The following is a 71,862-nucleotide window of genomic DNA, read 5'->3' on the forward strand; positions in this document are numbered from 1 at the left end:
TCTGTGAGCCAGAGGTTGCTAGTATTCTTATAAGACCAAGCAGGAAAAAAATGGTTCAAGAGAACTGTTCTAAGAAAGAATTCATAAGAAAGAATTTTTTATTCTGTTGAACTGTTGCATTTGGATTTAATGATCACCACAATTTTGTGGGTCTTCACTAATCTTTACAATATATATACTTTCTGCTATTGCTTACAAATCTTTAAGACTTCCAGAAATCCCAGTCTAAATATCTCCCTGGGAGCTTCTGTAACTTCACCTTTTCAATCAATAGCACATACTTTGTGGGTATTTCTATGTGTTAAAGACTTTACTTGGGGGGTAACTATGACATTAACATGATAAGTAGTGATTTTACCACTTCTGAAAACAGAAATAAATCCTCTTAAATTTAGCCAATATTATTTGTTGTGCCCATGAACATTATCCAACAGGTTTGATGACACCGCACTTCCTGCCTTCATATTCAGACAGTGAAAGCTGTTTCATGGGACAAGTGTTTTAGATGAAAAGGAATGGGTAGGAAATAAAAGTGTAATGCAAATCTAGACCCATAGCTGGATAGTTGACAGCTGCATGTCTGCAGGAAAAAAAAAGAGTTAATATTTTCTGTGAGGATAGATTGAAATGGGATTAAAGTACAGCTGGATTTTATCTGATGCTCTGTAACAGTACACATTTATCTCAGATGTAAAAGAAGTATCTGGATGAGTCTGACGACTTAGACTATTCAGTAATCACAAATTCTATCACTTTTCTTTGTATATAAATATTGATAATTTTCATATTTCTAATGTGGCATTTCAGAAATAAGAATGTGTTGCTCAGTACCGTTGAATAGATTCAGGTTTGCTCAATGATGCCTGTGTGATGACTTCTTTAAAATCTTAACAAAATGATGTACACAATTTTTTTTTGTACTAGACAAAAAAAATTATTTTTACTAGACTGAGAAAGATAAGACCCCATGATCTCAAGAACTGTGAATTTTGAATGGTACTACGTAGACTCAGATTCTTCCAGAAATTTCCTAATTATGTTTATATATTACCTTGATCAATATGTTTTCAATGTTATTCAAAAGAAAACAGACCTTTTATTTACATATATAAAAAAATATACTTTTCAAGAAACTATTAACTGTTCTCCCATCAACATTCAGTTAATCTTATTTATTCAATAAATTCAATCCCCAAATATTTTTTTGGTTTTATGTTTGTCAGACAGAATTGTATGTTCATTTTTATTTTATTCCTATGCACAATGTGAAAGTTACTGGCAGAATGCAGAGGTAATTCATATAAGGAAAAGTTTTCTGGGGGGGAGTAGCATGGGGTGAGACATTCTTATTTAAAAAACACAAGAGTGGACCTCCCTGGTGGCGCAGTGGTTGAACGCTGGGTTGCAAAGCTGCCCACAGCCTCTGCAGTGCTAGTTCGATCCCTGCCTGCTTCCCGGCCACCGGAGGAGGGTCCCACATGGCTTGCAGACCTCTCCTGCCACCCAATGCTCACCTCAGCAGTGTACTTCGGTCCTTCTGCCTGCTCTGCTCCCTGCTATGGCTCTGGTGAATTCTCTCACCCTCCCGTGCTTCTGACTGTACCCAGTGCTTGTATAAATAAATAAATCTAAAAAAAAAGAAAGAAAAAAAGAAGAGAGCTGGGCTTGAGTCCAGATCTTAAAAAAATAAATAAATATAAATAAATAAAAATAAAAAAAACACAACAAACTCTTAGTGTCATCCTGCAAATGCTGCGAAAGCTAAAAACAAGGATTATGTTGCTATATATTACTCTAAGGACAAAGAATGAAATTTAGCCTGGCCCACAGACCCTGGATCATCTGTACCCCATCCCTTTTCCTTTAAATAAACAGAAAGATATAGCCAGCTCATGGGTTGGAGGAGTCAGCATTGTCAAAATGGTCATCCAACCCAAAGCAATTTAGAGATTCAATGCAATCCCAATAAAAATCCCAATGGCATTCTTCAAAGAAATAGAACAAAGATTAATGAAGTTCATTAGAAAACACAAAAGACTCCAAATAGCCAAAGCTTTCCTGATATCAAAGGGGGGAAATGAAGGTATCACACTTCTGATTTCCAAATATATGCTAAAGCCAGAGTAGTTTAAAGCAGCATGGCAATGGAACAAAACCAGACACAGAGACTAATGGAACAGAATTGAAAGCCCAGAAATAAAACCACATTTATGGACAATTAACATACAAGACAGGAGCAAAGTCCATACACTGGAACAAGGAAAGCCTCTTCAATAAAGGGTGCTGGAAAAGTGGACTGCCACATGTAAAATGATGAAACTAGATCATCACCTAACAGCACACATGAAAATCAATTCAAAATGGATAAAAGACTCAGATATAAGACCTGAAACCATCAAACATATAAAGAAAAACCTATGTAAAACGCTCCCTAACATCAGTCTCAGAAACATATGAAGAAGAGAGGAAACAATGGATACTACATCAAACTAAAAGTTTTCTGTATGGCAAAAAAGACAGTGACCCAAACAAAGAGACAACGTCTGAATGGGCCAACACACCTGCACACCCTACCTCTGATGATGAATTCATATAAAAGATCACAAAGTACCTATACAAATCAACAAAATGAAAACAACCAAATCAAAAATGGGAAAAGGATCCAAACAATCACTTCCCTATAGAAGACATGCAGATGGCCAACATGCACATGAAAAAATTCTCTTTCTCATTTATCTTCAGGGCAATGCAAACCAAACCATCACGAGACACCACTTCACACCTGTGAGAATGGCCCACAGTTAAAAAACACACAAAAAACAAGTGCTGCAGACGATGTGAAGGAAAGGACACTTTTACGCTGTTGGTGGGCATGTGAACTAGTCCAGTCACTATGGAAAGTAGTGTGGAAATGCCTGAAAAGACTGAAAATAGATCTTCCACATGACCTAGCAGTTCCACACCTCGGTATATACACAAACAGCACAAAAGAGGGGCCTTCCTGGTGTTGCAAGGGGTTAGTCTCAGCACGGTGAAACTGTCCACAGCCACTGCAGCACAAGTCACCCTGACCAAGGAGGTGACCCACTAGGCACAGTGGACCTCTCCTCTCTCCCCGCTGCTCCCCTCCAATCCCCTCAGCATTGTACCTGTGTAGACCCAGCTGTTCTGCTCCCCACTCTGTCTTGGTTTGTACTGTCACCTGTGCCTTCCACACCTCTGGCCTGCACCCCAGCTGCTGTATGCATAAATAAATAAATCTTACAAAAAAAAAACAAAGAGCACAAATGCACACTGCAGCACTATTTACACTAGCCAAGATGTGGAAACAACCTATATGCCACAGGACAGATGGGGGGAACAGGATGGGGTCTGTAGACACAACGGGACACTACTCTGCGATAGAAAAATTATAAACTCAAGTCGATTGCAGCAACATGGATGGAGCTGAAGGGATGACTCTAAGCAAAGTGAACCAGAAGGAGAAAGATAAACACCAGATGGTCTCACTTACATGTGGAGTCCAGACAAACCAAACAGAATCAGATAGAGACAAACTGTAAATGGACCCCTGACAACACACTGTGAGTCTGAGACTCTCAGGACCGTTAGGGGGAGGGGGAAGAAAGGGCGACAGTATAGAAGTGGGGGCAGGAGGAGCGAAGGAACATGGGGCTAGCAAGGAAGGGAGGACAGGAGGACACTTTTCAAAGAGCACATGGATCATCCTCTAGGATCAGTCACGTACTGGGTCACAAGACAAACAGCAACAAGCACATGAAGACTGAAATCATACCAGGGTGTTCTCTGACCACAATGGCATCAGGCTAGAAGTCAAATATGCAATGAGCATGGAACCCCCACTCTACACGGAATGGAACAACATGCAACTGAGCGACCACTGCATTCATGATGACATCAAAGAAAAAATTAAAAAGGGCCTTGAATGACTGAAAATGAGGAAATAACTTTTCAGAAAGTCTGGGGAACAGCAAAAGTAGTTTTAAGAGGAAAGTATAGAATAACTCAGGCCCACATCAAGAAACAAGAAAAACAAACAAACAAACAAAAAACCCTGATCTCCCATCTCGAAGAACGAGAAAAAGAACAAAAAAAAAAAAACCAAAAAGCAGTAGGAGAAGGGAAATAATAAAAAATAAAGCAGAACTAATTGAAATAGAAATAAAAGACAGTCCAACAGATCCATGAAACCAAAAGCTGGTTCTCTGAAAACATAAGTAAAATGTACTAACCTCTAGCAAGACTCACAAAGAAAAAAGGGAGAACAATCAAAATAAACAGGACCAAAAATGAAAGAGAAGAAATCAAAACAGACACAGCAGACAAGAATTGTGGTCAGGAAAAAGACACATCCTGGGTCACACAAACACACAATCCGAGATCACGACGCACATCTATATGCAGACAAGGTCAACCATCTGGATGAGATGGACAAATTCTGAAGCTAACAAACAGTGGCGCCCAGCATCTGGGAGGTGGCCCACCCGTGTATGAAGACAACTTGGAAGTGGGCTTGGCGTCCTCTACTCAGGGGAAAACCATCAGTGGGTTGGAGGTGAGGAGGGTGGGACACACTTCCTGAGAAACTCTGGCCAAAGACAAGGTATACAGAAAGATGGAAGTGGCAGTACTGACATAGAGCATGACTGGCTGGGATCCCCACTATCCAACATTATCTTAAAGATCAAGGACCAGGGAAATAAGCACAGGCCAGGACTGCATGGTGCCTGGGGACCGGCTGCTTGGACGAGCTGCCCTTCCGGTGAAGCGCTGACTCATGGCAACAGGAGCACCCCGACTGACCTGACACCCTGACCCAGCCTGGCTCCATCCTGGGCTAGAGGATTTCTTCAACACGACGAGGTGACAAGTACTTGGTCTTTCTTTTATTAAAATAATTTACTTTCTGCTCCCTGGAATTACTAATAAAATATCTTAAATGAAAAAAAAAATCAAACGTCAGCATCAAGTAACAGGAAAAAAAATCAAGTTTAGGGCCTCCTTGGTGGCCTAGGGGTAAAGCCTCAGCACTCCCACTGCAACCGCCCACAGCGATGGCCTGAGTTCTGTCCCCGGCCAGGGAGCTGACTTCGTGGTGCAGCTGACCTCTCCCGTCTGACCGCTGCTCCCCTCAAGCAGTGTTATTTCAACGATCCCCTTTTTTACTCCCCACTCTGGGGAGTCCTCTCATCCCCAACTCTGGCCTACACCCCAGTTCTGCATGCATTAATAAAACTACATCTATAAAAAAACTCAAGCTTGAAGGGGAGTTAGGGTTTCAGGGGAATATACTCACTGGGCAGCAGGCTGAGCACCCAGCAGGGCCTGGCTGCCAGGCTCAACACAGGAAGGTGAGGGGCACGCGGCCTCCCCTCTTCACCAGGTAAGGACCATGGAGGACAGCAAATCAGGGGGAGCTTACGGGTTAGATTTCAACCTGCTGCTTACCAGAGGCTGGGCTGACACCGCGGGTGTATGCATCAGGTGCGGGGTGTGAGCCCGTGTGGGCCACAGGGAGGACATTTGGACTCTACAAGGTGCCTCTTTGACAGGAGGACTGTCTTTACTGGGCATTTCTGGAATCAGATGGGGGGCTCTGGTGGGCAGGTGGAGGTTGCCCTTTTGCAAGACACATTCTGGGAATACAGGGACACCCCATATGGGCGGAGGCTCCGAGTTCTCACCTGCATGCACTGCCCGACCTCTCCATCCCTCTCAGAGGTGGCGGCTCCTCGCACTGCCCCACCCCAGCCCTGGCAGCTGGGCTTCCTGCGCCCCCAGCGCTGACCCCCGTCCTCCGCCCTGTCCGCAGTGGAAGATGTTATTGAAGAGGGGCTGAGGCCATGTTGGCAGCCACTGTTTTCCTGGGTCTCCCCGGGGGTGCGAGAGGGAGTCTATGCTGGCCCAGATGTGCTTCCTCCCACTCTCTGGCCTTTACCACAGGTGTCCGTCAGGAGCCGCAGGGCAGCGGGGATCACTGTCCCTCCATCCAGGGTCCCGGTGCACCCGGGGAGCCCCCAATGGGCGCCAGCAGAGGTCACAGGCCGGCCTGAAGGAAGGATGACCCAAGTGGGGAGCCTCACCCGTGCGGGGATCCAGGCGAGGCCCAAGCCAGCAGACCCATCCCCCAAGCTCCTCTCAGTCCCCTCCTAGCTCAGCACCCCTTCAGGGGGTGTGGCAGGGGCCTGGACCCCTCTTTGCAGTCAGGGCGCTGTGTGTCCCTGCCATCGCGCCAGCCAGGAGACACGGGCACGGCCAGAAGCCAGGGGACACAGTGGCCCCGCGTCCTGGGTCTCCAGGGTCTGGTGGCTCCGCCTCCCCCGCGCCCCACCCCTTGCCAGCAGCCCAGGTCAGGGTCGGGGCGCCGGGCACAGAGAGCCCCCCCTGCCCCCTGCGCGCCATGCCGCTGGCTCTGGGGCCCCGCGTTTCTCTGCCTTAGTTCCCCCAGGACCCTCCAGCGTCCCTCTGCCCTGTTCATGGCCCCCCCTCTAAGGGCTGCACCTCGTCACATGGACTCGCGGGGATCCTCACCCGCCCCAGAGGATCTCCGTGCTGGGCAACAGGGTCACGCATAAAGATTTTTATCTGTATTTCAGCATTTCCTAAGGTCATTTCCCGAAACTACTACAACAGGAAGCAGAGAAAGCCTAAGCCAACAGTTCTCTGCGGAATGGTGGAGCAGCTATTCTTTCCTCAGGAGTGAATGAGAGTCAATCCTTCCCCTTACCCTTGCCAACGTTTCCTCCTGTCTACCGGTCAGTCTTCTTCAAGGTTCTGATGCTACCTTTGCAGTAGAACCAAGGATACAAAAAGTTCCATTATGCATAAGCAATAAATACTTTAGACTGTAAGAACTTAAAGGACTAAACATAGCAAGACAGCAGCCATTTTAAGGAAAACGACCGTTTTAAAGAACACAGTTGTCCGTTGCAGGGTAAAACCACAAGAACCACAAGGCCAGGGTGAATGAAACTTAAAGATTGCCAAAGAAAAGCACATAATCAGATCGAACTTGGTCCCTGTTGTGAAAGGTCCCCTTTCACTGATATGAAAGGTCCCCCTTTCTACTGTGAATAGAGCATAAAAAACAGCTTGTCACACTTAAAGGGGTCCTTCTCTCAACCTGATGAGACTGCTGTGTCAGTACACCAGGCAGAGTTGGACCCTAGCTTAAGCTAGCAATAAAGCCTTTTTGCTTTTGCATCTCTGGCTCCGTGTAGTTTTTGGGAACCCCGGACGGAGTTGAGGAGCCAACTCCTAACAAGACTCTCAAAAAGGAACATTAGCTTGGCAATACCAGCAAATGAAAAAATTAAACTATCTCAAGTTTAGGAAGTAAAATAAAAGGGGAAAGAAATAAAAAGCAGCTGTTTGCCCTAATCATCAGGAAATTTTAATGCCACAGGTAACTATCTGTTGATGCACTATATGTATACATACCTCTCTCGCTCGCTCACTCACTTGCTCGCTCACTCGCTTGCTTGCTCGTGCGCACACACACACACACACAACCTTTCCTCTGTCTCCAAAAATCAGTTTTCACCCTATTCCAGTCACTACTGCCACCACGGAGAATGTCTCGATGATAGGATTGGAGGAAGGTACTTCTGTATCCTTGTAGCACCCCAAACAAGGGAGGAAGGTGAAGACACATGGGACTAATGAAAAAAACTTGTGTTGAGTCAGCACACTCTGGAGACAACCTGAGCAAACAGCAGGAAGAGCAACTGGCAGGACTAGGAAGTGGCCACCCCAGGGGAGAGGCGTCAGCAGTGCCCACCTGATCTGTTGAGTGGATGGAAGAATCAAGGTACACACTCACCTTCATAGCATAGCAAAGAGCTTCTGCATGGCAGGCAAGCACACTTCGAAAAGAGGTCATTGACAGAGTAAATAATATGATTGTCAGATGCTAATCTGATAGGAAAAGGCCTAGGCAGCCACAACTCTCAGAGCTGCCTCATGCTTACAGCTCTGTGATCCCAAGGTGTCAGAGGAACACGGCTGAGGGCCGCTCCTTGGCAAGCTGACCTGGTCTGCTGCTCACCAGGCATCAACTCAGACATTCACCCGTTTCCTTGGGGTTCTGAGTTCCACACAGGAAGGTACATAAGACAAGACACTGGCTTCTCAGTGCCCTTTTGTTCATGAGCACACAGGCTGCAGCAGCTAAGGCATCCTGGGGTGTCAGCCACAACCTTCTTCATCCCTAATCAGTGAAACCTGCAAGGTTTCATTACAGACATTGAAGTTAACCATACACGATGAGCACTCGTTCTAACCCTTGATGATCTCCCTGCAATCCTAACTAAGGTACCATCTACAGATTCTTTAATATTGGTGGTTCACACAGGGCCACATGAGGCTTACTCATTTCATCAGAAACACCCAGATACACTGCGAACAGAAAACACTATCTTCCCTGAACATGGACGTAGCATTTGTATGTTAGGGATGCTCAGACCTCAGCCTGCTTAGCTTGTATAAAAATTCTTGATCCAAAAAACTATAATCTTTGAATTGTAAAGATTCTTCTTGTTCTCTTCCAGGACTTAAGGAAAACAGGCACCTGCCACTGCAAATGTCACCATTTTTCCATGTACATTAATGATGAATAAGCACCCTACAAGTTGTTCTATAAAATTCATTACCTGCAGACCAAAGCGAAAGGCTATTTTTAGTGTTGTTACATGTATGATCTTAGCTTATTTTCCATAATATGGAAACCATGAAAACTCAACACCAAATATTGGGAACAAACAGCAGAGGAGGTTCACTCAAAACCCACCAAAACAAAGTGTCCACTGTGGATTTCCAAACAATAGCACATACATTATCCTGGACTCAGAGAGAAAATAATGCCACAGTCACCCACACACTCAGCTCTCCAATTATTCCAGATGATTCTGAATATTATCTATTACAATATTCTAAATTATTTAATGTAAAATTAAATAATCACTACATCTTCCATTCTATCAAAGATGCCAATTTTTCAATTTGCCTCAAATAGTAAAGTCTGCATCTAAAGAATATGACCAATTCCACAGGTCTCAGAGATAACATTTACAAGCGCCTGAGACAATACCCACCATCAGATCCATAATGAAAATATTTTTTGTGCACCTTCAAAACTAACTTTTGAACATCTATATTAGTATTCTGTAACATTAAATGAGCTCAACAAATAATTATGCTTATTCAACATCAAAACAAACTTTGAGGGCCTCCCTGGTAGACCAGGGCTTAAGTCTCACCACTATCACCACAATATGGCCTAAGTTTGATCCCCAGTCAGGGAGCTGACTCACAGAGGGCACAAGAGACCTCTCCTGTATTACCCGCTGGTCTCCTGAGCAGTGTATTTCAATAGATCCGTCTGTTCTGCTCCCCACTCTGTCCCTGGTAAATCCTCTCATCACCCGACACAGCTGGCTTGCACCCCAGGTCTTCTACACAAAAATAAATATTTAAACAAAAAGAAAAAACATACTTTGAATTAGAAATTGGTAGAGTTCTTGTATGCATAAATAAAAATGCATAAATAAATAGGAATGTTGTAAGAATTATATAAAATAAAATATTAAAAAATAAATCTAGGGCCACCCTGGTGGCACAGGGGGTTGAGCACCGCACTATGAGGGGGTCCTCAGCCTCTGCAGCACGAGTTTGATCCCCAGCTGGCCAGCGGGTGGCCCACCTGGTGAGGCAGACCTCTCGTCTCACCCGCTGCTACCTTCAGCTGTGTATTTCAATTGGTCTGCCTGTTCTGTTCCCTGCTCTCTCATGAGTCCTCCCACCCCCAGCTTCTCTGGCCTGTTCCCTAGATCTTTTGTGCATAAATAAATAAGTGTTTAAAAAAATAAATAACAAAACACCAATGATTCAAAGCAATAAAGCACAGCAATGGTACCATGATCCCAAATGTCAACAGTAATGTCCAGTTTGGGGAGCAAAAGGATCAGAGTGTGGTGGCAGGGAGTACTGGCTACCTCACTGCAGACGTCTACATGGATTTACAGCCTGGGGAAGAACTTAGGCAGAAGCCAAGTCATATGTGCTTCCTCTGTAGCTGTTCAATAGCATAATAAAAACTAAACTCCCTATTTTCTACTTACAACTGAGATTCAACCAATGAGAGCTGTAAGTTTTTGACATTTTTAAAAGACCACAATAAATTCTAAAGAGGCTATGTGTATAGCCGAGTCCCTGGCAGACTGCAGGCATTTAGCTAACCCTTCTTCACTATCTTAGGTGTTCAGAGTACTTTCTATCATGAAAAAGAATACACACCCTCCCGTGCTGACAAAACTGCTGAAAAAAATAGTTACATATAAATATCATCATTAAATTGAAGTCCACTTATCCAGATGTGTATACTTTATTAAAACCCAAAGGATTGTTCTCAGAAGTGTCTATAAAGGCACACCCCATCCTGCTTGCTTTGCTTTATCAGATACTGCTTTTCACAAATTGAAGGTATGTGGCAACCTGGACTGGGCTAAGTCCAGCAGCGCCATTTCCCAAAAAACATATGCTCACCTCATGTCTTGGTGATATCTAATTAGGCTATTTTCTTGTTAGGTAAAATACTACTGCATAATTAATAGACAACACGATAGAGCAAACAATTTTCATTCACACCAGGAAACCAACAAAAAAGTAATGACTTTATTTATGCAATATTAGGGTTGTTGTGGTATTCTGGAAATGAACCAACAATACCTTCAAGGTGTGCCAGCACCACCTTTTATTTGGTGCAATGTAAGTACGCCTATTAAAGCAAAGAAATTTATTTTGCTAAGGCTGCTGTTTGGAGCTGGCCTTACCCGCACTATGGCAAACCTAATGAAGATAGGAGGTGATCACAGCTGGTGCTGGGATAGAGAAATGCTTGTCACAATATGTTTAAGAACATGTATCACGATGAAATAGGCCTATTTTTATCTCCAGAGAATTGTTTTCTATTTTGTTTATATCCAAAGGACAATTTAAAAGCTAAGGTAAGTACAGGACAGTGCACAGACACCAGTGGGCAGAGAGAGCTGCAAATGCAACAGGTCTGTGAAAAGAAACACCTGCACAGTCACAGGCAGGCGGGAGCGCTGCCTTGCTCTCCAGGGCATTTTGTTAAAGTAGGACATACATCTTCACAATCAACTTCACATTCGGTTCATCGGAATGACAAACATAATCAAGATCATTTCATAGAATGGTTGTGTGCTCTTCAATACTGAAAATTACTAAGAGCAATGTGCAAGAATCTAAACTTTAGAACTATGTAAATAACCTTTTTAAAATCTAATCACAAAATGATACAAGTTCACTGAAAAACTTGTCAACAGAGGAAACATGAATAATAAAATAATCACCATGAATACCAACATCCTGAGGACACCAGTCACTGCTTCTACTGTGCTTCCCTCTTGTATAGATGAGATAGATCAAATCATTAACAATCAAAGGGGGGGTCTTATCCTGAATAATACTGCAGGCACTGCTGAGGCATTGCTTTCTTATCAATTGTTCTAGATCTCCAGGAATTCCCTCTGGTAGGTACAGCAGCTAAGCCTACTGTATGGGAATAATTACAGAAAACACTATTTTGAAATGCAGTCTCCTATGAGTAGCAGTCACATTTGGGATTAGAGCTATTTCTAAAACTATTAAGGAAATCATGTGCAACATTAAAGACAGCATCTGCATGTAATGCAATGATACATTAAACTTTTATTTTAACCTGAGGCTATTTCCTTTTGAAGGAGGAAGCCCAACACCCACGGAGCTGCTCTGAGGATGGGCAGTGTTGCCCACACTCCTCCCCTCCTGCTGACCTGACCTTCAGGGGGTTTATAGTTTAGCCTCATTTGACAATCTCTGATTTGGCCAAAAATATGTAGTCCAAAAATCCCTGACTTTTGTCCTTATGTGTATGATCTTAACACAAGTTCCTTGTCTCCTTTGGACCTTAGGATTGTCAACCACGGAGTAGGAATAATGTCTGTACAGTGCCATCAGTGAGATCACATAACTTAAGTAATGAACTTGTTGCACAGGGTCAGGTAATATCCAGCAGGTGCTCAATAAACATCGATTTCTTTCCCTTTCCCTGACCTGTTCAACTTCTCTCCAAAGCAAGCATAAAAGGATTTATGATGGAGGAGGTAATATCAGTTTAACAGATTATAAATATTAAAAAGTAGATCATCGACAAAATGTCCACTTCCCAGGTGAATGAGTGATTGTGGCTTATTCATGCTCTAATACAAGAGGAATCTTCTTAGGGCCAGGTATCAGTAGAGAAAAGACCTCAAGAGCTTAGGAATGGGCCCTTCAGTGTCTCAGATGATTTCCCATGAAGGACCTTCCATCCCCATTGGTGACAGCATACAGTTGTCCCTGCTGTGGGAATCTCGGGGGGTGTCCTTTAGTGATAAAAAGATGGTCACAGACATTGTAGCCAGAGTGTGGCAGCCATGTGGCTCTTGGTCACTCAAGGCTCAGGAAAGCCTGGTTCTATTCAAGGGGAGTCTGAAGTCGCCTCATGAGGCAGTTTCTAGGTGTCAAAGTTCCCTCTTCCAGGCTCTGAATGGCCACATCAGCTGCACAACAGGTAAGTGATGCCTCACCCTTCAGACGCGGGCCCAGGCCCAGCATGGGCAGCATCTCAGACCCCGTGAAAAATGCAGAGCCCCAGGCACCACGCAACCTACTGGGTAAGAACCTGCACACCGGGAGACTGGGACTCGGCTCTGCCCTCCTGCCTGCTGGACCTGGCGTGGGGAGGGGGTGTCAGCCCCAGAAAAGTTTACAATACGTTCTGCAAATTATATCCTAAGTCCACCGAGATAAAACACACAGATCAATGGAACAGAACGGAGAGCCCAGAAAACCCATCCGGGGGTTGATCGGTGCAGCAGGGAGGCGCACCGAGCAAACAGGGGGGATGCACCTTCATTCAGGGGCGCCGCGCACACTCAGGGTCACACTCGGGAATGTCCTGACCCCCATGTTCCCCCAGGACCCAAATGACCCGCGCAGAGCTCTCCACAGCCCGCCCGCCCCGCCCCGGGGCCCCTGACTCACGGCTCGGCCGTCAGCCGCCGGCAGGGAGAAGTCCTCGCCCTCCCCTGACCTGCTCAGCGTCTCCCCGCATCTCCCCGCCTCCTGTGCTTTGCCCGCGGGCGTCTCCAGCCTCGGCCGGCCGGTGGGCCCGCTCCGCCAGGGTGGGCACTCCTGGAGTCCGCGGCTCCGCCACTTCCGCTCCCGCCGCCGCTACCGCGTCAGCACGCCGGGACGGGACGTCACGCGCAGGGGGCGGGGCAAGGCCCAGAGGCTCGCGGCGGGGCCCAGGGGCGGGGCAGCAGCGCTCGCGGCCTGGTGGTGCGGAGGGGCGGGCAGAGGCGCCAGGGCTGGCGGGAGGCGCAGGGGGGACCGAGTCGCTGCCGAGGGGCGGGTCAGCCGGGCGAGGAGGGGACGCAGCCCGGAGAGCCGAGAGCCGTGGGGGGGCCGCTCAGAGGGGGAGCCGGAAGCGAGAGTGTGTGACGTCAGAGCCCTGAAGCTGGGGAGATAGAATAACGTGGAGGCAAGAACCCGCCGAAATAGGGATTCTCGCTCATTCGGAGAAGAGAAAAGTCGGTGTCGCCCCTCTGCGGGGACTCTGGATTTAGATAATAGCATTTGGGATATTACATATATGTGTGTGTCTGTATTAAAAGAAATAGTTGAGGGCCTCCCCGGTGGCGCAGCGGTTGAGCGCTGGGTTGCGAAGCTGCCCGCGGCCTCTGCGGCGCCAGTTCGATCCCCGGCTGCTACCCGGCCACCAGAGGAGGGTCCCACATGGTGCGCAGACCTCTCCTGCCACCCGCTGCTCCCCTCAGCAGTGTACATCGGTCCTTCTGCCCGCTCAGCTCCCCGCTCTGGTTCTGGTGAATTCTCTCACCCTCCCGCAATTCTGACTGTACCCAGTGCATGTATAAACAAAACAAACAAACCAGCAAACAAATAAATAAAGCATGCCTCTATTAAAAAAAATTAATTAATTAAATAAAAATAAATAAATAAATAAAAGAAATAGTTGATTTTTTAAAAAAAGATTTATTTATACAAGCACTGGGTACAGTCAGAAGCGGGGGAGGTTGAGAGTATTCACCAGAGCAGGGAGTAGGACAGGCAGACCGATGTAATACACTGCTGAGGGGTGCAGCAGGCGGCAGGAGAGGTCTGCGCGCCATGTGGGACCCTCGCGCGGTGGTCGGGGATCCAACCGGCGCTGCAGAGGCTGTGGGCAGCTTCACAACCCAGTGCTCAACCATCCGCTGCGCCACCAGGTTGGCCCACCATAGAATTTTTTTAAAGAAAGCCTTAAAAAATCTGTTGCAGTTATAGAAAAATTTCTAAGGGTGAAAATATTGTCTTCCTGATAGTAAAGCAGGTGTGGGAAGAGCAGCAGCATATCAGTTAATGTCAAGTTCACCTTGTTGTTTTTTGTTTTTACTGAGGGAGCTATCATAAGGGCAATCTATATAAATCTTTATTAACCCACCTGTGGAAGGTTCCAGCAATCTAAGGTGGGGTCAGAAAAGATGACCAGCCAGAGGTGGGGGCAGAGAGGATTATCAAACTTAGAAGACCCACCCATTCTGACCCCAAGGCAATAATTTCCACACTCATTCCATCAAAGAACATTATGAAAGAACACCCCTTACCTGGCAAAATGCAGCCTTTGTTCTTTCAAAGCCTATCTGAGTCTATGCAGACTTCTCTCTTTCCTGCTCTGTTCCTCAATCACCTTGTGATGTGCTGATAAAAGGGACCATTATTGAATGATTTGCCAGAGGATTCAAGAATCCCCCCACACTGAACCCCATCACCTGAATTCCATCAATAGGTTTTCAATTTTTGTCTTGAACTAATTTGTCAGTCCAAATGAGCACATTTTACTTTTTCAATTTTTACAATATTTATTGTTTTAATCAACAAGCTTCATCTAGTTATAGGTAAAAATAAAAAAACAGTGAAAATAATAAGACACTAATTCAAAGACCAGACCCTTCCAGTCTCAAATACAAGGGGTCTGGGGTCTCCCTCTGGGTGCAAGGGGTTAAACATGTAATCAACATAAAAAGCTTACAAGCAATATAAATACATAGGTTAAGAGTGAAACTAAGAGTCTGTGAGCGCTGTGAGTGAATGGGGCTGAGTCCACATCTTGAATGTTAAGGATGATAAAAACAGATGGTGCCTGAGCCTGAACCTGATAAGGATGCATAAAAGGAGTGGATTCATGAGGCAGTATCCGAGCAGTCCCAAACCTGCCTCTGAGCTAAGGACTTTCCAGAAGCTCCTCTTCTGAGTCCAGCTTGCTGCTCCTCTTTGGACTCAGAGTGTTCTCCAGCCAGAACCTCTCCTCACTCCTCAGTTTGGTACACCATGAACCAAGCCTCACTCCCCGGTTCTTACTCCCACAAACCAGCGGCCTGCTCTCTGACAGCAGCTCATGCTGCAGACCGGCTCAACATCCTGGGGACCATCCAGACTTTGGGCCCTCAAGCCTAGAGACTTCCATGGCCGGAGGACTTTCCCCTGGGTGGAAGGCCCTGCTAAGACACGTCGTGGCTACTGTCTTCAATCAGAGATACTATGGGAATTTCGGGTTGCCTTGCCTATGTGAATGTGTGTGTATGTGAACAATACAGTAATAAAATTCTCTTTGAGAGCCAACTTCTGACTGAAGCCAATTAATCCCACTCGCGATAAGTCTCAACACTATCAAGCTACTGGCAGCCACTGTGGTACAGGTTCCATCCCCAGCCTGGGAGCTGGCCCACATGGTGCAGCAGACCTCTCCTGTCTCGCCTGCTGCTCCCTCAGAAGAGTATCACTGCATCTCTGGCCTACATCCCCAGTCTTGTATGCATAAATAATAAAAAAATTACAAAACAAATACAAGAGGCCTGAAAGTTGTGCATAACTATGGGAAGAAAAAGACAAAATTTGGAATGGAGCAATGACATTCCATAAAACAAAATTTGAAATAACTTATAAAACCTTCCTGTGATTATTTAATTGCCTTTGCAAAAAGAAATATAGAACATAATAGAATGAAAGACCTGTAGTCCAAGTCAACTTGTCACAAATTGATATAAATCAAGTGTCCTGCCAAACAGAACACTTTTATTTTCTGTCTCATCCTACAAGTGAAAGCATGGTTATTTCAGCAGAGGTTCCATCATTGACAGGAAAGCTGGCAGTATCAAGATTTATATTGATTCACTTGTGGTAGTTCAACAGTGGTTTTGATACTGGAATTGTCACGCCTACTCTCCCAGCCAGGTACAGATCCCAGGCTGCAGGGGCAGCGCTGAGTCCCAGCCACTAGACCACCATGGGTTGGTGTCTCATGAAGCCACAGCAGGAACTTCACAGACTTTCAGGCAAGCAAGCGAGAAGAAGCAGGTTTGTTTAGAGAAAGAAAAAGTTTATTGAGGAGAAAAGGAACAGAAATAAGGTGGGACTCCCAGGCCATGAAACCAGGCAAGGAAGCCAAAGTGGAGTTGTGTCTCAGGGAATATATACATTATTTCCCTCATTATTCTAAAGCTTCACCAGTCTCTTTGTGATTGGTTAGTTCTCTGCTGTCTCACTTAATTTGCTACTTAGCGGGGGATCTCCACATTCCTTATCTAACAGGTTTGTCTTTCCCCATTTGTTGCATCTTTATTTTTATGGCCCAGTCCTCAGGATGGGCATCCCTGCATTGAAGTTAAACAGCTGCCCTTCTAATTTGTCCATAAATTAAACCACTCTCCATTTCCCCAATCTCTACCTCCCTTTATCACCTGAAGGAAACCAAGGCCAGCATTAACAATGTTGTCCTTGGTCCAGAGATGTTTGTTTTTCCTAGTGGAATTAGTTACATTTCTCTTGCTGCCCTTATCTCTGAAGCCTTCCTCAACTCTCTGAGGTCCCCTCCTGCAGTGTCCCTAAAACTGCCTAATTACCCTAACTTTCCCTGTGTCTCAGTTTCATTTCTGGGTAAACTTGTAAAATGTACAAGTGTTACAGGACAGAGAGAGGGGCAGCCCAAACCCTGAAAACCTGCCTATTCTATATAGGGTTCTGCCATCCACCACATTAACACAAAACATGAGACTTTAATGGGAAGCAACTTTATTTTTTTTTATTTTATTTTATAAAAACAAAACAACAACAAAAAAAAACACAGTTTATTTATCTTTTAGTTTTTCCAAAATTGAAAATATCAAGTCCTACTGCTAAGGAGAAAAAAAAAAAAAAACAACAACAAAAACAAAATCTGAGGCCCCTCCCCCCTCTTCTCTTAAGGTCACAGAACACAGAAGGAACTGTAATGGGGACAGATGGGTGCAGAGAACCAGGAGGGGAAGGATGGCAAGATAAACTCCCCAAATACTTAAAAAGCTGTTCAACAGAAACTGTGATAAATACAGGACAATGCAAGACAAGTAAAAATAAGGAGCAGCAGTGATGAGAGGCTGTGTTGGAGATGTGGCCTCCCTTCCTCTTCTCTGTTGTCATCAGGGTATTCTAGGCCCAAGGCGTGACTCGCCCCCTTCCAGATCTAAATGTTGACTCCTTTGCACCTCTTCCTAGATTCCACTGGAAGCAGTCAGTATATGAGGAACAATCACTCTTCCTCAGGTACACCAGAAAAGAAACTTGTAATTTTGCTTCTACATGGTACCATGTATGAATTGTAAGGAGGATGAACTGAGCCAAGGAGTGTCACTGCTTATGTCTTCCAAGGCAGCAAAATAACTCAGAATCCGCAGGAGGCAAGAAAGCAGGAAAACTGGTGAAAGTACCAGCCTGATCTGCCTCATCAGCTCAAGCTGTATGGTTTATCACAACCATTAGTAATATCCAAGAACCTTTTCTTTAGTACTGCAAAGATGGAACTTAAAGAGATGTGAGGAAGGTCATGGCAAGTAGGATAAGATGGAGGACTGAATCTGCTGGTTAAGAACCTTGGCACAGTAGGTAAGAGTCACCTTGTACCAATGTCCTGGAAATAGAGCTTTGAGACATCAAAGAATAAGATGTCAGAAACCTTCAATGTCCTGGTAGAAGGTGACAAGAAGAGAGGAATGAAACAGTATTAACAGTGGAAGCCTCTGCCCTTCTTCAAGAATACCTCCTCCCTTGCCATCTGGATGGGGCCATTGGCACGAGTCCTGGTGGGCCTGGAATCCCCCGAGTAGATTGGTCCACACAAATGGCCCCCTAAACCCATAAACACAAATGGCAAACGTTCGAAAGAAAAAAAAAGGAAAAATACAGTTTCTATGTCATGTAAAATTTTCAGGGGTTGGCTGGAGGAAGAATGGAACTGAGGGTCAAAGTTCAGAAGTTACTTCCTCTTTTTCTTGGGGGGTGCAGAGCTGTGTCTGGAACCACGGTTAGAGCCACGGCCTGAACTGTGCACAGATGCCTTCCTCTTTCGGCTCATACTTCGACTCTGTTCTTCTTCCTCCTCATAACGACTTTCACGGTCCGCTTTTCGGGCTTCTTCCTCCAATTCATCCCAATCCTTTCCACTCTCTTCTTCACTGCCTAATGATTCCTTGGAATAATCTGATTCTTCTGCTTCTGATGAATAATCTTCATCACTGTCCTCCTCCTCCACTTCATAGTCATCCTCTGAGGGATTAAAAGTCTCAGCTTCAATTTCAGACTCTGAATCCCCTTCCTCAGCATCACTTCCCTCACCCTCAGGCTCCAGGAAAGACCAGCCATCTTGTTCAAAGAAGCCTTCAGGGTCATCAACGATAGTCTTCATGATTTTAGTCCAGTTGAGGGACTGTACTCCTTCTGTGTACTTTAGGTCACAAGAATTCAACCATTCTTTGATGGGGTCAAGTGAGGCTACGGGAATGGCATTGATCATTGTCACTTTCTTGCTGTAGTCCTTATAGACGATTACCATATCAAAGTTCTTCAGGTGAAACTGGACCCGCTCAAAGTGAATCAGCTCCACTTCATCCAATGTCACCACAAACGGTGGCCATTCTGTAGCATTTACCAGAGCACTACTAGTGGGCTGAAGGAGGCAAGTACTCCTATAGGGAGCTCCATTAAATCCCAAGTCCCTAAAAGGCACTTCAAATTCCAGTTCCTCCTTAGTTAGAGCCTCTACTTTCTCAATGAAATTTTTAAAGGCTGTTTTCAGTTTGTGCCTCATTTCTCGTTCCATCTGCTCAGCATAGCGGTCATCTCGATCATGCATATGCTGATGTTTCCCCAAGTCTGTGGTGATCTCTCCCACTTCTGTGTAGAACTGCACATCTGTGTGCCGTTTCTTCCCAAACATGATGGCGTTCTTGAGGTGAAAGTGCAAGACAATAATCATTTCTCCATCACAGGGCTGGAACAAAGCATGCTTGATGTTATTGTACAGAATATCCACTTTGTCTCCCCGAACAGATGTGAAGCGGAACCCATTGACGTGGGCCTCCAGTGAGCCTTGCATCCTCTTTTGGGCAATATTTGGACGAATGTACAGATCTTTCAGTTTGGGATTACTTCGATTTAGATTGATCACCAATGAGTCTTGTTTCACGATACCCTCTTTCTCTTTCTCTTCTGCTTCCCGAGTCTTATAACGCTTCTGTACTTCTTTAATTATTCGGAAAGCATTCTGAAGGTTTAAGGCTGGTACTGTCTGTTCTCCGGGGGCCTTCATATTTGAAGCTCGGTATGTAATTTCCTTGACAAAAGTAGCTTCTGGATTAGGAAAGATGTTGCCCTCATTCCTGCCAAGAGCACTGCCTGGGCAATAGAAGTTGATTCGCAGGTAAGTATAATCTCCTTCCACGGACATACTTATATTCTTGATTGTGGCAATGTGAAAAGGCGTTGCAATGCCAAACACAGGCATTATTACGGTTTCATATTTCTTATCAATATAGATCTTCATTTCCCGAATATGCGGTTCCTTGGGCATCAGTGATGGGTTTTTATAGGACACGTTAGATTTGCGGGCTTTCTGAATCTGCTGTTCTCCTTTCTGTTCAGTCAGTCGCCTCTTTGCTTCCTCATTGAGTTGAGCTGCCAGTTCTTTCTGATGTGCTCGTCGCTTCTCCTCTGCGGTCATCTCATTACGTGTTCTTTCTGTGAGTAGTGCTGCCCGAGAACCTCTTCCCAACAGGTCCTCGGCTTCATCTTTCTCTTCCTCCTCTTCTTCCTCATCCTCATTCTTTAGAAAAATTCCCACATTCTTCACTTTCTTCTTCACAGACGTGAGAACAGTGGCTGGGCCATCCTCATCCACAAGCACTGTGTCACCAATGAACAGAGCATAGGTTTTCTCTTCTGGCTTCTTCCCTTCTTTGTTAGACAGGTCTGAGAATCCCAAGTTGATGCTGAAAACCATCTTTAATGGGAAGGAACTTTAATACAATTAGGAAACAATACAGGAAAGGCAAAGAATCTGGTTTCTAAATCAAGCACCCAAAGTTACCCATTCCCTCGTGGGTAAAACTCGATTCAAATGGGATTGGCCCAGAGCAAGGCCCCAAAGCCTGCCACAAGTCTAAAGCCTCTTCCCGTGGGGACCCACAGAAAAGGGTCAGAAACAACCAGACAAGCCCGGAAGGAAAAGAGCAAAATCAAAATCAAGATAAAAGCTGCCATTGTCACCTCCCTATGGGTCTCACCCACATCTGTGTCACCCCGTCTGTTATAGGACAGGGAGAGGGGCAGCCCAAACCCCGCAAACCTGTCTATTCTAAATGGGTTCTGCCATCCGCCGCATCAACAGAAAACAGGAAACTTTAAGGGGAAGGAACTTTAATAAAACTAAGAAACAATACAGGTAAGGCAAAGAGTCTAGTTTCTAAATGAAGCACCCAAAGTTACACATCCCCTCGTGGGTAAAACGCCATCCAAATGGGATCGGCCCAGAACAAGGCCCCAAAGCCTGCTACAAGTCTAAAGCATCTTCCAGTGGGGACCCACAGAAAAGGGTCACAAACAACTGGACAAGCCCGGAAGGAAAAGAGCAAAATCAACATCAAGATAAAAGCTGTCATTGTCACCTCCCCACGGGTCTCACCCACATCTGTGTCACCCAGTCCATGACCAAAAGACAAGCACAGTTTCTTCACGTGTCTCTAGGTTCCATAAGCCTCCTCCAGGTCTCCTTCTGGCTCCATCCTGCTTCCTTCCTCAGTCTCTTCTGCAGCTTTTCCTCTTCCTGCTCAGCTCCACCCTCCCTTGGGTGGGGCAGGGAATCTCCCCCTTTCCTGGGGACAACCCTGTTGCACGTCCACGACCAAAAGACAAGCACAGTTTCTCCACGTGTCTCTAGGCTCCATGTGCCTCCTCCAGGTCTCCTTCTGGCTCCATTCTGCTTCCTTCCTCAGTCTCCTCTGCAGCTTCTTCTCTCCCTGCGCAGCTCCACCCTCCCTTGGGTGGGCCAGGAAACCTGGAACCTCCCCCTTTCCTGGGGACCACCCTGTTAGACAAGGTCAGAAGTATCATAATTGAAGAGGGTGCAAAGAAAAGAAAGGAAAAAAAAAAAAACACTGGGAATAGCAAGAGGCATTCAAGGAACCAAAGAATGCCAACAATATTTAACTCCCATTTTTTAAAAAGGGGAATTTGTTTTTGACTAAAAAGCTACCCTTAAAATGAATTTTGTCCACTGTCAATGAAAGGAAGTCACTGACACAGAGCAGACGGCTATTGCCATGTCTATCTGTGACCTTTATTGTTTGTGACATGGTGACTTTCAAGGTAGCAAAAATGGCCACAGATGTTCTAGTATCAACCCATTTGAGCAATGTTGAAATGGACCTGCACACAGGCCCCACAAAATGGATATCCTCGCCAACATTTCCACCCCAGAAAATAACACCTTTTTAGACATTACAGAAAATAACGCATACATTTTTTTAAAGATTTATTTATTTATTTATACAAGCACTTGGTACAGTCAGGAGCGCGGGAGGGTGAGAGAATTCACCAGAGCCAGAGCGGGGAGCAGAGCAGGCAGAAGGACCGAAGTACACTGCTGAGGGGAGCAGCGGGCAGCAAGAGAGGTCTGCGCGCCATGTGGGCCACTCCTCTGGTGGCCGGGGAGCAGTGGGGGATCGAACTGGCACTGCAAAGGCTGTGGACAGCTTCACAACCCAGCGCTCAACCACTGCACCACTGGGGAGGCCCAACACATACATTTTTTATTAACACTCTGTTTTATGAATGTTCCATAACTGGAAAAAAGTAACAAACCTAGATGGGACTTCCTGTTTGTAAGCAATTTACAGATTCAGTGTAATTTCAATGAAAATTTCAATGGTGTTCTTCAACAAAATGGAACCAATACTGTTCAAATTCATATGGAATCACAAAACCTCGAGCAGCGAAAGTTGTGCCTAAAAGGGAGGAATAATGGAGGTCTGACACTCCCAGACATCCAACAATATGACAAAGCTGTTATAATAAAAACTGTGTTGGGACAAAAACAGACACAGAGACCAATGGAATCAAAGTTAAACCCAAAAATAAAAGCACACATATATGGTGAGCTAACCTATGACACAGGAGCAAAGAATATACATTGGAAAAAAATTGCCTCTTTCGTAAATGGTCCTGGGGAAACTGGATTGCAACATGCAAAAGAATGAAGTAGACCACTATCTCACACCATACACAAACCAACTCAAGTGGATGAAAGACTTGCATGTGAAACCTGGCACCATCGAATATACAGAAGGAAACACAGGACAACACTCAATGACATGATTCTCAGAAACATCTTTGAGGATTCTTCTCCAGAAGCAAGGAAAGCCAGGGAGGATGTAAACAGTTGGGGCTACAGCAAGAGACAATGATCAAAACAAAGAGACACCCTGCTGAATGGGAGAAAATATCAGCACACCACATGACAGCTAAGGGACTGATATCAAAGATCTACCAAGAGCTTACACGACTCAACAAAAACAAAAAAAAACCAGTCCCAAAAAATGGGCAGAAGTAAAAAGACACTTCTCCGAAGAAGAAATGCAAATGGCCATCAGGCATAGAAAAAATATTCAGCATCACTTATATCAGGGAAATGCAAATCAAAACCACAATGAGGAACCACCTCACTCTAGTGAGAATGCTCCTCATTAAAAAAAAAAAAAAACTGGCAATAAAAAATGCTGGAGAAGCGGAAGAGACAAAGGAGGCTCTGACGCTGCTGGTGGGAGTGCAAACTGGTCCAGCCACTATGGGCAGCTGTGTGGATGTTCCTCAGAACACTGAAAACGGGTCTACACATGATCCAGAGTTCCACTCCTAGGAATCTACCCAAGGGACAAAAACAAAAACAAAAACAGGAAACCTGAACTCCTGTGCTTATTGCAGCACTATTTATAGTAGCCATGACATGGAAACAACTCAAATTCCACAAAACAGATGAATGGATCAAAAAGTTGTGGTACAGTTACACCGCAGAGTATTGCTCATAATCAAAAAAGACAAATTCATGCTGTTTGTGGTGATACGGATGGAGCTGGAAGGGATGATGCCAGCCACAGTAAGGCAGGAGAAAGAGAAATATCAGGTGGTTTCTTACGTGGGAAATATAGAGAAACTGAACAAAAGGTAGAGAAAAAGACAACCCCAGCAGGCTGACCAAGAGCTGAGGCCCCCAGCGTGGAGGGGGGAGGGGGCGAACAGAGGGGAGGGAAGAGCACAAGGGATTATGGTGATGGGTCACGGGTGCTATTCTGGTGGGAGCACTATGGGGACCACCCCTGAAGGGAGAATTCGATACCTACAAAAAATGAACAGTGATGCAAGAAAAGAAAAAAAAGAGATGAGCTTGAGGAAAGGGAAAACCCTAAGACAATATAAATAAATAAATGGTCCTAAAGGCGGGTCTCACCTGAACAATGCTGCAGGCACTGCTGAGGCATCCTCTCCTTACCAATTGTTCTAGATCTCCAGGAATTTTCTCTGGTAAGTACAGCAGTTACGCCTGCTGCCTGGGAATCATTAGAAAAAGGCTAATTTTAAAAAAGATTTATTTATTTATACAAGAACCAGGGTGCATGCCAGATGCGCCTCCCCGAGCCCAAGAGCCTTCCCTCCCTGGGCCTCACCTGTCTGCTCCCCGCCGCCGGCTCCCCAGGTCAAGGGGCAGCGGCGCCCCTACGGGGTTCCTGAAGGACCAGGCCCACCCCAGCCCAACCTCACCCCGAGTCAGGGGCCAGCAGGGCCTGAACGAGCGTGCACGTGCGGTAGCGCGCAGGTGCAGTCAGTGCGCTGGGCAGGGCTGGGCGCACAGGGTCTCCCGGAGGCAACTGCACCACAGACGCAGGCCCTGGAGGGATGGCTCCCAAATAAACACTGAGATGCAGACAAATGCCTCCTCCTCGCCCAAAGTACTGTGACCCTACATTATTCGCTAGTCATTAAAAGGGCAAACAAAGTGGCTTGAATTTCTGGGAAAGATTATTTTTTAAACCATTATTAAAAATCCCCTTACCTGAAGCTGACATAATAGCATGACTAGGGGCCACCCTGGTGGGGAAGGGGTTAAGCACCACACTGTGAAGACATCTGCAGCCTCTGGAGCCCCAGTTCCATCCCCAGCCAGGAAGGTGACCCTCGGGGAGCCACAGACCTATCCTGTCTCCCCGCTGCTCCCCTCAGCAGTGGATTTCAGTCAGTCCACCTGTTCTGTTCCCCGCGCTGTCTCTGGTGAATTTCCTTACCCCACCCCCGCATCTCTGCCCTGCACCCGAGCTCTTGTTTTCATAAGTAAATAAATCTGCAAAAAAAAAATAAAATAAAGCATAACTCGTCTCCTGACTTACACATCAGGAGATATGGCAGGGAACGCCCTGGCGAGGACCATGTATTGACAAGGGACCCCAGAAGCTTATCAGTGGAACGCCTTGTCAATAAGATTAGAACAATGGCTGGGGATTAGGGTGTGTCATGAAGTAGCTAAGAAGTGCCTGGAGGGCAGACTTACAATCCCTAATCTTCTACACCCTTCCCCTTTCTATCATCTGCATGCCCTTAATCTTCTTTTGCTCTTCCCCCTCACAACCAATACTGTGGGTCAATAAAAGGGCCAGGATCTTGCTCTTCAGCAATATCCTGCATTATGTAGCCTGCTCCACGAATCCCACTTCTTTATCAGTGTGATGTTGCCTGATGCAACAAATGGCTCCCAAACAGGGACCCCACACCCTGCTTCTCAAGCCCGGAGACGGGAATTAGACATCCTCTCAAGCCTGGCCAAAAGGCTTCACAGACCCAGAGTTTGCAATGAAGTGGTAAGAAGGTGTTTTCAGTCGTGCCTTTCCTATCTTTTTCTTCCAAATCAGCCAGGTAAAAGGCCCACAGAGTCGGACTCTGTGATGATAATCAGCCTGGTGAAAGGCCCTCAGACACTGAGTCTGTGATGTTAACTTTCTTCAGTGCGTTTTTCAGTTAAATCTTTACTCTCTCTCTTAGAAACATGAGTGATAATCTCACACCCCTTCAGATCAAAGATCTTAACCTCTCTTCTCCTGTTTTCCCCATGCATGGTCCATAAAAATTGTTCCATTATCTTAAAAATGTTTGGTCTCAATAAAATAAAGCAAAAACTATATAAAGCCAAAGGATTATTTCTTAAAAATACAAACTCTAAAATATTTTAGCATCTCAAACTTAGTAACAACTGCCTGTCTTTAAAATTTTGATGACCTTGGGCCCTCAGTCTTAAGTAATGGTTGAAATTAAACACTTTATCTATATAAGGATTTTAACTTCTATCTCATTAAAAAATCTTGATATATGGGGCCTCCCTGGTAATACAGGGGTTGAAGTCTCAACACTGTTGAGCTATCTCAGGCCAGTACAGCAAGGGTTAGATCCTGGCTGGGGAGTTGGCCCACATTACACAGCCAGCCTCTCCTATCTCAGCCAGCTTCTCCCCTCAACAGCATGTTTCGGTAGATCGTCTGTTCTCACCACTCTCAGGTTGGTCTTTTCACCCCCACACATCTGGCTTACACCCTAGTTCTTATGTATATAAATAGATTGAAAAAAAACCTTTAAAAATAAATAATTTGACTTCTTAAAATTAACACATGGCCAAAATTTTATTTTATTTTTTTTTTACTTTTTTAAAGATTTATTTATGGATTGATTGATACAAGCACTGGGTACAGTCAGAAGCGTGTGAGGGTGAGAGAATTCACCAGAGCAAGAGCGGGGAGCAGAGCAGGCGGAAGGACCGAAGTACACTGCTGAGGGGAGCAGCAGGCGGCAGGAGAGGTCTGCGCGCCTTGTGGGACCCTCCTCCTGTGGCTAGGGAGCAGTCAGGGATTGAACCTGCGCCACAGAGGCTGCGGGCAGCTTCTCAACCCAGCACTCAACTGCTGTGCCACCGGGGAGGCCCTGGCCAAAAGTTTAAATAAAAATCAAGAGATCTCTGTTTATCCTTGTCTTCTACCTCGGAGGATTAACTATAAATGGCACCTATACAAAACCCCAATTTTGATCATGATCTAAATTTGGTAAACTAGTGTAAATTCAATGGTTTAATTTAAAAGATACAAGTGTTTAGGTTTTAAGATTGGGTGTTAATATTGAATGTTTAAATGTGTTTTCTTAAAAGGTAAAAATTGTGTTGTTCAACAAACACTGAAAATTAACTAAATTTCCTTTACAAAAAGATGAACCCACTCTTAAAAATCTTTGTTAGTATAAATAAGTAATTATGTTATAAAGGTCTGTAAGTTTGTTAATCCTGTAAAAAGCTTTTTCTAAAACAATAAGCTCTTCATCCTGTGGGTAATAATCCTACCGCCCCTCAAAACAATTTTAAAGAACAACTTAGCGCTCCCTTTACACGAGGGTGTTAAAAACATTTACTGGACTTTTCTGAGTCTGACCCTGATCACAAGGCCTCTTCAGAGGCTAGTGGTGGGAATTTTTTTAATCAAGTAGAGGATGCTACAGCACCCTCCACCTGAACTCTCTAATAAGCTTCAAGAAATCCTTAGAGCATTTCAGTCTCTTGCCACTCATTCTAATCTGCCAATGTCTCAAGATTCTTGTCAGCAAAACTTAGTTAAAAAAAAATGCTTAAAGAGGGGCCTCCCCGGTGGCGCAGCGGTTGAGCACTGGGTTGCGAAACTGCGCGCGGCCTCTGCGGCGCCGGTCCGATCCCCGGCTGCTCCCCGGCCACCAGAGGAGGGTCCCACATGGCGTGCAGACCTCTCCTGCCGCCCGCTGCTCCCCTCAGCAGTGTACTTCGGTCCTTCTGCCTGCTCTGCTCCCCGCTCTGGCTCTGGTGAATTCTCTCACCCTCCCGCGCTTCTGACTGTACCCAGTGCATGTATAAACAAAACAAACAAACAAACCAGCAAACAAATAAATAAAGCATGCCTCTATATAAAAAAAAAAATGCTTAAAGAAGGGCCTCCCTGGTGGTGCAGGTGGTTGAGTGCCGCAATGTGAGTCTGTCCGCAGACTCTGTATCTTTGGTTTGATCCCCACCGGTGGGCGAGGATATACACTGCTGCTCCCCTCAGCAGTGTATATTGTCAGTCTGCCTGTTCTGTTCCCCGCTCTGTCTCTGGTGAATCCTCACACCATCCTGAATATCTGGCCTATACCCCGGTTCTTCCATAAATAAATAAATATTTAAAAAATGCTTAAAGAGCGCCGTAAACGAGAGGGACCTTTTGCATTTCCTGTTAGTACAAAAAGGATTTGTGTAACCCATGATAATATCCCCTTTCCTATTTTTTAATTTAAATTTTATTTTTATATTCCTCGTACAATTACAACCCCCATATTTTGACCACAAGCCCTCCTTTCCCTGCCCCCCATCCCCCATAGAGTGTCTCTGGTTCATAGTTGTTTGCTGATTTTAATATTTTCTTTCTTATAGTTATTCTTTTTCCTGGTCCCTTATTTAAGTTTTCTAGATTCCTGCTATGAGTAAGACCATCTGGTGTTTTTCTTTTCCTTTCTGGCTTATTTTGCTAAGCATGATCCCTTCCAGCTCCATCCAAGTTGCTGCAAATTGCATGTGTTTATCTTTTTTGAATGCTGAGTAATATTCCATGGTGTATATGTACCACATCTTCTTGATCCAGTCATCTATTTTTTGGGTTTTGAATTGTTTCCAAAGCTTAGCTATTGTAAATAATGCTGCTATAAACATAGGGGTGCAGGTGCTCTTTGGAATTGATGTTTCTGTGTTCTTTGGGACAATACCTAGGAGTGAAATTGCTGGATCATATGGATGTTCTATGTTTAGTAGGTCAAGAAATCTCCACACAACTCTCCATAGTGGTTGGACCAGTTTGCACTCCCAACAACAGTGCAGGAGAGTTCCTTTTTCACCACACCCTCACCAACATTTGTTGTTGCTAGTTTTCTTAATATGTGCCATTCTCACTGGTGTAAGATGGTATCTCCTGGTAGTTTTTTTTTTTTTTTTTTGCCAATGGTTAAAAAGAACCTTTATTACTTTTATAATAGCCTTTTATGCTCTTATGCTTTCTTGCTAGATGCCTTTGGAGCAGGTGGTTTCTGGGCTGGATCTTTCTGACCCTTCTGAGCTTTAGGAGGCGCAGTCTTCTGGCCTGCGGCTTTCGGAGCAGGAGCTTTCTGGGCTGGAGCCTTCTTGCCTGCAGCAGTCACCTTTTTTGCTGGAACCTTTGCAGCAGCTGCTGCAGCTGCACCCTTTGCAGCTAGTGCTTTTTTGGGAGAAGCTTTCAGAAGTGCAGCCTTTTGAAGCTTCTTAACTTCAAGCTTGATTATTTTCTTTCTCATCTTTTTTGCCTTCATGACTTTGTAACAATCAAAATCTGTCATTTTGGCTTTCCTTTCTCTGGCTTCAATCTTCTTGGCCCATCTTGTGGCTGCCCATTTTTTTATTAATGTCTGCCTTCTCCCAGGCCTGCCGGACATACTTCTGGTGGGCACTGTGTGGGAACTTGAGGATGAAGTCAGTGAGCTGCATGCATTTGAAAGGCATAGCCTGTCGCCTCACCTGCGTGCAGGGTCCAACAAACAAAGCCCTATTCTGATCAATAACGTCTACAATCGCGACCAATTTCCCGGCATGAGGGCCAAAGGAGACGTAGGCCACACGGCCAACCTCCACAAAGCGCCTGAACACCATCTTGGCGGCGCTCGGACAGAAGAGCCTCATGGTAGTTTTGATTTGCATTTCCCTGATTACAAGCGATGTTGAACATTTTTTCATATGTCTGTTGGCCATTTGCATTTCCTCTTCAGAGAAGTTTCTTTTTACCTCTTCCGCCCATTTTTTGACTAGATTATTTCCTTTGTTTGTGTTGAGTCTCATCAGCTCTTTGTAGATTTTTGTGATCAGTCCTTTATCATTAGTGTTTGCAAAAATGTTCTCCCAGTCAGTGGGGTTTCTCTTTGTTTTTGTTATTGTCTCTTTTACTGTACGGAAGCTCTTTAATTTGATGTCATCCCAGCTGTTTATCTTTGCCTTCACTATCACTGCTTTGGGTGATGTGTCTGTAAAGATGTCTTTGATGTGCATATCATGGAGTGTTCCGTCTATATTTCCTTCTGTATATTTTATGGTTTCAGGTCTTATGTCTAGTTCTTTAATCCATTTTGAGTTGGTTTTTGTGCATGGTGTTAGGTAGTAGTCAAGCTTCATTCTTCTGCATGTAGTGACCCAGTTTTCCCAGCACCATTTATTGAACAAACTTTCTTTGCTCCCATGCATATTCTTTGCTCTTTTGTCAAAGATTAGTTGACCATAAATCTGTGGATTTATTTCTGGATTTTCTATTCGATTCCATTGGTCTGTATGTCTGTTCTTGTTCCAATACCATGCAGTTTTGATTATTATGGCTTTGTAGTATAGTTTGAAGTCTGGGAGTGCGATGTCTCCATTCCCTTCTTTATTTTTCAGGAGAGCTTTGTCTATTCGGGGTTTTTGGTGATTCCATATGAATTCATCAAAAATTGTTCTATTACTTTGAAGAATGACATTGCAATTTTTTTTTGGAATAGCACTGAATCTGTATATTGCTTTTGGTAGGATGGCCATTTTAATAATGTTTATTTTTCCAATGCATGAGCAGGAGATGTCTTTCCATTTCTTTGTGTCCTCTTCTATTTAACAGTGTTTTATAGTTTTCTTTGTATAGGGCCTTCACCTCTTTTGTTAAATTTATTCACAAGTATTTGATTTTTTTTTGTTTTGATAACAAAAGGGATGGTTCTTCTGATTTCTTCTTCTTCAGATTTATTGTTTGTGTATAGGAAGGCTACTGACTTTTGCGTGTTGATTTTGTATCCTGCCACTTTACTGAACTGATTGATGAGTTGAATTAGTTTTTCTGTGGAGTTTTTGGGGTTCTCTATGTATATTATCATATCATCTGCAAATAGTGATAGTTTGACTTCTTCTTTTCCTATTTGGATTCCTTGTATGTCTTTCTCTTGTCTTATTGCTCTGGCTAGGACTTCTAGTATTATATTGAAAAGCAGTGGTGATGTTATAGGACAGGGAGAGGGGCAGCCCAAAACCCCGCAAACCTGCCTATTCTAAATGGGCTCTGCCATCTGCCACATCAACACAAAACATAGGAGACTTTAATGAAAAGGAACTTTAATAAAACTAGGAAACAATACAGGTAAGGCAAAGAATCTAGTTTCTAAATCAAGCACCCAAATTTACCCATCCGCTCGTGGGTAAAAGTCCATCCAAATGGGATTGGCCCAGAGCAAGGCCCCAAGGCCTGCCACAAGTCTAAAGCATCTTCCAGTGGGGACCCACAGAAAAGGGTCACAAACAACCGGACAAGCCCGGAAGGAAAAGAGCAAAATCAACATCAAGATAAAAGCTGCCATTGTCACCTCCCCACGGGTGTCACCCACATCTATGTCACCCAGTCCACGACCAAAAGACAAGCGCAGTTTCTTCATGTGTCTCTAGGCTCCATGCGCCTCCTCCAGGTCTCCTGGCTCCATCCTGCTTCCCTCCTCAGTCTCTTCTGCAGCTTCTGCTCTTCCTGCTCAGCTCCACCCTCCCTTGGGTGGGGCAGGGAACCTCCCCCTTTCCTGGGGACCACCCTGTTACAGTGAGAGTGGACATCCTTGTCTTGTTCCAGATCTTAATGAGAATGCTTTCAGCTTTTCACCATTGAGAATGATACTGGCTGTTGGCTTGTCATATATGGGCTTTATGATGTGGAGGCATGTTCCTTGTATCCCAAGAATTTCAAGGGCTTTTATAATGAATGGGTGTTGCACTTTGTTGAAAGCTTTCTCGGCATCTTTTGATATTATCATGTGGTTTTTGTATTTGTTTTTGTTGTTGTGTTGGATAACGTTGATTGATTTTCGGATGTTGAACCATCCTTGTGTCCCTGGCATGAATCCTACTTGGTTGTGGTGAATTATCTTATGGATACATTGTTGGATTCTGATAGCGAAAATTTTATTAAGTATTGTTGCATCAGTGTTCATTAGCGAGATTGGCCTGTATTTTTCCTTTTTTGTGTTGTCCTTCTTTGGTTTTGGTATTAGTGTAATGTTGGCTTCATAGAACGTGTTTGGTATTATCCCTTCCTTCTCAATATTTTGGAAGAGTTTGTGAATGATAGGCACTAATTCGTTTCTGAACGTTTGGTAGAATTCATCTGTAAATCCATCAGGTCCTGGGCTTTTGTTTTTGGGGAGGTTTTTGATTACCATTCCAATTTCACTGCTTGGATTGGTCTGTTTAGGCGTTCTATTTCTTCTTTATCTAGCTTTGGGTGATTGTAGAGTTGTAGGAATTTGTCCATCTCCTCTAGATTGTTGAACTTGTTTCCATATAACTGTTCATAGTAGTTTCTGATTATGCTTTTTATTTCTGCTGTGTCCGTTGTGATTTCTCCTCTTTCATTTGTGATCCTGTTTATTTGTGCTTTCTCCCTTTTTTCCTTTGTGAGCCTGGCTAGGGGTTTGTCTATTTTATCTATTTTTTTGAAGAACCAGCTCTTGGTTTCACTGATCTTTTGGATTTTTTTTTTTAGTTTTGATTTCATTTATTTCTGCTTTGGTTTTTATTATTTATTTTCTTCTACTAGTTTTGGGGTTTTTTTTTGTTTTTCTTTTTCTAGTTCTTTGAGCTTTGAGATTAGGATGTTTATTTGAGTTCTTTCTTGTTTCTTGATTTGAGCCTCTATTACTATATATTTTCCTTTTATTACTGCTTTTGCTGCATCCCATACATTTAGGATATTGGTGTCCTCCTTGTAATTCAATTCAAAGAATTTTTTAATTTCTTCTTGGATCTCCTCATTAATCCAGTGGTCTTCTAGTAGCGTGGGTTTCAATCTCCATGAGGTAGGAGAGTTCCTAGCCTTCTTTTTATGGTTTATTTCTACTTTGATTCCTTCATGGTCAGAAAATATGCTTGGTATGATTTCAATCTTGGTGTATTTGTTGATGTTTGTCTTGGGTTCCAGTATGTGATCGATCCTGGAGAATGATCCGTATGTGCTTGAGAAAAATGTCTACTCAGATTTTTTTGGGTTTAGTGTTCTATAGATGTCTCTTAAGCCCAAGCGCTCTAGATCCTTATTTAGAGCTTTAGTCTCTTTACTTATTTTTTGTCTCGTTGATCTATCCATTGTTGATAGTGGTGTGTTGAAGTCTCCCACTACGTATGTGTTTTCTCTGATGTCTGTTTTCAAAGATGACAATAGTTGTCTGATATATTTTGGTGCTCCTTCATTTGGTGAATATATGTTAATGAGGTTATTTCTTCTTGAATTATTTTCCTCTTGATCATAATGTAGTGACCGTTGGGTTCTCTTTTTACCTTTTTGAGTTTGAAATGTTTTACCTGATATAAGTATAGCCATTCCTGCTTTCTTTTTTGGTCCATTTGCTTGTAGGATTGTTTTCCATCCTTTAACATTGAGGTTATTTTTATCTTTTGTAGCTAAATGTGTTTCCTGGAGACAGCAAAAGGTTGGGTTTTATTTCTTAATCCATCTTGCAACTCTGTGTCTTTTTATTGAAGAGTTTAGTCCATTTACATTTAGAGTTAATATTGATATGTTAGCATCTGTATTTGCCATTTTGTTTGTCTATCCTTTGATTTTTATTTATTTATTCTTTTAATAACTTTTTTTGGCCTTCTTTCATTGTTATTTGTCCCTCTGATGTTCTGGCTTTAGGACTCCTTGTAGTATTTTTTTGGAGTGGGGGTTTAGTCGTAATGAAATTCCAGAGTTTCTGTTTGTCTGGGAAGGCCCCTATTTTTTCTTCATAGAGGAAGGAGAGCTTTGTGGGATAGTCTTCTTGGTTGGCATCTGTTTTCTTGGAGTCTGTTGACTATGTCCTTCCACTCTCTCCTTGCCCATAGTATTTCTTCGGAGAAGTCTGATGTCAGTCTGATTGGTTTTCCTTTGAATGTTATCTGTTTCTTCCCTCTTGTCAGCTTCATTATTTTGTCCTTGTCTTGGATTCTTGGGAGCTTTACTATTATGTGTCTTGCTGTATTTTTCCTTTTTTTCATGGAAGTTTGGTGTTCTTCTTGCTTCTTGTATATCAATTTTCAGCTCCTTCTATACGTTTGGGAAGTTCTCTTCAATTATACCCTTGAATATTTTATCTGTTCCTACATCTCTCTCCTTTCCTTCTGGGACTCCTATAATTCTTATGTTTCCTTTCCTCATGGAGTCAAATAGTTCCCGAAGTGTTTCTTCGATCTTTGTCCTTCGTACTTCCCTTTCCTTTTTTTTTTTTTTATTTCCGTGTCTTCAAGAGTACTTATTCGTTCTTCCATTTCATCTATTCTGCTTTCATTGCTTTTCCCAGAGTTCTTTAGCGCCTCCATTAATTCTTTGATCTCCTGCATTTCTTTTACTTCCCTCTTTAGGGACTCAATTTCATTCTTTTTTTTTAAAGAGGCATGTATTTTTATTTGTTTGTTTGTTTGTTTGTTTATTTACACATGTGCTGGGTACAGTCAGAAGCGCGGGAGGGTGAGAGAATTCACCAGAGCCAGAGCGGGGAGCAGAGCAGGCCGAAGGACCAAAGTACACTGCTCAGGGAAGCAGGGGGCAGCAGGAGAGGTCTGCGCGCCATGTGGGACCCTCCTCCTGTGGCCGGGGAGCAGCCGGGTATCGAACTGGCACCACAGAGGCTGCAGGCAGCTTCGCAACCCAGCGCACAACTGCTGCACCACCGGGGAGGCCCTCAATTTCATTCTTATGAGTGTTGTTTTCCTTAATTACTTCCATCAGTTTTTTCATCACGGCAGTTTTAAGTTCTTTTTCTGGAAGGCTCAGAAGTTCTTCCAATTCACTAGAGTTGCAAGCTGGTGGGTGTTTTTTTTTTTTGTGTGTGTGTGTGTGTGTGTGTGCTGTGTCTTTTTTCTGAGGCGATGCTACTTTGCTTGTAGTTTTTCTTTTCCCTGCTGCCTGTCTTCTAATTTGCCTTATGCATTGGGACACTGTGTTGCTGGTACTAGATGGCATCTTTTTGGTTTGTTCTTTCGGGAGTTTCAGAAACTGGCAATCCAAACGAGTCAAAAACTGTTATGCCAGAAGTCTAGTGAGGCAGTGGTACTTTGAGTATGTTAATGATCACTGTCACAGAATCTCCTCCTTCTGTGTTTACTTACAAAGGTGCGTCTTGAAGTCCCACTTCCCTGGAGGTGGGGCACCTGGATTGCACTCTGAGTTCCAAATCTCTGGATCCTCCTCTGGGCGCTGACTTCCTGCCAGGTGGGACCATGCTTGTGGGGGCCTTCAGCTCTCCTCTCACTGCACAGGGAACCTTCTCCCTTCTGGCTCCACGGGGAGCTTTCTGCCAGATTCAAGCAGTCTTTACTGAAGAAAGGTCCCTGTTCTAAAATGGCGCTTTGGAGACAGGCACACTCTTCTGCATGCCCAGCCTGCCCTGGCCGTGGGTGTCCGCTCCCCCTCTGGGTTTGGACTGCTGGCCTGAAGGGGCCTGGTGTGGGCAAACTTCCCAGCTCACCTCTGGCTCCTCTGGGAGACTTCTGCCAGTTTCAAGCACTCTTTACTGAAGAAAGATCCCTATTCTAAAATGGTGGTTCAGATTCAGGCACACTCTTCCATGCACCCACTCTGCCCCATCCCTCGGTGCCTGCTGCCCTTCTGGGTTCAGACTGCTGGCCAGAAGGGGCCTGGCCTGGGTGAACTTCCAAGCTCACCTCTGGCTCCTTTGGGAGTCATCTGCTGGCCTCAAGCAGTCTTTACCGAACAAAAGTCCCTATTCTAAAATGGTGACTCAGAGACAGACGCACTCTCCAACGCACCGGGTTGGCCCCAGCCGTGGGTGCCCGCTTCTTCCCTGGGCTCGGACTGCTGGCCATAAGGGGCCTGGCCTGGGCCAACTTCCCAGCTAACCTCTGGCTCCTTTGGGAGCCTTCTGCCGGTTTCAAGCAGTCCTTATTGAAGAAAGGTCCCTATTTTTAAATGGCAATTCAGAGATAGGCACACTCTTCGGTGCGCCCGGTCTGTCCCAACCGTGGGTGCCCCCTCCCATCTCTGGGCTTGGACTGCTGGTCAGAAGGGGCCTATCTTGGGTGAACTTCTCAGCTCACTTCTGACTCCTCTGGGAGCCTTCTGCCCCTTTCAACTAGTCTTTACTGAAGAAAGGTCCCTATTCTATGGGATGTTGGTGATTTTTTTCTGGTTGCTAGGTGGCACCAGAGATCTCTCCTAGTGTCCTTGGGGAGCTTTTTTTTACTCCGTGGGACAGGGGAACAGAGTGGGAGTGGTGGGGAAAGCCTCAATGGTTTTGGGGTGCTGTGTCTGCCTTGTGCCCCACCATCGTGGGGATCCAACACCCCAAATTTCGTGCCCTGGGTCTCAGTTCCAAAGACCTCAGGTCCAGGACGTGGCCTGTAGCCCAGTTCAGTGTCCACAGAAATGGCGCCTTTTGCACCCCGCTCCCTTTCCGGGCGCCTGGTTTCTGATTACTCAGTGAGGGACGTTCACCTTAGAGAGGGCCCCCGTGAGTCTCCATGCAAGCCTAGGTCTCAGGCATGGGGAACTGGGCAGTCGAGATCTGTGTATCCTATTCAAGGGCACCACTTTTCCAAACAAGCTTACCGGCTGGCCTGGGGCTGTTTGTAGGTCTCCAGGAATCTTTGTTTTTCTCTATTGGCTACTGGAGCCATTTGCTTAACTCCATGGTGAATTTTGCAGGGTTCTCCACAGCTCCAGTTCACGGGGTGTGGTGGCTGAAATAGTTCCTTTCCACTCAAAGTCCCTCTTGATGCATAGTTTGTTCTTCTTGGTTGTTTTAGTCTTTTTGTTTTTATTCTCATTTGTGTGGATTGGAGAGTGCTGACTTTGTGGGTAGGGGAGGGTAGGAGGGTTCTGAGCTTTCCCCCCTTCTAGTTCTCTTTTATGGTAACATTCTTCTTTGGGTAGTTTGCTGGAGTCACCCATTTATCGTCTGTTTGCCAGTTGTCCCTGGCTTACAAGTGGTGCCCTCCCCTGACAGGGACCCCGGCCCTCCGTCTAGGGCGTCTGCGTGCGCACGGCCCCACCGATGGGGCTGTAAATGCGAGAGGCGGGTACAGGTGTGCCCCTGGAGGAAGATTTGGGCTTCCCCCGAGGGGAACAGAGCCCCGTTCCCCCATGGGATAGGAAAGTTCCGTACCCCCGTGGGTGCAGAGGTGGCCCCAGCCCGGTGGGGGCAGAAGGTCCCAGAAAACACTCTCAAGCGCCCCCTAGCGGCGGCCCTAGGAAGTGCAACACTGCGCAGGCAGATTCGGGTGGGCGGGTTCAGGCTCCGGCCAGGGGCGGAGACTGGGTCTCATCAGCGCTGCTGGGCCAGGAGCGGACGCTTCCCCTTTGAGTTGTGCTGGCTTGCCCGGGGCTTTCCGCGCCGGCCTGTGTGCCTGCAGTTTTGGAAGAGGCCACCATTGCCGCTTGTCTCTGGCTTACAGGGGGTGCCCTCCCCTGACAGGGACACCGGCCCTCCGTCTAAGGGTGTCTGCGGGCTCACGGCCCCACCGCTGGGGCTGTGAATGCCAGAGGAGGGTGCAGGCGTGCCCCGGATGGGAGAGTTGGCCTTCCCCCGAGGGGAAGAGGGTCACGTTCCCCCTTGGGGGAAGACAATCATGTACCCCCATGGGTGCAGAGGTGGCCCCAGCCCCCCTCACCAGCGCCCCCTAGCGGAGGCCCTAGGATGTGCACCTGTGCGCAGCCAGAATCGGGTGGGCGGGGTCAGGCTCCGGCCAGGGGCGGAGCCTGGGGCTCATCAGCGCTGCTGGGCCAGGTGCGGACTCTTCCCTTTTGAGTGGTGCTGGCTTGACGGGGCTTTCCACGCCAGGCTGTGTGCCTGCAGATTTGGAAGAGGCCGCGGTCGCCGCTTGTCCCTGGCTTAGAGGGGGTGCACTCCCCTTACAGCGATCCCGGCCCTCCGTCTAGGGCGTCTGCGGGCTCACGGCCCCGCCCTTGGGGCTGTGAGTGCGAGAGGAGGGTGCAGGCGTACCGTACCCCGGGAGCAAGATTTAGGCTTCCCCCGAGGGGAAGTGGGCCCCGTTCCCCCATGGGGAAAAACAATCCCGTACCCCCATGGGTGCAGAGGTGGCCCCAGCCCCGTGGGGGCTGAAGGTAACCGAACCCCCCCCACCAGCGCCCCCTAGCGGCGGCCCTAGGAAGTGCACCTGTGCACAGCCAGAGTCGGTTGGGCGGGGTCAGGCTCCGGCCAGGGACGGAGCTTGGGGCTCATCAGCGCTGCTGGGCCAGGTGCGGACTCTTCCCTTTTGAGTGGTGCTGGCCTGACGGGGCTTTCGCGCCAGGCTTTGTGCCTGCAGTTTTGGAAGAGGCCGCGGTCGCCGCTTGTCCCTGGCTTAGAGGGGTTGCCCTCCCCATAGAGGGACCCTGGCCCTCCGTCTAGGGCATCTGCGGGCTCACGGCCCCGCCGTTGGGGCTGTGAGTGCGGGAGGAGGGTGCAGGCGTGTTCTGGGAGGAAGATTTCTGCTTCCGCGATGGGAAGCGGGCCCTGTTCCCCCATGGGGGTAGACAATCACGTACCCCCATGGGTGCAGAAGTGGCCCCATCCCTTGGGGGCTAATGGTCCCTGAACGGCCTCACCAGCGCCCACTAGTGGCGGCCCTAGGAAGTGCAACTATGCGCAGCCGGAGTATGGTGGGCGGGGTCAGCCTCCCGCCAGGGGCGGAGCCTGGGGCTCGTCAGCGCTGCTGGGCCAGGTGCGGACTCTTCCCCTTTGAGTGTTGCTGTCTTGTCCGGGGCTTTCCGCGCCGGCCTGTGTGCCTGCAGTTTTTGAAGATGCCACGGTCGCCGCTTGTCCCTGGCTTACAAGTGGTGCCCTCCCCTGACAGGGACCCCGGCCCTCCGTCTAGGGTGTCTGCGTGCGCACGGCCCCACCAATGGGGCTGTAAATGAGGCGGGTACAGGTCTGCCCCTGGAGGAAGATTTGGGCTTCCCCCGAGGGGAACAGAGCCCCATTCCTCCATGGGATAGGAAAGTTCCGTACCCCCATGGGTGCAGAGGTGGCCCCAGACCCGTGGGGGCAGAGGGTCCCAGAAAACACTCTCATGCGCCCCCTAGCGGCGGCCCTAGGAAGTGCAACACTGCGCAGGCAGATTCGGGTGGGCGGGTTCAGGCTCCGGCCAGGGGCGGAGACTGGGTCTCATCAGCGCTGCTGGGCCAGGAGCGGACGCTTCCCCTTTGAGTTGTGCTGGCTTGCCCGGGGCTTTCCGCGCCGGCCTGTGTGCCTGCAGTTTTGGAAGAGGCCGCCGTCGCCGCTTGTCCGTGGCTTACAGGGGGTGCCCTCCCCTGACAGGGACACCCGCCCTCCGTCTAGGGCGTCTGCGGGCGCACGGCCCCACCGCTGGGGCTGTGAGTGCGAGAGGAGGGTGCAGGCGTGTGCCGGGAGGAAGATTTGGTCTTCTGTGAAGGGGAAGAGGGCCCCGTTCCCCATGGGTGAATACAATCACGTACCCGCATGGGTGCACAGGTGGCTCCAGCCCCTTGGGGGCTGAGGGTCCCCGAACACCCTCACGATCGCCCCCTAGCGGCAGCCCTAGGAAGTGCAGCTGTGCGCAGCCAGAATCGGGTGGGCGGGGTCAGGCTCCGGCAAGGGGCAGAGCCTGGGGCTCATCAGCGCTACTGGGCCAATGCTGACTCTTCCCCTTCCAACCGACTCTGGCTGCGCACCGGTGCGGACTCTTCCCCTTTGAGTGGTGCTGGCTTGCCCGGGGCATTCAGCGCCGGCCAGTGTGCCTGCAGTTTTGGAAGAGGCACCGGTCGCCGCCTGTCCCTGGCTTACAGGGTGTGACCTCCCCTGACAGGGATCCCGGCCCTGCGTCTAGGGCGTCTGCGGGCGCACAGCCCGGCCGCTGGCTTGTTAGTGCGTGTGGAGTAGGCAGCTGTGCCTCGGGAGGAAGATTTGGGCTTCCCCCGAGGGGAAGAGAGCACCGTTCCCCCATGAGGGAGGAAAGTTCCGTACACCCATGGGTGCCGAGGTGGCCCCAGCCTGGTGGGGTGGGGTGGTCCCAGAACCCCCTCACCAACGCCCCAGAGCAGCGGCCCTAGGAAGTGCAGCAGTGCGCAAGCAGAGTCGGGTGGGCGGGTTTAGGCTCTGGCCAGGGGCGGAGCCTGGGGCTCATCAGCGCTGCCTGGCAAGGTGCTGACTCTTCCCTTTTGAGTGGTGCTGGCTTGCTTGGGGCTTCCTCCGCCGGCCTGTGTGCTTGCAATTTTGGAGGAGGCCGCGGTCGCCGCTTGTCCCTGGCTTTCAGAGTGTGCCCTCCCCTGACAGGGTCCCCGGCCCTCCGTTTTGGGCGTCTGCAGGAGCACGGCTCCGCCGCTGGGGCTGTGACTGCGAGAGGAGGGTGCAGGCGTGTGCCGGGAGGAAGATTTGGACTTCCGCAAAGGGGATGAGGGCCCCGTTCCCCCATGGGGGGAGAGAATCCCGTACCCCCATGGGCAGAAGTGGCCCCAGCCCTGTGGTGATGAGGGTCCCCGAACCCCCTCCCTATCACCCCATACAGGTGGCCCTAAGAAGTGCACCTGTGCGCAGCCAGAGTCGGGTGGGCGCGGTCAGGCTCCGGCCAGGGGCGGAGCCTGGGGCTCATCAGCGCTGCTGGGCCAGGTGTGGACTCTTCCCCTTTGAGTGGTGCTGGCTTGCCCGGTGCTTTCCGCGCCAGCATGTGTGCCTGCAGTTTTGGCAGAGGCCGCTGTCGCCTCTTGGCCCTCGCTTACAGGGGGTGCCCTCCCCTGACAGGGACCCCGGCCCTCGGTCTAGGGCGTCTGCGGACACACGGCCCCAACGCTGGGGTTGTGAGTTCGAGAGGAGGGTGCAGGCGTGCCCCTGGAGGAAGATTTGGGCTTCCCCCGTGGGGAAGTGAGCCCTGTTCTCCCATGAGGGAGGAAAGTTCCGTACCCCCATGGGGCAGAGGTGGCCCCATCCCGGTGGGGGGGAGGGTTCCAGAACCCCCTCACCACCGCCCCGTAGTGGCGGCCCTAGGAAGTGCAATTGTGCACAGGGGCGGAGCACAGTCGTGTGCCGGGAGGAAGACAATCCCGGAGCACAGGCGTGTGCAGGGAGGAAGATTTGGTCTTCCGTGAAGGGGAAGAGGGCCCCGTTCCCCCATGGGCGAAGACAATCCCGTACCCCCATGGATGCACAGGTGGCTCCAGCCCCGTGGGGGCAGATGGTTCCCGATCCCCCTCACCAGCGCCCCCTAGCGGCGGCCTTAGGAAGTGCACCAATGCGCAGCCAGAGTCGGGTGTGCGGGGTCAGGCTCCGGCCAGGGGCGGAGCCTGGGGCTAATCAGCTCTGCTGGGCCAGGTGCGGACTTTTCCCCTTTGAGTGGTGCTGGCTTGCCCGGGGCTTTCCACCCTGGCCGCTGTGCCTGCAGTTTTGGAAGAGGCCATGTCGCCGCTTGTCCCTGGCTTACAGGGGGTGCCCTCCTCTGACAGGGACCCAGGCCCTCCATCTAGGGCGTCTGCGGGGGCATGGCCCCGCCGCAGGGGCTGTGAGTGCGAGAGGAGGGTGCAGGCGTGTGCCGGGAGGAAGAATTGGTCTTCCGCAAAGGGAAGAGGGCCCTTTCCCCCGTGGGAGAAGACAATACCGTTCCCCCATGGGTGCAGACATGGCCCCAGCCCCGTGGGGGCTGAGGGTCCCGAACGCCCTGACCATCGCCCCCTAGCGGCGTCCCTAGGCAGTGCACCTGTGCGCAGCCAGAGTCGGGTGGGTGGGGTCACGCTCCGGCCAGGGGCGGCGCCTGGGGCTCATCAGCGCTGCTGGGCCACGTGCGGACTCTTCCCCTTTGAATGGTGCTGGCTTGCCGGGGGCTTTCCGCGCCGGCCTGTGTGCCTGCAGTTTTGGAAGAGACCGCGGTCGCCGCTTATCCCTGGCTTACAGGGGGTGCCCTCCCCTGACAGTGACCCTGGCCCTCCATCTAGGGCGTCTGTGGGCGCACGGCCACGCCGCTGGGGATGTGAGTGCGAGAGGATTATGCAGGCGTGTGCCGGGAGGAATATTTGGGCTTCCGCGAAACGGAAGAGGGCTCCGTTCACCCATGGGGGAAGACAATCCCATACCATCATGGCTTCAGAGGTGGCCCCAGCCCCGTGGGGGCTGAGGGTCCCCGAACCCCCTCATCAGCGCCACGTAGTGGCGGCCCTTGGAAGTGCGCCTGTGCGCAGGCAGAGTCGGGTGGGCGGGGTCATGCTCTGGCCATGTGTGGAGCCTTGGTCTCATCAGTGCTGCTGGGCCAGGTGCGGACTCTTCCCCTTTGAGTGGTGCTGGCTTGTCCGTGGCTTTCCGCGCTGGCCTGTGTGCATGCAGCTTTGGAAGAGGCCGCGGTCGCCGCTTGTCTCTGTCTTACAGGGGGTGCCCTCACATGATAGGGACCCCGCCCATGGGGTCCCGTTTCCCCCTGAGGTGGAGGTTCCCCTACCCCCGTGGGGGCTGAGGATCCCCGAACCCCCTCGCCCGCGCCCCCTAGCGGGGGCCCTGTGAACTGCACCTTTGCTCATGCAGAGTCCGGTGTGCGGGGTCAGGCTCCAGCAGGGAGTGGAGCCTGGGGCTCATCAGCGCTGCTGAGCCAGGTGAGGACTCTTCCCCTCCGATTGGTGCTGGTTTGCTAGGGGCTTTCCCCGCCGGCCTGTCTGCCTGCCGTTTGGAGGACGCTGCGGGCGCTGCCTGTCTTTGGCTTTCAGGGGTTGCCCTCCCTGACAGAGACCCAGCCCCCCTTCTAGGGCGTCCTAGTACATCGGCGAGACCAAGCCCCTCCGTCTAGGGCTTCCTCGTACACACGGCCTGCCCCTGGGCGTGTGAGTGGGAGAGGAGGGTGCAGGTGTGCCCCGGGGGAAGATTTACCGTTACGATGAAGTGGGCCCCGTTCCACCATGGGGGAAGAGGGTCCCGTTTCCCCCTGGATTGAAGGTTCCCCTACCCCCGTGGGGGCTGAGGGTCCCCGAACCTCCTCGCCCGCGTCCCCAAGCGGCGGCCCTGTGAACTGCACCTTTGCTCATGCAGAGTCCGGTGGGCGGGGTCAGGCTCCAGCCGGGAGTGGAGCCTGGGGCTCATCAGCGCTGCTGAGCCAGGTGAGGACTCTTCCCCTCCGATTGGTGCTGGTTTGCTAGGGGCATTCCCCGCCGGCCTGTCTGCCTGCAGTTTGGAGGACGCTGCGTGTGCCACCTGTTTACAGGGGTTTCCCTCCCTGACGGAGACCCAGCCCCTCCGTCTAGGGCGTCGTCGTATGCACGGCCTGCCCCTGGGCGTGAGAGTGCGAGAGGAGGGTGCAGGTGTGCTCCGGGGGAAGATTTACCGTTATGGTGAAGTGGGACCTGTTCCACCATGGGTGAAGAGGGTCCCGTTTCCCCCAGGGGTGGAGGTCCGCCTACCCCCGTGGGGGCTGAGGGTCCCAGAACACCCTCGCCCGCGCCCCCTAGCGGCGGCCCTGTAAAATGCATCTTTGCTCATTCAGCGTCTTGTGGGCTGGGTCAGGCTCCGGCCGGGGGCGGAGCCTGAGGCTCAGCAGCGCTGCCTGGCCAGGTGAGGACTCTTCCCCTTTGAGTGGTGCTGGGTTGCCCGGTCCTTTCCCCACCGACCTGTCTGCCTGCAGCTTTGGAGGAGGCCGCGGTCGCAGCCAGTCTGAGGCTTACAAGCGGTTGCCCTCCCTGACGGTGACCCCGCCCCTCCTTCTATGGCGTCGTCAGCGCACTGTCTGCCCCTCGGGGTGTGGGTGCGCAGGTGGCTGCAGGTGTCCCCCGAGGGGATGAGGACCCCATTGCCAAAAGGGGCTTGAGGTCCCTGCAGCTTGTAGGGGACCTTGGACTCCATACCCCCGTGGTTGCAGAGGATCCCCTACCCTTTTGGGCCTGAGGGTCCCCAAACCCCACCCCTCGACAGCGCCCCAGAGCGGCGACTCTGTGTAGAGCACCTTTGCACAGGCAGAGTCCGGTGGGCTCGGTCAGGCTCCGGCCGGGGGCAGAGCCTGTGGCTCATAGGCGCTGCCTGGCCAGGTGAGGACTCTTCCCCTTTGGGTGCTGCTGGGTTGCCAGGGGCTTTCCGCACCGACCTGTCTGCCTGCAGTTTTTGAGGGGACAGCGATCGCCGCCACTCCGTGGCTTGCAGGGGTTGCCCTCCCTGACGGTGACCCCGCCGCTCCGTCTATGGTGTCTTCGGGCGCAGGCCTGCCCCTGGGGGTGTCAGTGCGAGAGGAGGCAGCAGGTGTGCCCTGGGAGAAGGTTTACTGTTCCCCAAGGGGGAAGTGGGCCCCGTTCCCCCAAGGGGGAAGTGGGTTCCGGTTCCCCCTGGGGTAGAGGTTCCCCGACCGCCTTGGTCGCTGAGGGTCCCCGAAACCCCTCGCCCGCGCCCCCTAGCGGCGGCGCTGTGAACTGCACCTTTGCTCATGCAGAGTCGGGAGGGCAGTGTCAGGGACCGGCCGGAGGCGGATCCTGCGGCTCATCAGCGCTGCTGAGCCTGGTGAGGTCTCTTCCCCTTTGAGTGGTGGTGGGTTGCTAAGGGCTATCCCCGCCGGCCTGTCTGCCTGCAGTTTTGGAGGACGAGGCGGGCGCCGCCTGTCTGTGGCTTACAGGGGAGTCCCTCCCTGTCGGTGATGCTGCCCCTTCGTCTAGGGCGTCGTGGGGCGCACGTCCTGCCCCTGGGGGTGTGAGTCCGAGAGGAGGCTGCAGGTGTGCCCCGGGAGGAAGATTTACCGTTCCCCTGAGGGGGAGGTGGGCCCCGTTCCCCCAAGGGGGAAGAGGGTCCAGTTTCCCCCTGGGGTAGAGGTTCCCCTAACCCCATGGTGACTGAGGGTCCCCGAACCCCCTCGCCCGCGCCCCCTAGCGGGGGCCCTGTGAACTGCACCTTTGCTCATTCAAAATCAGGTGGGCGGGGTCAGGCTCCAGCAGGGAGTGGAGCCTGGGGCTCATCAGCGCTGCTGAGCCAGGTGAGGACTCTTCCCCTCCGATTGGTGCTGGTTTGCTAGGGGCTTTCCCCGCCGGCCTGTCTGCCTGCTGTTTGGAGGACGCTGCGGGCGCTGCCTGTCTTTGGCTTTCAGGGGTTGCCCTCCCTGACAGAGACCCAGCCCCCCGTCTAGGGCGTCGTCGTACATCGGCAAGACCCAGCCCCTCCGTCTATGGCTTTGTCGTACACACGGCCTGCCCCTGGGCATGTAAGTGGGAGAGGAGGGTGCAGGTGTGCCCCGGGGGAAGATTTACCGTTACTAGGAAGTGGGAGAGGAGGGTGCAGGTGTGCCCCGGGGGACGATTTACCTTTACGGGGAAGTGGTCCCCGTTCCTCCATGGGGGAAGAGGGTCCCGTTTCCCCTGCGGTCTAGGTCCGCCTACCCCCGTGGGCCTGAGGGTCCCCGAACCCCCTCGCCCGCGCCCCCTAGCGGCGGCCCTGTGAACTGCACCTTTGCTCATGCAGAGTCCGGTGGGCGGGGTCAGGGTCCAGCCGGGAGTTTAACCTGGGGCTCATCAGCGCTGCTGAGCCAGGTGAGGACTCTTCCCCTCTGATTGGTGCTGGTTTGCTAGGGGCTTTCCCCGCCGGCCTGTCTGCCTGCAGTTTGGAGGACGCAGTGGGCGCCGCCTGTCTGTGGCTTTCAGGGTTTGCCCCCCCTGACTTAGACCCAGCCCCTCTGTCTTGCGTCGTCATACACACGGCGAGACCCAGCCCCTCCATCTAGGGCTTCGTCGTACACACGGCCTGCCCCTGGGGTTGTGAGTGTGTGTGGGGGGTGCAGGTGTTCCCCAGGGGGATGATTTTCCCTTACCCCATGGGTGAGGATGGTTCTGTTTCCCCATGGGGGATGAGATTCCCGTTCCCCCATGGGGGTAGAGGTCCCCCTACCCACAAGGCGATTCAGGGTCTCCAAACCCGTCACCAGCTCCCGCTTCTGGCGGCCCTGAGAAATGCTCCTTTGTGTGTGCACAGTTGGGTCGTCGATGTCAGGCTCCATCCGGGGGCGTAGCCTGGGGCTCATCAGCGCTGCTGGACCAGGTGAGGACTCTCCCTTTGAGGGGTGCTGGTTTGCCCAGGGCTTTCTGCATCGTCCTGTCTGTCTGTAGTTTTGGATGTGTCCGCGGTCGCTGCTTGTCTGTAGCTTTCCGTGGGTAACCTCCCTGACAGTGACCCCGCCCCTCCATCTATGGAATCTTCGGTCGCACGGCCTGCCCCTGTTTGTGTTAGTGTGAGAGGAGGTTGCAGGTGTCCCCCAGGGGGAAGATTTTCCATTCCCCTAATGGGCTTGAGATCCTGGACCCCCTATGGGGCTTAGAGCCCCATACCCCCATGTGTACAGAGGGCCCCTTATCCCCCCAACCACGGATACTAGTACTTAATTCCTTAAAAATCGAAAAGGGTATGGCCTCCCCTGTGGTGCTGCGGTTGCGTGCTGGGCTTGAAGCTGACCAGAGTCTCTGCAGCACTGTTTATATCCCTGTCCACCAGTGAGGGTCCCATATGGCACGCAGACCTTCCCTGCCCCGCCCACTGCTCACCTCAGCACTGTGTTTCGTCCGTCTGCCTGTATCGCACCCACCTCTTGCTCTGGTGAATTGTCTCACCCTCCCGCACTGCTGACTGTACCCAGTGTTTGTACAAATAAAAAATTAAATCTTAAAAAAAATAGAAAAGAGGATTAAATCCTGTTCTTTGGAGGGGCGAATCAACATGGCAGCAAGGAAACGCTTCAAGTAAGATCTCCCATTAAAAAAACTTTAATAGGGAGGAAAAGTGGCAGGTCCCAGTAAGAACTGGGAAACGGAAGATAAACTGGTGACTCCAGCAAACTACCCGAAGAGGAATTTTACCATAAAAGAGAGCTAGAAGGGAGGAAAGCTCAGAACCCTGCTACCCTCCCCTACCCACAAAGTCAGCACTCTCCAATCAAAAGAAATGAGAATAAAAACAAAAAGCCTAAAACAACCAAGAGGAACAAACTATGCATCAAGACGGACTGTGAGTGGAAAGGAACTATTTCAGCCACCACACCCTGTGAACTGGAGCTGTGGAGAACCCTGCAGGATTCACCATGGAGGTAAGCGAACGGCTCCAGGCACCCATAGAGAAAAACAAAGACTCCCGGAGACCTATACACAGGCCCAGGCCAGCCGGTAAGCTTTTTCGGAAAAGTGGTGCCCTTGAAAAGGATTCGCGGATCGCAGCTGCCCAGGTCCCTGTGCCTGCGACATAGGCTTGCACGTAGACTCACAGGGGCCCTCTCTAAGGTGAACCTTAGAGAGGGGACCTCTCTGAGGTCCCTCACTGAGTAATCAGAAACCAGCGCCCGGAAAGGGAGCGGGATGAAAAAGGCGCCATTTCTGTGGACACTGAACTGGGCCACAGCCCGTGTCCTGGACCTGAGGGCTTTGGAACTGAGACCCAGGGCATGAAATTCGGGGTGTGGGATCCCCACGACGGTGGGTCACAAGGCAGACACAGCACCCCAAAGCCATTGAGGCTTTCCCCACCACTCCCACTCTGTTCCCCTGTCCCATGGAGTAAAAAAAAAACAGCTCCCCAAGGACACTAGGAGAGATCTCTGGTGCCACCTAGTGACCAGAAAAAATCACCAACATCCCATAGAATAGGGACCTTTCTTCAGTAAAGACTACTTGAAAGGGGCAGAAGGCTCCCAGAGGAGTCAGAGGTGAGCTGGGAAGTTTGTCCAAGCCAGGCCCCTTCTGACCAGCAGTCCGAGACCAGAGAGGGAGCGGGCACCCATGGCCGGGGCAGACCGGGCATGCCCAAGAGTGTGCCTTTCTCTGAATTGCCGTTTTAGCATAGGGACCTTTCTTCAATAAGGACTGCTTGAAACCGGCAGAAGGCTCCCAAAGGAGCTGAAAAGGTGAGCTGGGAAGGTGAGCTGGGAAGTTCGCCCTGACCTGGCCCCTTCTGGCCAGCAGTCCAATCCCAGAGGGGGAGTCCAATCCCAGAGTGGCACCCAGGGCCAGGGCAGAAGGGGCACATGGAAGAGTGTGCCTGTATCCGAATCGCCATTTTAGAATAGGGACCTTTCTTCAGTACAGACTGCTTGAAACTGGCAGAAGGCTCCCAAAGGGGTCAGAGGTGAGCTGGGAAGTTCTCCCAAGCCAGGCCCCTTCTGACCAGCAGTCTGAGCCCAGATGGTGAGCGGGCACCCATGACTGGGGCAGATCCAGTGTGCTGGAGAGTGTGCCTGTCTCCAAATTGCCTTTTTAGAACAGGGACATTTCTTCAATGAAGACTGCTTGAAACTGGCAGAAGGCTCCCGGAAGATCCAGAGGTGAGCTGGGAAGTTTGCCCAGGCCAGGCCCCTTCTGGCCAGCCGTCCAAGCCCAGGGAGGGAGTGGCCACCCACAGCCGGGGCCAACCCTGTGTGCGGGAGAGTTCGTCTGTCTCCGAGTCGCCATTTTAGAATAGGGACTTTTCTTCAGTAAAGACTGCTTGAGGCCAACAGAAGGATCCCAGAGGAGCCAGAGGTGAGCTTGGAAGTTCGCCCAGGCCAGGCCCCTTCTGGCCAACAGTCCGAACCCAGAGGGGGAGTGGGCACCCAGGGCCGGGGCAGACCGGGCGCATGGAAGAGTGTGCCTGTATCCGAATCGCCATTTTAGAATAGGGAACTTTCTTCAGTAAAGACTGCTTGAAACCGGCAGAAGGCTCCCGGAGGAGCCAGAGGTGAGCTGGGAAGTTTGCCCACACCAGGCCCCTTCAGGCCAGCAGTCCAAACCCAGAAGGGGAGCGGACACCCACAGCCAGGGCAGGCTGGGCATGCAGAAGAGTGTGCCTGTCTCCAAAGCGCCATTTTAGAACAGGGACCTTTCTTCAGTAAAGACTGCTTGAATCTGGCAGAAAGCTCCCCGTGGAGCCAGAAGGGAGAAGGTTCCCTGTGCAGTGAGAGGAGAGCTGAAGGCCCCCACAAGCATGGTCCCACCTGGCAGGAAGTCAGCGCCCAGAGGAGGATCCAGAGATTTGGAACTCAGAGTGCGATCCAGGTGCCCCACCTCCAGGGAAGTCTGTGGGACTTCAAGACGCACCTGTGTAACTAAACACAGAAGGAGGAGAGCTTCTGTGACAGTGATCATTAACATACTCAAAGTACCACTGTCTCACTAGACTTCTGGCAGAACAGTTTTTTACCCGTTTGGATTGCCAGTTTCTGAAACTCCCGAAAGAACACACCAAAAAGATGCCAGCTAGAACCAGCAGCACAGTATCCCCATGCATAAGGCAAAGTAGAAGACTGGCAGCAGGGAAAAGAAAAACTACAAGCAAGGTAGCATCGCCTCAGAAAAAAAGACATAGCACAAAAAAAAAAAAAACACCCACCAGCTTGCAACTATGGTGAACTGGAAGAACTTCTGAGCCTTCCAGAAAAAGAACTTAAAGCTGCCGTGATGAAAAAAATGATGGAAGTAATTAAGGAAAACAATGGTCAGAAGAATGAAATTGAGTCCCTGAAGAGGGAAGTAAAAGAAATGCAGGATATCAAAGAATTAATGGAGGTGCTAAGGAAATGAAAGCAGAATAGATGAAATGGAAGAACGAATAAGTACTCTTGAAGACACAGAAATAAAAAGAACCAAAACAGAAAAGGAAAGAGAAGTACGAAGGACAGAGACTGAAGAAAGACTTCGGTAACTATCTGACTCCATGAGGAAAGGAAACATAAGAGTTATAGGAATCCCAGAAGGAGAGGAGAGAGATGTAGGAACAGAGAAAATATTCAAGGAGATAATTGAAGAGAACTTCCCAAACGTGAAGAAGGAGCTGAAAATTGATATACAAGAAGCAAGAGGGGCCTCCCCGGTGGCGCAGCTGTTGAGCACTGGGTTGCGATGCTGCCCGCGGCCTCTGTGGCGCTGGTTCAATCCCCGGCTGCTCCCAGGCCACCTGAGGAGGGTCCCACATGGCGTGCAGACCTCTCCTGCCGCCTGCTGCTCCCCTCAGCAGTTGTACTTCGGTCCTTCTGCCTGCTCTGCTCCCCGCTCTGGTTCTGGTGAATTCTCTCAACCTCCCGCGCTTCTGACTGTACCCAGTGCATGTATAAACAAAAACAAATAAACAAACAAACAAACAAACAAATAAATAAATAAATAAAACATGCCTCTATAAAAAAAAAAAGACGCAAGAAGAACACCAAATTTCCATGATGAAAGGAAAAATACAGCAAGACACATAATGGTAAAGCTCCCAAAAATCCAAGACAAGGAAAAAATAATGAAGCTGACAAGAGGGAAGAAACAGATAACATTCAAAGGAAAACCAATCAGACTGACATCAGACTTCTCTGAAGAAACACTACGGGCAAGGAGAGAGTGGAGGGACATAGTCAACAGACTCCAAGAAAACAGATGCCAACCAAGAATACTCTATCCTGCAAAGCTCTCCTTCCTCTATGAAGAAAGAATAAGGACCTTCCTAGACAAACAGAAACTCTGGAATTTCATTACGACTAAACCCCAACTCCAAAAAATACTACAAAGAGTCCTAAAGCCAGAAACTCATAGGGATGAATAACAATGAAAGAAGGCCAAAAAAAGTTATTAACAGAATAAATAAATAAAATCAAAGGAAAGACAAACACAATGGCAAATACAGATGCTAGCATATCAATATTAACTCTAAATTTAAATGGACCAAACTCTTCAATAAAAAGACACAGAGTCGCAGGCTGGACTAAGAAATAAAACCCAACCTTTGCTGTCTCCAGGAAACACATTTAGCTACAAAAGATAAAAATAACCTCAAAGTTAAAGGATGGAAAACAATCCTACAAGCAAATGGACCAAAAAAGAAAGCAGGAACAGCTATACTTATATCAGGTAAAACATTTCCAGCTCAAAATGGTAAAAAGAGACCCCAACGGTCACTACATTATGATCAAGAGGAAAATACTTCATGAAGAAATAACACTCATTAATATATATTCACCAAACGAAGGAGCACCAAAATATATCAGACAACTATTGTCATCTTTGAAAACAGACATCAGAGAAAACACATACGTAGTGGGAGACTTCAACACACCACTATCAACAATGGCTAGATCAATGAGACAAAAAATAAGTAAAGACACTAAATCTCTAAATAAGGATCTAGAGCACTTAGGCTTAACAGACAACTATAGAACACTAAACCCAAAATAATCTGAGTAGACATTTTTCTCAAGTGCACACAGATCATTCTCCAGGATTGATCACATACTGGGACCCAAGACAAACATCAACAGATACACCAAGATTGATATCATACCAAGCATCTTTTCTGACCATGAAGGCATCAAACTAGAAATGAACCATTAGAAGAAGGCAAGGAACTCTCCTACCTCATGGAGATTGAAACCCACACTACTAGAAGACCACTGGACTAATGAGGAGAAATTAAAAAAATTCTTTGAATTGAATTACAAGGAGGACACCAATTTCCTAAATGTATGGGATGCAGCAAAAGCAGTAATAAAAGGAAAATATATAGCAATAGAGGCTCACATCAAGAAACGAGAAAGAACTCAAAGAAACATCCTAATCTCAAAGCTCAAAGAACTAGAAAAAGAAAAACAAAAAAAACCCAAAACTAGTAGAAGAAAAGAAATAATAAAAACCAAAGCAGAAATAAATGAAATCAAAACTAAAAAAAAAAAAAAAATCCAAAAGATCAATGAAACCAAGAGCTGGTTCTTAAAATAAATAAATAAATAAATAAAATAGGCAAACCCCTAGCCTGGCTCACAAAGGAAAAAGGGGAGAAAGCATAAATAAACAGGATCACAAATGAAAGAGGAGAAATCACAACGGACACAGCAGAAATCAAAAGAATGATCAGAAACTACTATGAACAGTTATATGGAAAAAAGTTCAACAATCTAGAGGAGATGGACAAATTCCTACAACTCTACAATCACCCAAAGCTAGATAAAGAAGAAATAGAACACCTAAACTAACCAATTACAAGCAGCAAAATTGAAATGGTAATCAAAAACCTTGCCAAAGGACCTCCCCGTTGGTGCAGCGGTTGAGCGCTGGGTTGCAAGGCTACCTGCAGCCTCTGCAGTGCCGGTTCGATTCCCGGCTACTCCCCGGCCACCGGAGGAGGGTCCCACATGGCACACAGACCTCTTCTGCCGCCCGCTGCTCCCTCAGCAGTGTACTTCGGTCCTTCTGCCTTCTCTACTCCCCGCTCTGGCTCTGGTGAATTCTGTCACCCTCCGGCGCTTCTGACTGTACCCAGTGCTTGTATAAATAAATAAATAAATAAATAAATAAATATAAAAAAAAAGAATGCTGACCCATTCAAAAACCTTCCCAAAAACAAAAGCCCAGGGCCTGATGGATCTACAAATGAATTCTACCAAATGTTCAGAAACAAATTAGTGCCTATCATTCACAAATTCTTCCAAAATATTGAGAAGGAAGGGATAATACCAAACATGTTCTATGAAGCCAACATTACACTAATACCAAAACCAAACAAGGACAACACAAAAAAAAGAAAAAAACAGGCCAATCTCCCTTATGAACACTGATGCAAAAATCCTCAATAAAATTTTTGCTATCAGAATCCAACAATGTATCCATAAGATAATTCACCACGACCAAGTAGGATTCATTCCAGGGTCAAAAGGATGGTTCAACATCCGAAAATCAATCAACGTTATCCAACACATCAACAAAAATTAATATAAAAATCATATGATAATATCAATAGATGCCGAGAAAGCTTTCGACAAAGTGCAACACCCATTCATGATAAAAGCCCTTGAAATTCTTGGGATACAAGGAACATACCTCCACATCATAATGCCCATATATGACAAGCCAACAGCCAGTGTCATTCTCAATGGTGAAAAGCTGAAAGCATTCCCATTAAGATCTGGAACAAGACAAGGATGTCCACTCCCACCACTGCTTTTCAATATAATACTAGAAGACCTAGCCAGAGCAATAAGACAAGAGAAAGACATACAAGGAAGCCAAATAGGAAAAGAAGAAGTCAAACTATCACTATTTGCAGATAATATGATAATATACATAGAGAACCCCAAAAACTCCACAGAAAAACTAATTCAACTCATCAATCAGTTCAGTTAAGTGGCAGGATACAAAATCAACACGCAAAAGTCAGCAGCCTTCCTATACACAAACAATAAATCTGAAGAAGAAGAAATAAAAAAAAAACATCCCTTTTATTATCAAAACAAAAAAAAAATACTTGGGAATAAATCTAACAAAAAAGGTAAAGGACCTATACAAAGAAAACTATATAAAACACTGTTAAAAGAAATAGAAGAAGAACAAAGAAATGGAAAGACATCCCCTGCTCATGGATTGGAAAAATAAACATTATTAAAATGGCCATCCTACCAAAAGCAATATACAGATTCAATGCTATTCCAGTAAAAATTGTAATGTCATTCTTCAAAGAAATAGAACAATTATTGATGAAATTCATATGGAATCCCCCAAAACCCCGAATAGCCAAAGCTCTCCTAAAAAACAAAAAAAAAAAAAAGAAGGGAATGGGAGCATCACACTCCCAGACTTCAAATTATACTACAAAGCCATAATCATAAAAAACTGCATGGTACTGGAACAAGAACAGACACACAGACCAATGGAATCGAATAGAAAATCCAGATATAAACCCACAGATTTATGGTCAACTAATCTTTGACAAAGGAGCAAAGAATATGCATTGGAGCAAAGAAAGTTTGTTCAATAAATGGTGCTGGGAAAACTGGGTCGCTACATGCAAAAGAATGAAGCTTGACTACTACCTAACACCATGCACAAAAACCAACTCAAAATGGATTAAAGAACAAGACATAATATCTGAAACCATAAAATACATAGAAGGAAATATAGGTGAAACACTACATGATATGCACATCAAAGACTTCTTTACAGACACATCACCCAAAGCAGTGATAGTGAAGGCAAAGATAAACAGCTGGGACATCTGTTTATCAAATTAACATCAAATTAAAGAGCTTCTGCACAGCAAAATAGACAATAACAAAAGCAAAGAGAAACCCCACCGCCTGGGAGAACATTTTTGCACCCAGCACTAATGATAAAGGACTGATCACAAAAATCTACAAAGAGCTGATGAGACTCAACAAAAACAAACGAAATAATCCAGTCAAAAAATGGGCAGAAGAGCTAAAAATAAACTCCTCTGAAGAGGAAATGCAATTGGCCAAGAGGCATATGAAAAAATGTTCAACATCCCTTGTTATCAGGGAAATGCAGATCAAAACTACCATGAGATACCATCTTACACCAGTGAAAATGGCACATATTCAGAAAACTTGCAACAACAAATGTTGGCGAGGTTGTGGAGAAAAAGGAACTCTCCTGCACTGCTGGTGGGAGTGCAAACTGGTCCAACCACTATGGAGAGCTGTGTGAAGATTTCTTGACCTACTAAACATAGAGCTTCCATATGATCCAGCAATTCCACTCCTAGGTATTTACCCAAAGGACACAGAAACATCAATTCCAAAGAGCACCTGCACCCCTACGTTTATAGCAGCACTATTTACAATAGCTAAGCTTTGGAAACAACCCAAAAGCCCAAAAATAGATGACTGGATCAAGAAGATGTGGTACATATATACCATGGAATATTACTCAGCATTCAAAAAAGATAAGCACATGCAATTTGCAGCAACATGGATGGAGCTCGAAGGGATCATGCTCAGCGAAATAGGCCAGAAAGAAAAAGACAAACACAGGATGGTCTCACTCATAGCAGTGAGAAAGAAAATTTAAGAAAGAAAATATTAAAATCAGCAAACAACTATGAGCCAGACACACTCTATGGGGGGTGGGGTGGGGAAAGGAGGGATTGGGGTCAAAATAAGGGGATTGTAATTTTACGGGGAATATAAAAATAAAGTTTAAATTAAAAAAATAGGAAAGGGGATATTATCATGGGTTACACAACTCCTTTTTGTACTAACAGGATATGCAAAAGGTCCCTCTCATTTACGGCGTTCTTTAAGCATTTTTTAAATATTTATTTATTTATGGAAGAACCGGGGTATCGGCCAGATGTGCAGGATGGTGTGAGGATTCACCAGAGACAGAGCGGGGAACAGAACAGGCAGACTGACAATATACACTGCTGAGGGGAGCAGCAGTGTATATCGTCGCCCGTCGGTCGGGGTCAAACCAACAATACAGAGTCTGCGGACAGACTCACATTGCGGTACTCAACCACCTGCACCACCCGGGAGGCCCTTCTTTAAGCATTTTTTTTAACTAACTTTTGCTGACAAGAATCTTGAGACATTAGCAGATTAGAATGAGTGGCAAGAGTCTGAAATGCTCTGAGAATTTCTTGAAGATTATTAGAGAGTTCAGGTGGAGGGTGCTGTAGCATCCTCTGCTTGATTAAAAAATTCCCCACCACTAGCCTCTGAAGAGGCCTTGTGATCAGGGTCAGACTCAGAAGAGTCCAGTAAATGTTTTTTAACCCCCTCGTGTAAAGGGAGTGCTAAGTTGTTCTTTATAATTGTTTTGAGGGGAGGTAGGATTATTACCCACAGGATGAAGAGCTTATTGTTTTAGAAAAAGCTTTTTACAGGTTTAACAAACTTACAGACCTTTATAACATACTTACTTATTTATACTAACAAAGATTTTTAAGAGTGGGTTCGTCTTTCTGTAAAGGAAATTTAGTTCATTACCGGTGTTTGTTGAACAACACAATTTTTACCTTTTAAGAAAACACATTTAAACATTAAATATTCACACCCAATGTTAAAACCTAAAGACATGTATCTCTTAAATTAAACCATTGAATTTACACTAGTTTACCAAATTTAGATCATGATCAAAATTGGGGGTTTTGTATAGGTGCCATTTATAGTTAATCCTCCGGAGGTAGAAGACAAGGATAAACAGAGATCTCTTGATTTTTATTTAAACTTTTGGCCATGTGTTAATTTTAAGAAGTCAAATTATCTATTTTTAAAGGTTTTTTTAACTATTTATATACATAAGAACTAGGGTGTAAGCCAGATGTGTGGGGGTGAAAAGACCAGCCAGAGAGTGGTGAGAACAGACGATCTACCGAAACATGCTGTTGAGGGGAGAAGCCGGCTGAGACAGGAGAGGCTGGTTGTGTAATGTGGGCCAACTCCCCAGCCAGGATCTAACCCTTGCTGTACTGGCCTGAGATAGCTCAACAGTGTTGAGACTTCAACCCCTGTATTACCAGGGAGGCCCCATATATCAAGATTTTTTTTATAAGATAGAAGTTAAAATCATTATATAGATAAAGTGTTTAATTTCAACCATTACTTAAGACTGAGGGCCCAAGGTCACCAAAATTTTGAAGACAGGCAGTTGTTACTAAGTTTGAGATGCTAAAATATTTTAGAGTTTGTATTTTTAAGAAATAATCCTTTGGCTTTATATTGTTTTTGCTTTATTTTATTGAGACCAAACATTTTTAAGATAATGGAACAATTTTTATGGACCATGCATGGGGAAAACAAGAGAAGAGAGGTTAAGATCTTTGATCTGAAGGGGTGTGAGATTATCACTCATCTTTCTAAGAGAGAGAGTAAAGATTTAACTGAAAAACTCACTGAAGAAAGTTAACTCAGTGTAGACTCAGTGTCTGTGGGCCTTTCACCAGGCTGATTATCATCACAGAGTCCGGCTCTGTGGGCCTTTTACCTGGCTGATTTGGAAGAAAGTAACATCACAGACTCAGAATCTGTGGGCCTTTTACCAGGCTGATTTGGAAGAAAAAGATAGGAAAGACACGACTGAAAACACCTTCTTACCGCTTCGTCTCGGACTCTGGCTCTGTGAAGCCTTTTGGCCAGACTTGAGAGGATGTCCAATTCCCGTCTCCGGGCTTGAGAAGCAGGGTGTGGGGTCCCTGTTTGGGAGCCATTTGTTGCATCAGGCAATATCACACTGATAAAGAAACAGGAGTTGTGGAGCAGGCTACATAATGCAGGATTTTGCTGAAGAGCAAGATCCTGGCCCTTTTATTGACCCACGGTATTGGTTGTAAGGGGGAAAAGCAAAAAGGAGATTAAGGGCATGGAGATGATAGAAAGGGGAAGGGTGTAGAAGATTAGGGATTGTAAGTCTGCCCTCCAGCACTTCTTACCTACTTCATGACACACCCTAATCCCCAGCCATCATTCTAATCTTATGGACAAGGCGTTCCACTGATCAGCTTCTGGGGTCCCTTGTTAATACATCGGTCCTCGGTCGGGCGTTCCCGGCCATACATACCTCGTGATGAGTAAGTCGGGAGACGTGTTATGCTTTATTTTATTTTATTTTATTGCAGATAATTTACTTATGAATACAAGAGCTTGGGTGCAGGGCAGAGATGCGGGGGTGGGGTAAGGGAGTTCACCAGAGACAGCGCGGGGAACAGAACAGGTGGACTGACTGAAATCCACTGCTGAGGGGAGCAGCGGGGAGACAGGAGAGGTCTGTGGCTCCCCGTGGGTCACCTTCCTGGCTGGGGATGGAACTGGTGCTCCAGAGGCTGCGGATGGCTTCACAGTGTGGTGCTTAAACCCTTCCCTACCAGGGTGGCCCCTAGTCATGCTTTTATGTCAGTTTCAGGTATGGGGATTTTTAAGAATGGTTTAAAAAAATAATCTTTCCCAGAAATTCAAGCCACATTGTTTGCCCTTTTAATGACTAGCGGATAATGTAGGGTCACAGTATTTTGGGCGGGGAGGAGGCATTTGTCTGCATCTCAATGTTTATTTGGGAGCCGTCCCGCCAGCGCCTGCGTCCGGGGTGCGTTGGCCTCCGGGAGCCCCTGCGCGCCCAGCCCCACCCAGCACACATTGCTGTACCTGCGCCGCTACCGCACGTGCACGCTTGTTCAGGCCCTGCTGGCCCCTGACTCGGGGTGAGGTTAGGCTGGGGTAAGCCTGGTCCTTCAGGAACCCTGTTGGGGCGCCGCTGCCCCTTGACCTGGGGAGCCGGCGGCGGGGAGCAGACAGGTGAGGCCCAGGGAGGGAAGGCGCTTGGGCTCGGGGAGGCACATCTGGCCTGCACCCCGGTTCTTCTATAAATAAATAAATCTTTTTTTAAAATTAGCCTTTTTCTAATGATTCCCAGGCAGCAGGCTTAATTGCTGCACTTACCAGAGAAAATTCCTGGAGCTCTAGTACAATTGGTGAGGAGAGGATGCCTCGGCAGTGCCTGCAGCATTGTTCAGGTGAGACCCGCCTTTAGGACCATTTATTTATTTATATTGTCTTAGGGTATTCCCTTTCCTCAAGTTCATCTCTTTTTTTTCTTTTCTTGCATCGTTGTTCATTTTTTTTAGGTATTGGATTCTCCCTTCAGGGGTGGTCCCCATAGTGCTCCCACCAGAATAGCACCCGTGACCCATCACCATAATCCCTTGTGCTCTTTCCCTCCCCTCCGTTCACCCCCTCCCCCCTCCGCGCTGGGGGCCTCAGCTCTTGGTCAGCCTGCTGGGGTTGTCTTTTTCTCTACCTTTTGTTCAGTTTCTCTATATTTCCCACGTAAGAAACCACCTGATATTTCTCTTTCTCCTGCCTTACTGTGGCTAGCATCATCCCTTCCAGCTCCATCCGTATCACCACAAACAGCATGAATTTGTCTTTTTTGATTATGAGCAATACTCCGCAGTGTAACTGTACCACAACTTTTTGATCCATTCATCTGTTTTATGGCATTTGAGTTGTTTCCATGTCATGGCTATGACATGGAGTGGAACTCCGAGGAGTGGAACTCAGGATCATGTGTAGAACCGTTTTCAGTGTTCTGAGGAACCTCCACACAGCTGCCCATAGTGGCTGGACCAGTTTGCCCTCCCACCTGCAGCATCAGAGACTCCTTTGTTTCCACCGCTTCTCCAGCATTTGTTATTGCCAGTTTTGTTTTGTTTTGTTTTTTAATGAGGAGCATTCTCACTGGAGTGAGGTGGTCCCTCATTGTGGTTTTGATTTGCATTTCCCTGATATTAGTGATGCTGAACATTTTTTATATGCCTGTTGGCCATTTGAATTTCTTCTTTGGAGAAGTGTCTTTTTACTTCTGCCCATATTTTTGGACTGTTTTTTTTTTGTTGTTGAGTCATGTAAGCTCTTTGTAGATCTTTGATATCAGTCCCTTAGCTGTCATGTGGTGTGCTGATATTTTCTCCCATTCAGCGGGGTGTCTCTTTGTTTTGATCATTGTCTCTTGCTGTATCCCCAACTGTTTACATTCTCCCTGGTTTTCCTTGCTTCTGGAGAAGAATCCTCAAAGATGTTTCTGAGGATCATGTCATTGAGTGTTGTCCTGTGTTCCCTTCTGTATATTCGATGGTGCCATTTTCACATACAAGTCTTTCATCCACTTGAGTTGGTTTGTGTGTTGTGTGAGATAGTGGTCTACTTCATTCTTTTGCATGTTGCAATCCAGTTTCCCCAGCACCATTTATGGAAGAGGTGATTTTTTTCCAATGTATATTCTTTGTTCCTGTGTCATAGGTTAGCTCACCATATATGTGTGCTTTTATTTCTGGGCTTAACTTTGATTCCATTGGTCTCTGTGTCTGTTTTTGTCCCAACATAGTTTTTATTATAACAGCTTTGTCATATTGTTGGATGTCTGGGAGTGTCAGACCTCCATTTTTCCTCCCTTTTAGTCAGAACTTTCACTGCTCGAGGTTTTGTGATTCCATATGAATTTGAACAGTATTGGTTCCATTTTGTTGAAGAACACCATTGAAATTTTCATTGAAATTGCACTGAATCTGTAAATTGCATACAAATAGGAAGTCCCATCTAGGTTTGTTACTTTTTTCCAGTTATGGAACATTCATAAAACAGAGTGTTAATAAAAAATGTATGTGTTAGGCCTCCCCACTGGCGCAGCGGTTGAGCGCTGGGTTGCAAAGCTGCCTGCAGCCTCTGCAGCACCGGTTCAATCTCCGGCTGCTCCCCGGCCACTGGAGGAGGGGCCCAAATGGTGCGCAGACCTCTCCTGCCGCCAGCTGCTCCCCTCAGCAGTGTACTTCGGACCTTCTGCCTGCTCTGCTCTCCGCTCTGGCTCTGGTGAATTCTCTGACCCTCCCATGCTCCTGACTGTACCCAGTGCTTCTATAAATAAATAAATAAATGTTTAAAAAAATGTATGTGTCATTCTCTGTAATTCTAAAAAGGTGTTATTTTCTGGGGTGGAAATGTTGGTGAGGATACCCATTTTGTGGGGCCTGTGTGCAATTCCATTTCAACATTGCTCAAATGGGTTGAGACTAGAACATCTGTTGCCATTTTTGCTACCTTGAAAGTCACCATGTCACAAACAATAAAGGTCATGGATAGACATGGAAATAGCCTTCTGCTCTGTGTCAGTGACTTCCTTTCATTGACAGTGGACAAAATTCATTTTTAGCCAAAAATAAAATCCCCTTTTTAAAAAATGGGAGTTAAATATTGTTGGCATTCTTTGGTTCCTTGAATGCCTCTTGCTATTCCCAGTGTTTTTTGTTTTCTTTCTTCCTTTTCTTTGCACCCTCTTCATTTATGATACTTCTGACCTTGTGTAACAGGGTGGTCCCCAGGAAAGGGGGATGTTCCAGGTTTCCTGGCCCACCCAAGGGAGGGTGGAGCTGAGCAGAGAGAGAAGAAGCTGCAGAGGAGACTGAGGAAGGAAGCAGAATGGAGCCAGAAGGAGACCTGGAGGAGGCACATGGAGCCTAGAGACACGTGAAGAAACTGTGCTTGTCTTTTGGTCGTGGACTGGGTGACACAGATGTGGGTGAGACCCGTAGGGAGGTGACAATGGCAGTTTTTATCTTGATTTTGATTTTGCTCTTTTCCTTGGGCTTGTCTGGTTGTTTCTGACCCTTTTCTGTGGGTCCCCACGGGTAGATGCTTTAGACTTGTGGCAGGCTGTGGGGCCTTGCTCTGGGCCAATCCCATTTGGATGTGTTAGGGGGAAATGATGTCCTGAGTTAATCCCATACAGGCTTTGTGGACACCACCCCTACTCCAGACTAAAGCCATCAAGACATTGGGAAAGACAAATTCCATCACCACCAAAGGGAGGGTGGCTGGGACCTGAGGGTGGAGTTGGGCAGCCAGGTTGGATATAAAAACCAAACACGTGGGCCTTGGGGTCGCTGGCTCGCCATCGCTCGCCTCCTGGCTTCACCGCTCCTGGCTGGCGGCCAACTCTGAGAGCGCCATTTTGGGGTTCCTGATCGGCGGATTGGGTAGGACTCATTTAAAACTTTGTCTCCCACTTTTCTCCCAGAGCTGTACATTTCCTCATTTCCCCTTCCTTTGTAAATAAACCTTTTATTAACCTTTCACGTGTGCCTGCAGTAGAGCATTGATAAGTCCTTTTAAGCGCACGGGTGAGGACCCACAGTCAGGCAACCCGTTTTGTATCAGGGTTGCTCTACAACAGTTGGAGTTTTACCCACAAGGGGGCGGGTAACTTTGAGTGCTTGATTTAGAAACCACATTCTTTGCCTTTTCTGTATTGTTTCCTAATTGTATTAAAGTTCCTTCCCATTAAAGTCTCGTGTTTTGTGTTAATGCGGCGGATGGCAGAACCCTATATAGAATAGGCAGGTTTGCAGGGTTTGGGCTGCCCCTCTCTCTGTCCTGTAACACTTGTACGGTTTACAAGTTTACCCAGAAATAAAACTGAGACACAGGGCAAGTTAGAGTAATTAGGCAGTTTTAGGGACACTGCACAAGGGGACCTCGGAGAGTTGAGGAAGGCTTCAGAGATGAGGGCAGCAAGAGGAATGTCACTAATTCCACTAGGAAAAACAAACATCCCAGGACCAAGGACAACATTGTTAATGCTGGCCTTGGTTTCCTTCAGGTGATAAAGGGAGGTAGAGATTGGGGAAATGGAGAGTGGTTTAATTTATGGACAAATTAGAAGGGCAGCTGTTTAACTTCAATGCAGGGATGCCCACCCAGAAGACTGGGCCATAAAGATAAAGATGCAACAAATGGGGAAAGACAAACCTGTTAGATAAAGAATGTGAAGATCCCCCGCTAAGAAGCAAATTAAGTGAGACAGCCAAGAATTAACCAATCACAAAGAGACTGGTGGAGCTTTATAATAATGAGGGAAATAAGGTATATATTCCCTGAGACACGACTCCACTTTGTCTTCCTTGCCCCTCCCAGGCCTGGTTTCATGGCCTGGGAGTCCCACTTTATTTCAGTTCCTTTTCTCCTCAATAAACTTTTTCTTTCTCTAAACAAACCTGCCTCTTCTCGCTTGCTTGCCTGTGAGTCTGTGAAGTTCCTGCTGCGGCTTCGTGAGACACCAACCCATGGGGGTCTAGTGGCTGGGACTCAGCGCTGACCCTGCAGCCTGGGATCCGTTCCTGGCTGGGAGACTAGGCCTGACAATTCCAGTATCAAAACCACTGTTGAACTACCACAAGTGAATCAATATAAATTTTGATACTGCCAGCTTTCCTGTCAATGATGGAACCTCTGCTGAAATAACCATGTTTTCACTTGTATGATGAGACAGAAAATAAAAGTGTTCTCTTAAGCAGGACACTCGATTTATATCGATCTGTGACAAGTTGACTTGGAATACAGGATTTTCATTCTATTATGTTCTATATTTCTTTTTGCAAAGGCAATGAAATAATCACAGGAAGGTTTTATCAGTTATTTCAAATTTTGTTTTATGGAATGTCATTGCTCCATTCAAAATTTTGTCTTTTTCTTCCCATAGTTATGCACAACTTTCAGGCCTCTTGTATTTGTTTTGTAATTTTTTTATTTATTTATGCATACAAGACTGGGGTTGTAGGCCAGAGATGCAGTGATACTCTTCTGAGGGGAGCAGCAGGCGAGACAGGAGAGGTCTGCTGCACCATGTGGGCCAGCTCCCAGGCTGGGGATGAAACCTGTACCACAGTGACTGCCAGTAGCTTGATAGTGCTGAGACTTATCGCAAGTGGGATTAATTGGCTTCAGTCAGAAGTTGGCTCTCAAAGAGAATTTTATTACCATATTGTTCACATACACACACATTCACATAGGCAAGGCAACCCAAAGTTCCCAGAGTAGCTCTGACTGAAGACAGTAGCCACGACGTATCTTAGAAGGGCCTTCCACTCAGGGGAAAGTCCTCTGGCTGTGGAAGTCTCTAGGCTTGAGGGCCCAAAGTCCGGATGGTCCCCAGGATGTTGAGCCGGTCTGCAGCATGTACTGCTGTCAGAGAGCAGGCCACTGGTTTGTGGGAGGAAGAACCGGGGAGTGAGGCTTTGTTCATGGTGTGCCAAACTGAGGAGTGAGGAGAGGTTCTGGCTGGAGAACAGTCTGAGTCCAAAGAGGAGCAGCAAGCTGGACTCGGAAGAGGAGCTTCTGGAAAGTCCTTAGCTCAGAGCCAGGTTTGGGACTGCTCGGAGAATGCTTCATGAATCCACTCCTTTTATGCATCCTTATCAGGTTCAGGCTCAGGCACTATCTGTTTTTATCATCTTTAACATCCAGGGTGTGGACGCAGCCCCATTCACTCACAGCGCTCGCAGACACCTTAACATACTCTTAGTTTCACTCTTAGCCTGTGTATTTATATTGCTTGTAAGCTTTTTATGTTGATTAAATGTTTAACCCCTTGCACCCAGAGGGAGACCCCAGACCTCTTGTATTTGAGGCTGGAAGGGTCTGGGCTTTGAATTAGTGCCTTATTATTTTCACTGTTTTTTATTTTTACCTATAACTAGATGAAGCTTGTTGATTAAAACAATAAATATTGTAAAAATTGAAAAAGGGTAAAATGTGCTCATTTGGACTGACAAATTAGTTCAAGCTAAAAATTGAAAACCTATTGATGGAATTCAGGTGATGGGGTTCAGTGTGGGGGGATTCTTGGATCCTCTGGCAAATCATTCAGTAATTTTCCCTTTCATCAGCACATGGCAAGGTGATCGAGGAAAAGAGAGCAGGAAAGAGAGAAGTCTGCATAGACTCAGATAGGCTATGAAAGAACAAAAACTGCATTTTGCCAGGGTAAGACGTGTTCTTTCATAATGTCCTGTGATGGAATGAGTGTGGAAATTATTGCCTTGGGGTCAGAATGGGTGGGTCTTCTAAGTTTGATAATCCTCTCTTTTCTGACCCCACCTTAGATTGCTGGAACCTTCCACAGGTGGGTTAATATTTATATAGATTGCCCTTATGATACCTCCCTCAGTAAAAACAAAAAACAACAACAAGGTGAACTTGACATTAACTGATATGCCGCTGCTCTTCCCACACCTGCTTTACTATCTGGACGACACTATTTTCACCCTTAGAAATTTTTCTATAACTGCAACAGAATTTTTAAGGCTTTCTTTAAAAAAATTCTATGGTGGGCCGCCCTGGTGGTGCAGTGGTTGAGCGCTGGGCTGCGAGGCTGCCCGCAGCCTCTGCAGCGCCGGTTGGATCCCCGGCCACCGCGGGAGGGTCCCACATGGCGCGCAGACCTCTCCTGCCACCCGCTGCGCCCCTCAGCAGTGTATTACATCGGTCTGCATGTTCTACTCCCCGCTCTGGTTCTGGTGAATACTCTCACCCTCCCCCGCTTCTGACTGTACCCAGTGCTTGTATAAATAAATAAATCTTTTTTTTAAAAAAATTCAACTATTTCTTTTAATACAGACACACACATATATGTAATATCCCAAATGCTAATATCTAAATCCAGAGTCCCCGCAGAAGGGCGACACCGACTTGTTCTCTTCTCCGAATGAGCGAGAATCCCTATTTCAGCGGGTTCTTGCCTCCATGTCATTCTATCTCCCCATCTTCAGGGCTCTGATGCCACACACTCCCGCTTCCTGCTCCCCCTGTAAGCGGCCCCCCACGGCTCTGGGCTCTCAGGGCTGTGTCCCCTCCTCGCCCGGCTGACCCGCCCCTCAGCAGTGACTCGGTCCCCCCCTGCGCCTCCCGCCGGTCCTGGCGCCTCCGCCCGCCAGTGTCCCGCCTCGGCCACACCGCCCCTCCGCGCCACCAGGCCTCGCGCGCCGCTGCCCCGCCCCTGGGGCCCCCCCGCGAGCCTCTATATCCTAGGCCTTGCCCCGCCCCCCGCGCGTGACGTCCCGTCCCTGTGCGCTGACGCGGGAGCGGAAGTGGCTGAGCCGCGGCCTCCAGCGGCGGCCACCCCGGCGGAGCGGGCCGCAGGCCAAGGCAGGAGAAGCCCGCGGGCAAAGCTCAGGAGGCTAGGAAGTGCGGGGAGACGCTGAGCAGGTCAGGGGAAGGTGAGGACGACTCCCTGCCCGCGGCTGATGGCCAAGCCGTGAGTAAGGGGCCCCGGGGCGGGGCGGGCGGGCTGTGGAGAGCTCTGCGCGGGTCATTTGGGTCCTGGGGGAACATGGGGGTCAGGACATTCCCGAGTGTGACCCTGAGGGTGCGCGGCGCCCCTGAATGAAGGTGCATCACCCCTGTTTGCTCCCAGCGCCTCCCTGCTGCACTGATCAACCCCCGGATGGATTATCTGGGCTCTCCGTTCTGTTCCATTGATCTGTGTGTTTTATCTCTGTGGACTTAGGACATAATTTGGAGAATGTATTGTAAACTTTTCTGGGGCTGACATCCCCCTCCCCACGCCAGGTCCAGCAGGCAGGAGGGCAGAGCCGAGTCCCAGTCTCCCGGGGTGCAGGTTCTTACCCAGTAGGTTGCGTGGTGCCTGGGGCTCTGCATTTCTCACGGGGTCTGAAATGCTGCCCGTGCTGGGCCTGGTCCCACGTCTGAAGGGTGAGGCATCACTTACCTGTTGTGCAGCTGATGTGGCCATTCAGAGCCTGGAAGAGGGAACTTTGACACCTAGAAACTGCCTCATGAGGCGACTTCAGACTCCCCTTGAATAGAACCAGGCTTTCCTGAGCCTTGAGTGACCAAGAGCCACATGGCTGCCACACTCTGGCTACAATGTCTGCTTTTCAAAAATGGGTTTGTAGTCACCATTTCAGTGTATTGAAACCTGTGACTATCTCTTTATCACTAAAGGACACCCCCGAGATTCCCACAGCAAGGACAGCTGGATGCTATCACCAATGGGGATGGATGGTCCTTCATGGGAAATCATCTGAGACACTGAAGGGCCCATTCCTAAGCTCTTGAGGTCGTTTCTCTGCTGATACCTGGCCCTAAGAGGATCTCTCCTGTATTAGAGCGTGAATAAGCCACACTCATTCACCTGGGGAGTGGACATTTTGTCGATAATCAACTTTTTAATATTTATAATCTGTTCAACTGATATTACCTCCTCCATCATAAATCCTTTTATGCTTGCTTTGGAGAGAAGTTGAACAGGTCAGGGAAGGGGAAAGAAATCGATGTTTATTGAGCACCTGCTGGAGATTACCTGACCCTGTGCAACAAGTCCATTACTTAAGTTATGTGATCTCACTGATGGCACTGTAGAGACATTATTCCTACTCCGTAGTTGAGAATCCTAAGGTCCAAAGGAGACAGGAACTTGTGTTAAGATCATACAAATAAGGACAAAAGTCAGGGATTTTTTGAACTACATATTTTTGGCCAAATCAGAGATTGTCAAATGAGGCTAATCTGGAAACCCCCTGAAGGCCAGCGGGAGGGGAGGAGTGTGGGCAACCCTGTCCATCCTCAGAACAGCTCCGTGGGTGTTGGACTTCCTCCTTCATAAGGAAAGAGCCTCAGGTTAAAATAAAAGTTTAATGTATCATTGTGTTACATGCAGATGCTGTCTTTAATGTTGCACATGATTTCCTTAATAGTTTTAGAAATAGCTCTAATCCCAAATGTGATTGCTACTCACAGGAGACTGCATTTCAAAATAGCCTTTTCTGTAATTATTCCCATACAGCAGACTTAGCTTCTGTACCTACCAGAAGGAATTCCTGGAGATCTAGAACAGTTGATAAGAAAGCAATGCCTCAGCAGTGCCTGCAGTATTATTCAGGATAAGACCCCCCCCCTTTGACTGTTAATGATTTGATCTATGTCATCTATACAAGTGGGAAACACACTAGAAGCAGTGACTGGTGTCCTCAGGATGTTTGTATTCACGGTGATTGTTTTGTTATTCATGTTTCCTCTGTTGACAAGTTTTTCAGTGAACTGGTATCATTTTGTGATTAGATTTTAAAAAGGTTATTTACATAGTCCTAAAGTTTAGATTCTTGCACATTGCTCTTAGTAATTTTCAGTATTGAAGAGCACACATCCATTCTCTGAAACGATCGCAATTATGTTTGTTATTCCAATGAACCGAATGTGAAGTTGAGTGTGAAGATGTATGTCCTACTTTAACAAAATGCCCTGGAGAGCTAGGCAGCGCTCCCGCCTGCCTGTGACTGCGCATGTGTTTCTTTTCACAGACCTTTGGCGTTTGCAGCTCTCTCTGCCCGCTGGTGTCTGTGCACTGTCCTGTACTTACCTTCGCTTTTAAATTGTCCTTTGGATATAAACAAAATACAGAACAATTCTCTGGAGATAAAAATAGGTCTATTTCATCCTCATACATGTTCTTAAACATATTGTGGCAAGCACCAGCTGTGATCACCTCCTATCTTCATTAGGTTTGCCATAGTGGCCAGCTCCAAACAGCAGCCTTAGCAAAATACATTTCTTTGCTTTAATAGGTATACTTATATTGCACCAAATAAAAGGTGGTGCAGGCACACCTTGAAGATATTATTGGTTCATTTCCAGAATACCACAGAAACCCTAATATTGCATAAATAAAGTCATTACTTTTTTGTTGGTTTCCTGGTGTGAATGAAAATTGTTTGCTCTATAGTGTTGTCTATTAGGTATGCAGTAGTATTTTGTCTAACGAGAAAATAGCCTAATTAGATATCACCGAGACATGAGGTGAACATATGTTTTTTGGGAAATGGTGCTGCTGGACTTAGTGCAGTCCAGGTTGCCACACACCTTCAATTTGTGAAAAGCAGTATCTGATAAAGCAAAGCAAGCAGCATGGGGTGTGCCTTTATAGACACATCTGAGGACAATCCTTTGGGTTTTAATAAAGTATACACATCTGGATAAGTGGACTTCAATTTAATGAAGATGTTTATATGTAACTATTTTTTTTCAGCAGTTATGTCAGCACAGGAGGGTGTGTATTCTTTTCCATGATAGAAAGTACGCTGAACACTCAAGGTAGTGAACAAGGGTTAGCTAAATGCCTGCAGTCTGCCAGGGACTGGGCTATACACATAGCCTCTTTAAAATTTATTGTGGTCTTTTAAAAATGTCAAAAACTTATAGCTATCATTGGTTGAATCTCAGTTGTAAGTAGAACATAGGGAGTTTAGTTTTTATTATGCTATTGAACAGCTACAGAGGAAGCACATATGACTTGGCTTCTGCCTAAATTCTTCCCCAGGCTGTAAATCCATGTGTCTGCAGTGAGGTAGCCAGTACTCCTTGCCACCACACTCTGATCCTTTTGCTCCCCAAACTGGACATTACTGTTGACATTTAGGATCATGGTACCATTGCTGTGCTTTATCGTTTTGAATCTTTGGTGTTTTGTTATTTATCTTTTTAAAACACTTAATTATTTATTATGCACAAAAGATCTAGGGCACAGGTCAGAGAAGAAGGGGGTGGAAGGACTCACGAGAGACAGAGCGGGGAACAGAACAGGCAGACCAATTGAAATACACAGCTGAAGGTAGCAGCGGGTGAGACAAGAGAGGTCTGCCTCGCCAGGTGGGCCACCCGCTGGCCAGCTGGGGATCAAAACTACCATGAGATACCATCTTACACCAGTGAGAATGGCACATATTAAAAAAACTAGCAACAACAAATGCTGGCGAGGGTGTGGAGAAAAAGGAACTCTTCTACACTGTTGGTGGGAGTGCAAACTGGTCCAACCACTGTGGAAAGCTGTGTGGAGATTTCTGGACCTACTAAACATAGAGCTTCCATATGATCCAGCAATTCCACTCCTAGGTATTTACCCAAAGGACACAGAAACATCAATTCCAAAGAACACCTGCACCCCTATGTTTATAGCAGCACTGTTTACAATAGCTAAGCTTTGGAAACAACCCAAATGCCCAAAAATAGATGACTGGATCAAGAAGATGTGGTCCATATATACCATGGAATATTACTCAGCATTCAAAAAAGATAAACACATGCAATTTGCAGCAACATGGATGGCGCTGGAAGGGATCATGCTCAGCGAAATAAGCCAAAAAGAAAAAGAAAAATACCGGATGGTCTCACTCATAGCAGGAATCTAGAAAACTTAAATAAGGGACCAGGAAAATGAATAACTATAAGAAAGTGAAAATCAAAATCAACAAAAAACTATGAACCAGAGACACTTTTAGGGGGGCGGGAGGGGAGGGATTGGGGTCAGAATGGGGGGGCTGCAATTGTATGGGGAATATAACAATAAAATTAAAAAAAAAAAAGAAAAAAAAAATGCCTCTAAAAAATTAAACAAATAAATAATAAATGGGTATCCCTCTCCTTGGGAAAAAAAAAAAAAAGACAACGACCACCAAGAACCACTACAAGAATGCTAAAAATCTTATCCCATCTTCCTAGAACTACAAACTTTAATCCCTTATCTGTCTTTCTAAACTTCCTCCTTTCTTCTATAATGGTCATTGCTTGTTATGTAGATCACCTCCCTGATAGTGATAGACTGAGCCAGTGAGCAAGCTAATTTCTTTGATATTCATTCCTGTGCTTTTAGAAAACATATATATACTAGTCACAAACTTAAAGAAAATTACACTCAGATTTTCACTCTTGAAGTGTGTCTGTTTGTCATTTCTTTCGCCGACGCCCTGACCACCCTGCACGCTTCTCTCAACCCTGAGGTGGCCTCATCGTCTACTGCTGCGCTGGTCTGCGGCAGGTGGCGCCCGAACGTGGGGCCCCGACATTTCATTTCATTGTGTCTTCCACCCAAAGAAGAGGTGAGTAACGAAGAGATCATGTTGGGTAAGCTATCTCCCTTCTTGTGTGTGTGAGTGTGAATGTGATTCCCTTAAAATACCCTCTTTTAAACAGTCAGGGATAGGATCCTCACTGGAGCGTCCGGAGCTCTCTGATAAAGGATGACCAGTTTGAAATAGTGAGAAGTTTTTCTAAGAGTGAATGCTCGTGGTGCTGTGTGTGTGTGAGAGTGTATGATTACGGCTCCACGGCCTCGTGTCTATGGAGTCTGAGTGGGCTGCACCCGCGATTCCCGTGGAGGAACGTCATATGGCATAACGGTCATCTGCTCTTCGGAGTAGCCTGGTCCGGGACTTATACGGACAGACCTTAGCTAAGACGCCTCCGCAAGTTCCCGCGAGGGACACGGGCCGGACAGCACAGTTGAAAGAAATCTTTGCTTGAGTGAACAAAAGCACCACAAGACCAAAAACAAAAATCTTTTTCTATCTATATTAAAAAATATGATTGAAACACGAGGTATTAAAGAAAATAAGAAAGCTCTACTGTAACTTTATAAATTTATATTACGGGTATGCCCGTGGTTTCCAGAAGAAGGTAGTTTGTCACTGGAAACTTGGAAGAAAGTAGGAAAAAAAGTGAAAGAGTTTTATGCCCTTCATGGACCATCTCAGGTTCCGAGACAGGTTTTATCCTTGTGGGTACAAATTAGAGATTTGTTGATTGATGCCACTGAGGCAGAATTGTTGGAAGGCCAACAGAATGAAGTTCAGGATAATCCTAAAAACAATAATGATCTAAACACGTCATTATTCACTCAAGCTGTTATAGGACAGGGAGAAGGGCAGCCCAAGCCCCGCAAACCTGCCCATTCTAAATGGGTTCTGCCATCCGCCGCATCAACACAAAACACATGAGACTTTAATGGGAAGGAACTTTAATAAAACTAGGAAACAATACAGGTAAGGCAAAGAGTCTAGTTTCTAAATGAAGCACCCAAAGTTACCCGTCCCCTCATGGGTAAAACTCCATCCACATGGGATCGGCCCAGAACAAGGCCCCAAAGCCTGCTACAAGACTAAAGCATCTTCCAGTGGGGACCCACAGAAAAGGGTCACAAACAACCGGACAAGCCCAGAAGGAAAAGAGCAAAATCAACATCAAGATAAAAGCTGCCATTGTCACCTCCCCACGGGTCTCACCCACATCTGTGTCACCCAGTCCACGACCAAAAGACAAGCACAGTTTCTTTACGTGTCTCTAGGCTCCATGCGCCTCCTCCAGGTCTCCTTCTGGCTCCATCCTGCTTCCTTCCTCAGTCTCTTCTGCAGCTTCTCCTCTCCCTGCTCAGCTCCACCCTTCCTTGGGTGGGGCAGGGAAGCTGGAACCTCCCCCTTTCCTGGGGACCACCCTGTTACAAAGCCTCTGCTCCCGTATCAAAAGAATCCCTTTCCCAGTCAGAGAATGAGTTTAATGATCATGAATATACTGAAATGCTAGATAAATTAACTTTCAAAAATGATAAACCCTCCCGCCCACCCGCTAACCTTTTTCCAGTTGTTACCAAACCTAAAATTGCATTACATAATAATCCTAAGCATATCAAAGCCCATCAAGGGCCCCTAGGTGGCATTTTAGGATCAGCAAGAAAGGCCAGTAAGGAGATTTTTCATTTACTTTTCCCGTTGCCGGACCTCCGGCTTTGTCTCACGCTGATTAAGGCCCTGCATGGGAGGCCATCCCCATAAAAACTCTTAAAAAATTACAGTTAGCTGTTCAGACAACAGGCATAACTCCCCTTATATTTATCAAATTATTGACATGTTATTAGCCACCTGGATGACCCCTTATGACTGGCATAATCTTGCCAAGGCTGTTCTTCCTTCAGCAATGTATGTATTATTTCACATGGAATATGAGGACCAAGTACATGCCTTCCTTAAAAATCATGATGAGGTTAGGGCTGAGAAAATTTCCCTTTCTATGTTCATGGGAACAGACAAATATGCTTGAAATGTCCATGCAGCAGGCCGGAATGCAGGAGCCAACCAGGAAGCCCACCTGGGGGGCAGGAATGCGGATACCTGCCTGGAGGACTCAGACAATGAGCCTCCCCCCTCCCACTACGAGTCTCATCTCAGACAAAGAACCTCTACCTGCCCTACAAACTAGAACCTCTATCTGCCCTACAAACTTTTCCCGCCATACGAGCCCAACTACCCACCTGACCTCTCCTCACCCTACAAAACCCTGCTTCCCCCTAACAACGGGCGCGGCTTCACTGACCCCCACCTTGGGTCTGTGAGGTCCGCCCGGGGCGCAATAAACTTTCCCCCCCCCCTTGAGAAATGTAGCCTGGCTCTCCTTGTCTTTACCGCGCCGAACCTTTCAATGCTGAGGTACGCAGACAAGCTGCCCTTCCAAAAGAAGTCCTAGTTGAAATTAATAAACTAGCAGTT

At 47.5% G+C, this 71,862-nt stretch overlaps 1 protein-coding gene and 1 pseudogene across 2 annotated transcripts; both read right to left on the minus strand.

Annotated features, from left to right (window-relative positions):
• Nucleotides 1–17,937: 17,937 nt before the first annotated feature.
• Nucleotides 17,938–20,434, minus strand: LOC311182377 (FACT complex subunit SPT16-like; the record flags this gene model as incomplete). Its single annotated transcript, XM_084251117.1, has 1 exon — nt 17,938–20,434. One exon carries the CDS (start codon nt 20,432–20,434, stop codon nt 18,413–18,415), a length of 2,022 nt encoding a protein of 673 aa, XP_084107243.1. The 3' UTR covers nt 17,938–18,412.
• A 7,740-nt stretch (nt 20,435–28,174) lies between these two features.
• Nucleotides 28,175–29,191, minus strand: LOC311181327 (large ribosomal subunit protein eL14-like; annotated as a pseudogene). Its single transcript has one exon. The product of its transcript is annotated as a large ribosomal subunit protein eL14-like (transcript).
• Between the last annotated feature and the right edge of the window lie 42,671 nt (nt 29,192–71,862).

The sequence above is a fragment of the Talpa europaea genome, assembly GCF_964194135.1.
Source record: "Talpa europaea genome assembly, chromosome: 12".
Classification (NCBI taxonomy): Eukaryota; Metazoa; Chordata; class Mammalia; order Eulipotyphla; family Talpidae; genus Talpa; species Talpa europaea.